This window comes from Capricornis sumatraensis, chromosome 2, assembly GCF_032405125.1.
Source record: "Capricornis sumatraensis isolate serow.1 chromosome 2, serow.2, whole genome shotgun sequence".
NCBI classification, from domain to species: domain Eukaryota; kingdom Metazoa; phylum Chordata; class Mammalia; order Artiodactyla; family Bovidae; genus Capricornis; species Capricornis sumatraensis.
Genome location: NC_091070.1, coordinates 103,148,040 through 103,220,128, shown reverse-complemented (window position 1 = coordinate 103,220,128; position 72,089 = coordinate 103,148,040). Strand labels below are relative to the sequence as shown.

At 43.6% G+C, this 72,089-nt stretch overlaps 1 protein-coding gene and 1 pseudogene across 1 annotated transcript; one reads left to right on the top strand and one right to left on the bottom strand.

Moving 5' to 3' along the window:
• Positions 1-18,509: 18,509 nt before the first annotated feature.
• STYXL2 (serine/threonine/tyrosine interacting like 2) lies at positions 18,510-60,924 on the top strand. The gene is made up of 4 exons (XM_068993600.1): positions 18,510-18,597; positions 26,829-27,060; positions 30,822-31,039; positions 58,067-60,924. Exons 1-4 carry the CDS (start codon positions 18,543-18,545, stop codon positions 60,922-60,924), a joined length of 3,363 nt encoding a protein of 1,120 aa, XP_068849701.1. The 5' UTR covers positions 18,510-18,542.
• On the bottom strand, positions 29,589-30,504 carry LOC138073513 (dynactin subunit 5-like; annotated as a pseudogene).
• Positions 60,925-72,089: the final 11,165 nt, after the last annotated feature.

Genomic DNA, 72,089 nt, shown 5'->3' with positions numbered 1-72,089 from the left:
CTGTCTAATTAATAGTGGGCTAGATAAATAAAGTCGGGTAAATATTTTTAAATACTGAGCTAGAGCATAGGCATTTTATTAAGTGTCTGTCACTTTGGTGTGATTGAGCTTCTGAGGTCGTTGGCTGGAGAGGGCGATCAGTGAGTGCCAGCTGTGAAGGCAGAAGGTGGGTCACCGCAGGGAGAGCCGGTCCTGCCGGTTCCAGAGTCTCACATAAAGTGAGCTGGCAGCAGGACACAAACATTGATTAATAGAGACATTCCAGCAGCATCCAGTTCTCAGTCCTTCCAGCTGCCAGTCCCCCTCCTAGACAAAAACAAGCTCAACCCAAAAGCCCCACTTACACATGAAAAAGGCTGAACTCCCTAAAAGTAAGGTCCCACAGACAGAGCACATTTTCTCTGGGCTCTCAGTGAAGTGAAGTGAAGTGAAGTCGCTCAGTCGTGTCCGACTCTTTGCGACTCCATGGACTGTAGCCCACCAGGCTCCTCCATCCATGGGATTCTCCAGGCAAGAGTACTGGAGTGGGGTGCCATTGCCTTCTCCAGGGGATCTTCCCCACCCAGGGATCGCACCCAGGTCTCCCGCATTCCAGGCAGACGCTTTAACCTCCGAGCCAGGTGACTCCTCCTAAATCAATTCGGTTTTAAAGCCCCTCTTGGTTTGTGCACAGTATAGTCCTTTGTGGGTGTTGTTCAGTCACTGAGTCGTGTCCAGTTCTTTTGCGACCCCATGGACTGTAGCCCACCAGGCTCCTCTGTCCATGGGATTTCCCGGGCAAGAGTACTGGAGTGGGTGCCATCGCCTTCTCCACAGCATACTCCTTAGCAGTTGGTTTTTAGTAGCTGATCCCAAATCAACTAGCCCTTTTCAGAAATGTTCAAGAAAGTCAAACATACAGTAACACTTCACAGGCTATCCCTTCCTGCAATTATCATCATAAAATCTGAGGTATAAACTAGTACAGCTGCACTGACTTTTAAGTCATCATCCAGTCAACCCCACTGCACTGTACAGAACCGGGCTTAAACTGGCCCAGGGGAATGTCTACAGTATCTTTAAAAATGAAAAGGCAACTCACAAACTGGGAGAGAAAAATGAAAATCACGTATCTGATAATGAACTCATATCCAAAATATACATTTAAAAAACTCTCAAAACCCAGTAGAAAAGAAACCACACAATTTTGATTACGGTAATGATCTCACTTACTTGTCTATCAAACTTTACCAATCTGCACACTTTAAATACGTGCTGTATGTGTAACAATTATGCCTTAAATAAAACCGTGGGTTTTTTAAAGCTATGGAAAGAGAATTATGAATAAAACTCTCTTCCAGGAGCCTATATAGTGATGGGGGAAGAGTGAAAATGGTGTAATTAAGGCCAAAATTAAGGTCAGCTCTGCTCTGCTTCTTACTAGCCACGAAAGCTTATATAAATAACATAGTCATAAAACTGGGATATCAGTTTTACTTAATGACAGAAATTAAACAATATAGTAAAACATATATTATTTATATTATATATAATATATAACCTGCATTATTACAATATAAAATATCTCCTGCATTAGCAGGTGGATTCTTTACCACTGAGCCACCAGGGAAGCCCATTCTAAGCAACAGATCATCACCCGAGTCTGAAGAATCCTCCCTGTACTTAATAAATGCCTGAAATTCCATCCTCCTTGTTTTATCTCTTTCGCTAAAAGCTTGGGCCTTTTAAAAATTCAGTTATGCATGGAAGAGCAAATATCCCACCAGCAGAGTCCCAGTGCTCGTTTCCTAGGGCTTCTGTAACAAGTTCCCACAAACTGAGTGGCTTAAAAACCACACACACACACAAACAGCACCAATATATTCTCTCACAGTTTTAAAGGCCAGAAATCTGAGATCCAGGTGCTGGCAGGGACACCCTCCCTCCAAAGAGTCCAGGGAAGACTCTGTCCTTGCCTCTTCCTTGCTTCTGTTGGCTCTGGGAGTTGCTTGGCTTGTGACAGTGTAACTCCAACTTCTGCCTCTGTCTTCGTACGGTCATCTTGCCTCTGTCTTCTCTTGTGTCCCTTTTTTACATATAAATTAATTTATTTTTAATTGGAGGATAATTGCTTTACAATATTGTGTTGGTTTCTGCTATACATCAACATGAGTTAGCCACAGGTCTTAGAGGAAACTATAGGCTGTACTCTCTTTGACATACATCACACCAGGGTCCTCTATGACTAAAGTAAGGGAAATTTAAAAAAAAAAATGGAACTTACTCAAACTTAAAAGCTTTTGCACAGCAAAGGAAATAATAAACAACATTAAAAGACAAGCCTCAGAATGGGAGAAAATAATTGCAAATGAAACAACAGGCAAATGGACTAACCTCCAGAATATATAAGTAACTCTTACAGCTCTTGTGTTCTTTTTAAGTGACATCTGCCACTGAATTTATGGTCTACCCTAATCCATGAATGGACTTCCCTCACAGCTCAGTTGGTAAAGAATCTGCCTGCAATGCAGGTTGACCCTGGTTTGATTCCTGGGTCAGGAAGATCTGCTAAAGAAGGGATAGGCTACCTACTCCAGTATAGGGCCACCCAAGATGGATGGGTCATGGTGGAGAGCTCTGACAAAATGTGGTCCACTGGAAAAGGGAATGGCAAACCACTTCAGTATCTTGCCTTGAGAACCCCATGAACAGTATGAAAAGGCAAAAAGATAAGACACTGGAAGAACTCCCCAGGTCAGTAGGTGTCCAATATGCTACTGGAGATCAGTGGAGAAATAACTCCAGTATGAATGAAGAGACAGAACCAAAGCGAAAACAATACCCAGTTGTGGATGTGACTGGTGATAGAAGCAAGGTCCGATGCTGTATAGAGCAATATTGCATAGGAACCTGGAATGTTAGGTCCATGAATGAAGGCAAATTAGAAGTGGTCAAACAGGAGATGGCAAGAGTGAATATTGACATTTTAGGAATTAGCGAACTGAAATGGACTGGAATGGGTGAATTTAACTCAGATGACCATTATATCTACTCCTACGGACAGGAATACCTTAGGAGAAATGGAGTAGCCCACATAGTCAACAAAAGAGCCCAAAATGCAGGACTTGGATGCAATCTCAAAAACGACAGAATGATCTCTGCTCCTTACCAAGGCAAACCACTCAATATCACAGTAATCCAAGTCTATGCCCCAACCAGTATTGCTGAAGAAATTGAAATTGAATGGTTCTATGAAGACCTACAAGACCTTCTAGAACTAACACCCAAAAAAAGATGTCCTTTTCATCATAGGGGACTGAAATGCAAAAGTAGGAAGTCAACAGATACTGGAGTAACAAGCAAATTTTGCCTTGAAGTATAAAATGAAGCAGGGCAAAGGTTAATAGAGAACACATTGGTGATAGCAAAAACTCTCTTCAAACAACACAAGAGAAGACTGTACACATGGAATCACCAGATGGTCAATACAGAAATCAGATTGATTACATTCTTTGGAGCCAAAGATGGAGAAGCTCTATACAGTCCGCAAAAAGAAGACCGGGAGCTGACTGTGGCTCAAATCATGAACTCCTTATTGCCAAATTCAGACTTAAATTGAAGAAGGGGAAACCACTAGACCATTCAGGTATGACCTAAATCAAATCCCTTACGATTATACAGTGGAAGTGACAAACAGATTCAAGGTATTATATCTGATAGAGTGCCTGAAAAACTATGGATGGAGGTTTGTGACACTGTACAGGAGACAGGGATCAAGACCATCCCCAAGAAAAAGAAATGCAAAAAGGCAAAATGGTTGTCTGAGGAGGTCTTACAAATAGCTGAGAAAAGAAGAGAAGCTAAAGGCAAAGGAGAAAAGGAAAGATATACCTATTTGAATGCAGAGTTCCAAAGATTAGCAAGGAGAGATAAGAAAGCCTTCCTCAGTGGTCAGTGCAAAGAAATAGAGGAAAACAACAGAATGGGAAAGACTAGAGATCTCTCCAAGAAAACTGGAGATACCAAGGGAACATTTTGTGAAAAAAATGGGCACAATAAAGGACAGAAATGGTATGAACCTAACAGAAGGAGAAGATATTCAGTAAAGGTGGCAAAAATACACAGAAGAACTGTACAAAAAAAAGACCTTCATGACCCAGATATGCATGGTGGTGTGATCACTCACCTAGAGCCAGACATCCTGGAATGTGAAGTCAAGTGGGCCTTAGAAAGCACCACTATGAATAAAGCTAGTGGAGGTGATGGAATTCCAGTTGAGCTATTTCAAATCCTAAAAGATGATGCTGTGAAAGTGCTGTACTCAATATGCCAGCAAATTTGGAAAACCCAGCAGTGGCCACAGGACTGGAAAAGTTCAGTTTTCATTCCAATCCCAAAGAAAGGCAATGCCAAAGAATGCTCAAAATACCGCACAATTGCACTCATCTCACACACTAATAAAGGAATGCTTAAAATTTTCCAAGCCAGACTTCAACAGTACATGAGCCGTGGACTTCCAGATGTTCAAGCTGGTTTTAGAAAAGGCAGAGGAACCAGAGATCAAATTGCCAACATCTGTTGGATCATTGAAAAAGCAAGAGAGTTCCAGAAAAAACACTACTTCTATTTCATTGACTACACTAAAGCCTTTGACTCTATGGATCACAACAAACAGCAGAAAATTCTTAAAAAGCTGGGAATACCAGACCACCTTACTTGATTCCTGAGAAATCTGTATGCAGGTCAAGAAGCAACAGTAGAACTGGACATGGAACAACAGACTGGCTCCAAATCAGGAAAGGAGTACATCAAGGTTGTATATTGTCACCCTACCTATTTAACTTGTATGCAGAGTACATCAGGCAAAATGCTGGGCTGGATGAAACACAAGCTGGAATAAAGATTGCCAGGAGAAATATCAATAACCTCAGACACACAGATGACACCACCCTTAAGGGAGAAAGTGAAGAGGAACTAAAAAGCTTCTTGATGAAAGTGAAAGAGGAGAGTAAAAAAGTTAGCCTAAAACTCAACATTCAGAAAACTAAGATCATGGTATCAGGTCCCATCACTTCATGGCAAATAGTTGGGAAAGAGTAGAAACAATGAGACACCTTATTTTGGGGGCCTCCAAAATCACTGCAGATGGTGACTACAACCATGAAATTAAAAGATGCTTGCTCCTTGGAAGAAAAACTATGACCAACCTGCTGCTGCTACTAAGTCGCTTCAGTCGTGTCCGACTCTGTGCGACCCCACAGATGGCAGCCCACCAGGCTCCCCCATCCCTGAGATTCTCCAGGCAAGAACACTGGAGTGGGTTGCCATTTCCTTCTCCAATGCATGAAAGTGAAAAGTGAAAGTGAAGTTGCTCAGTCGTGTCCGACTCCTAGCGACCCCATGGACTGCAGCCCACCAGGCTCCTCCGTCCATGGGATTTGCCAGGCTAGACAGCATATTAAAAAGCACAGACATTACTTTAAGGTCTGTCTAGTCAAAGCTACGGTTTTTCCATTAGTCATGTATGGATGTGAAAGTTGGACTCTAAAGAAAGCTGAGTGCCGAAGAACTGATGCTTTTGTACTGTGGTGTTGAAGAAGACTCTTGAGAGTCCCTTGGACTGCAAGGAGATCCAACCAGTCCATCCTAAAGGAGATCAGTCTTGAATATACATTGGAAGGACTGATGCCCCTGATGAGAACTGACTCATTTGAAAAGACCCTGATGCTGGGAAAGATTAAAGGCAGGAGGAGAAGGGGATGACAGAGGTTGGGATGGTTGGATGGCATCACCAACTTAAAGTTTGAGTTTGAGTAAGCTCCAGGAGTTGGAGATGACAGGGGAGCCTGGAGTGTTGCAGTCCATGGGATCACAAAGAGTCGGACACAAGTGATCGACTAAACTGAACTGAATCCATGATAGTCTCTTCTCAAAGTTTTTGACTTAACTAATCTGCAACAATCTTTTTTCCAAAATGGCTTGCATTCACAGGTTCTGGGAGATATATCTTTGGTGGGGCCATCATTCAACCCACTGTAACTTTAGATCCAGCCCCAGGGTGATACAACTGTACTCTTTTCTGTGGAACCAGGAGAGAGATTTGCAGAAGTCCCCCTAGTGCTGCAAACAGGCACAGCCAACAGGGCAGAGTTCATTCAGGGATGAAGGGTGATTGCTGTCCCAGCAGGGAGTCTTAACATTCCCAGCCTCATCTGCAAATCTCATCCTTGGGTGAGTAAAGAACCTGAGAAAGGGGTGTAGACAGTAGAAAGAGGTGTCAAGTCTTCTATTTTGGCCTGAGTTAGACCCTGACTTCAAACACCTTAAATTCAAACCTAGCTGCTGTGTGTCACCTCCAGACAGGCCCTCCCCTCCGTCACAGGAGGCTGCTGCCCGCCAAGCCTGTCCACACAGGGGGTCAGGAGCCCACGTCTGCTTCTCTTCCTCCTCAGCTATGACCAGTTTTATCTTCCTTTCCAAATAAAAGATCAGACTTCTTTATCCTTTTATTATTCTAATTTGAATAATGTTTTTCTGCTTTCCTTAATTTTTTTCCAAGTCAAAAATCCATTTCTTGCTCTGACTTCAGTCTGATTTTTCAAGCCTTTGCAGTGTTTTAGAACTTCTCACTGATCTGGTCAGGCTGCCTCTCTTGGTGGCATTTTCCCCTTCACTTTCAGCAAAGATCCAGAGCTGTGCTTTGCTTGCCTCTCTTACCTTGAGGTCTGCATGCCTGGGGGTGGGGGTGGGACAAGAGACGGGGGGGCATGGCATGTCAGGTCTGTGTGTCCTCGTCATGCGTCCTTGGGAAATGGCTCCTCCCATACACCCTTGCCGGAGAAAGCAATGGCACCCCACTCCAGTACTCTTGCCTGGAAAATCCCATGGACGGCGGAGCCTGGTAGGCTGCAGTCCATGGGGTCGCTAAGAGTCGGATACGACTGAGTGACTTCCCTTTCACTTTTCACTTTCATGCATTGGAGAAGGAAATGGCAACCCACTCCAGTGTTCTTGCCTGGAGAATCCCAGGGACGGGGGAGCCTGGCGGGCTGCCGTCTATGGGGTCGCACAGAGTTGGACACGACTGAAGCGACTTAGCATACACCCTTGCTCTTTTATATATCTTTTCCCATGAAATTTTTTCTGCCATGCCTCTTTCACAAAGCTTGCTAGAAGCAGCTTGCTAAAAATAGGTTTGCTTTAGTGATTTCTCTTCTTCCTTGGAGCCTGAACTTTGCCTGTATGGTCGCTTTCACTGAAGCTCAGAAATCTGTTCCTTTTTTGCAAAAGCCAAATCAAGGAAGACACCCCGTCCTGGGCCTCTGCCTCCATTTCATTCCCAAGGTGCTCACTGAAAGGAAGTGACCAGCTGTCAGGGGGTCTGGGTTGAAGGATCCCAATTCCACTCCATTTTGGGTCTTGACAACCTGGCAACTGATTTAAAGAACTGGCTTACAAACTTTGCCAACTGTAATCTACAGTGGGACATACCATTTACTCACAGCATATGCGTATAGGTTTGTATAAATTTTAGAAAGTTTTCAAAAATTGTATTTATCTTTAAAATGGATGGTACCATTCTCTATTCTATTTTTTTTTTCTTTTCTTTTCCAGATGCTAGGTGCGACCCATTGATTTTATGATACACTAATAGGTCACAGTCTGCAATTTTGAAAAACACAGATTTAAAGAAAGCTGCCCCCACCTCTGCTCTTGGTTAGGAAGTCCATCAAACTCTGCTTTATTATTTATCTTCAGTTCACCTTCAAGGCTTTTTAGCTGCTGCTTCCTGATCCTATGATGAGGTGTATATTGATCCTAGAGCCTCGGCTTCCCTGCCAGCCTCTTTGAACAGCCAGCCTTGCTGCTTTCCAATCACAGTGTGTCATCACACTCCATCTCAGGCATGCGGGTGGAGGTACAGACACGGTCATAAATCAAAACCTCTAGAGCCGCTGTCTCACTGACCTTGCAAATATAAACAGGGCCACTTGTCCAGATCTCAGCCTCCTTCCTCCTTTATTTCTCTGCAGTCCTGCTTCTCAGTAGAAAATAAGAGCAGCTTCACAATGCCACTGGGACACTTGTTCTCCATTCAGGTCATTTCAAGTCCTACCCCCAAACCTTCTTTATTAGACTCAATAAACTGTGTCTCCACCAAATAGTCTTAGGACTATTAGGTTTACATCTCCTCCTCTCATAACAGGTTAGCTCATAAAAGCACTTGGAATTGCATCCTTCCTTAACACTGGAGGATGCTGAGCTGAGTTTACTGCGGCTTGAATTTTTGCATCAGCAGTCAAAACAGATGCATTGTGGGGTTGGGGAGGCGCATCTGAGCATAACTTCCCTCTTTTCTCAATCATAAAACCTCCAGCTTCTCAAAAGTGTACTGGGTCGTCTTCAAATGTGATCTCTCAGATTCACTGACTCATGAGCTGGAGTTTAGTCTTTACCATCAACAAGAACGAAGAACCATTTCTATTTTCAGATTTTAATTTCAAATATTCCCCTATCAAATGTACAGCCTCAGAGTTTAAGTATATTTAGGGTTCCTGGTATTTGTCATGTGAAATCAAATCCACGCACTCTGAAGTCAACATTATTTAGGGAAAATGCCAGGATCAAAGGCTCGCAGAAAGAGTACCCTGTGGGGATCCCGGGGGACACCACCTGCTGAGCTCCTGACTCGGGTCTTTCTGCACACCTGACAGGTGAGGGCTTCTCCTGTATTTCTTTTCAGTGTGTGCCTGTCACCTCCCTGAATGCAGAGCCCTGGAGACCTGCAGAGGAACAAAGAAAACGGATCTCTGGGAGAATGAGGGGCCATGCTAGGAGGAAGTCCTTATCATCCCCACAGTAACACGAGAATTCTTGGCTAATTACCGTTTCAGGGTTTTGATTTGATCCCCCTCATCAACTCAAATCTCATTTTAAAATCATACTGACCCTTAGAGCAGGTTACAACAATAATAAAAGACCTATAACATTCAAGTCTAAAAAAATAATAATAAAATAATACTGACCCTTAAGAAACAAGATAATTATTTTATTAACAATTAATAAATAAGGGCTTTCTTGGTAGCTCAGTGGTAAAGAATCCGCCTGCAGTGCAGGAGACACGGGTTCAGTCCCTGGGTCGAGAAGAGCCCCTAGAAAAGGAAACGGCAACCCACTCCAGTATTCTTGCCTGGGAAGTCCCATGGACAGAGGAGTCTGGTGAAATATAGTCTGTGTGGTTGCAAAGAGTCAACACAGCTGAGTCTGCATGCACTTTATGCATTAGTAAATAAAAAAGTAAAACTCCCCTAATAAATATCATTGAAATGGAAATGTGACTCAAATTTATATAAAATTTAAGACTCTGAATCTAGTTTTATGAAATGTTGATATGTTAAAACTGAGACTGCTTATATATTTTGGGGATTAATCCTTTGTTGCTTCGTTTGCAAATATTTTCTCCCATCCTGAGGGTTATTTTTTAACCTTGCTTATGGTTTCTTTTGCTGTGCAAAAGCTTTTAAGTTTCTTTAGGTCCCATTTGTTTATTTCTGTTTTTATTTTTATTACTCTAGAAGGTGGGTCAAAAAGGATCTTGCTGTGATTTGTGTCATACAGTGTTCTGCCCCTGTTTTCCTTTAAGAGTTTTATAGTTTCTGGTCTAATATGTAGGTCTTTAACCCATTTTGAGTTTATTTTTATGTATGGTGTTAAGAAGTGTTCTAATTTCATTCCTTTACCTGTAGCTGTCCAGTTTTCCCAGCACGAGTTATTGAAGAGGCTGTCTTTTCCCCATTGTATATTCTTGCCTCCTTTGTCAAAGATAAGATGGCCATGGGTGCATGGGTTTATCTCTGGGCTCTCTGTCCTGTTCCATTGCTCTGCATTTCTGTTTTGGTGCCAGGGCCATACTGTCTTGATGACTGTAGCTTTATGTTATAGTTTGAAGTCAAGGAGCCTGATTCCTCCAGCTCCAGATGAACCCATTTGCGGGGCAGGAATTTAGATGCAGATGTGGAGAACAGACGTGGACATACACAGGGAAGGGAGCCTGGGACAAGATGCACACAAGCAATTATGCGTAAAACAGATAGCTGGTGGGAAGCTGCGGTGTAGCATAGGAAGCTCGGCTCTGTGATGACCCAGAGGGCTGGGATGGGGGTGGGGTGGGAGGGGGCTGAGGAAGGAAGGGATACATGTACATATATATAGCCAATTCATATACATCTAGCTAATTCACTTTGTTGTAGCAGAAACAAACATTGTAAAGCAATTATATTCCAATTTTTTTAAAAAAACTGACACTGCCCTGAATCCTGGGCCCAAAATATCACCAGGGTCTGGAACAGTGTTAGGGCTTACTTTCATATTGGTGTTATTTTATTGTTGCCTCCCAACTGCAATAAATTGAGGTCAGCCACTGATATTTACTAGGTTCTGTATTACTATCAGGAAGAAGAATGCCTTGGCACTTGCTCAAAATTCACTACTTACTTAGTCCTTGAAATGGTGTTGTTGCTGTCATCTCCTGCAGCCTCACAGATTGCCCCAAAATGTTATGACTTAAGACAATAATTTTTTTTTTTTTTTTGTCTTCTTTCTGTGGGTAGGGATTTGGACAGGATGGGGCAGCTTCTCTGTGTTTCATGGTGTCAGCTGGAGCGGCCCAAGAGGTGAAGGATGTTCCTCTAAAAGGCTCACCCACATGGCTGAATGTTGGCTAGGAGCTTGGCAGAGAGTGTTGGTCAATAGCATTTCCAGCTTGGTGGCTTTGGAGTGGTTGAGGTCATCTGACTTCTAATATGGAAGCTCAGGACTTTTGAAGAGAGAACACCAAGAGCCAGGAGCTACCCTTAAGGTTCAGATTCAGACATTGTAGTGTTACTTCCACCATATTCTATGTGAGAACAGTCACAGAAACCACCAAGATTCAAGGGAGGGGGACAAAGACTACCTCTGTGTGAGGGGTGTCACGGATCTGAGGCCACCATAAGAAAATAATTTCTAACTGCCAATATAGGCCTCCAAGATGCACACATCTTGATCCCAGAAGAGCTGAGAATGAGCATGGATACAAGATAGCCAGCACTCTGGATTTTCTCCTGGGTTTGATATTGGGTTTGCATCCCAGTGAAATGATGAGCCAGTAGCCAATACTTGATAAATACCATTGTGTTCTAACTATTGTACCTGCCACATTCCCTTAAATATGGTACTTCCCTGGGGACAAATTCAGTCAGTCAGTGAATCAGAAAATATCTATTAAGCAGACATTAAACTAGATTCTGGGAACCTAACAGTTCACAAAATACTCTAACAGCACTAAGACTCTTTTGCCACAGATGTGGTTTAATGAGTCTAATAAGGAAGGGTGGTCTCTGCCTCACAGAGGGTATGGTTTTTACAGGAAACAGAATTTATCAAATTATTTTGTAAATAAATATAAAGTTACATTAATAGAAGTGCCACAGAGAAAAGGTGTATGGTGCAATGAGAGGTGGAAAACAGGGAAAATGAAATGATGATTAAACTAAGATCTGAAAGATCAGTGAGGAGGGGAGGACTGATTATCCAGGCAGTGGAAATTGGCTTTGGCAAAATGCCTGGGCAAAAGGAAAATTGGTGAGGATGGAAAGCCTAGAAAATCAGTGTACTGGAAAGAAGTGAGCCCAAGGGAAGCCAGCACAAGCTGAGGCTGGAGAGTAGAAAGAGACCAGAGACTGCAGGCCTTTGGAGACTATCAAGTTTGATCGCCAAGGTGGTATGTGGACACCCTGCCTGGTGCCTAGAATTCTGTCTATTCATCCAGTCACCCCTCTGTTCATCCATCTACCCATCTGTCCACTCACCATCCATGCAGTCATCAAAACCTGCCTGGTCACACACCTTCCATGTTTGTTTGAGGTACCAGGTTAAATATGACTGCTTAATCTGTATGACAACGGTCCATATAGTCAAAGCTATGGTTTTTCCAGTAGTCATGTATGGATGTGAGAGCTGGACCATAAGGAAGGCAGAGTGCCAAAGAATTGATGCTTTTGAACTGTGGTGCTGGAGAACTCCTGAGAATCCCTTGAACAGCAAGGAGATCAAACCAGTCAATTGTAAAGGAAATCAGCCCTGAGTATTCATTGGAAGGACTGATGCTGAAGCTCCAATACTTTGGCCACCTGATGCGAAGAACTGACTCACTGGAAAAGATGCTGGGAAGGATTGAAGGCGGGAGGAGAAGGGGGTGACAGAAAATGAGAGGGGTGGATGGCATCATTGACTCAATGGACATGAGTCTGAGCCAACTCTGGGAGATAGAGAAGGACAGGGAAGCCTGTGTGCTACAGTTCATGGGGTCGTAAAGAGTCAGACATGACTCAGCCACTGAGTAACAACACGTCTGTACATTTACGGCTGGTGTGCACCCCCGCCGGGTGTCCTACTGTTAATTATCTTTACAAAGCAATGAGTTCTCAAAAAGCCTCTCTAGTTCTGGCATCCAGGATAATATCAGTATCTCACAAATCTCACTCTTAATATTCACACTCACTCCCCAGTTATGCTTATTTGAAAGGCATCTTCTGGTCACAACTTATACTTTGGAATAATCTATCACAGTTGCTCTTGGAAATCCCTCAGGAACTACCAGTGATGATGCCACATTGTGCTGACCTGCATGGACAGATTTAGCCACATCCTGGGTAGAGACATTAGCTACTCCTGTCTTCTGTCGAAGACATTTCTTTCTTCATATCTTTGCTGGTTCTGACCACATCATTCTCCCAAGTGGGAAATCCAATGTGGGTGTCTACTACAAGGGAATTGTTCTGCTAATCAATCCAGCTAAATTTAGCACAACTTAGCTCCGTTCAGTTCAGCTGGACTCAGCTCAACTCAACCAAATCCGTGCAACCATCCATCCATGTTTTCAATAAGTATTCTTTAAGTATTTTCTGTGTCAAAGTCTATGTCGGGCCTGGGGATCCAGCTGGGGTTTCTCCACCAGTCAGTTCACCTCCCCTTTCCAATCAAAATAGTATCCATGCATTGCAATGGATAGAAGACTAGACTCAGAGCAGACTGTTCAATGTTTGAAACTTAACTATTTCACTTATTTACTGTTCAGGGCAATTTTTTTAACCTCTCTATGCCACAATTTCCTCACCTTAAAGCATGAAAAATAAAACCTATTTTGTCAGGATTATTACAAATTCGTAAAAGGCACTCAAAATGGTATCAAGATAACCAATACATTGGATTAACATTGACCAAGGAATATAATTTTGTTGTTGTTCACTCAGTCATGTCTGACTCTTCATGACCCCATGGACTGCAGCACGCCAGGCTTCCCTGTCATCACCAACTCCCCAAGCTTGCTCAAACTCATGTCCATTGAGTTGGTGATACCATCCAACCATCCCATCCTCTGTCGGTTCCTTTTCCTCCTGCCCTCAATCTTTCCCAGCATCAGGGTCTTTTCCAGTGAATCAGCTCTTCACATCAAGTGGTCAGTGCTGGAGCTGCAGCTTCAGCATCAATCCTTCCAATGAATATTTAGGACTGATTTCCTTTAGGGTTGACTGGTTTGATCTCCTTGCAGTCCAAGGGGCTCTAAAGAGTCTTCTCCAACACCACAGTTCAAAAGCATCAATTCTTTGGTGCTCAACCATCTTTATAGTCCAACTCTCACATCCATACATGACTACTAGAAAAACCATAGCTTTGACTACATGGACCTTTGTTGGCAAAGTAATATCTCTGCTTTTGAATATGCTGTCTAGGTTTGTCACAAGTCTTCTTCCAAGGAGCAAGCATCTTTTAATTTCATGGCTGAGATCTCCATCTGAAGTGATCTTGGAGCCCAAGAAAATAAAATCTGGCACTGTTTTCATTGTTTCTCCATCTATTTGCCATGAAGTGATGGGACTAGATGCCATGATCTTAATTTTTTGAATGTTGACTTTTAAGCCAACTTTTTGACTCTCCTCTTTCACTTTCATCAAGAGTCTCTTTAGTTCCTCTTCGCTTTCTGTCATAAGGGTGGTGTCATCTGCATATCTGAGGTTATTGATATTTCTCCCTGCAATCTTGATTCCAGCTTGTGCTTCATCTAGCCCAGCATTTTGCATGATGTACTCTGTATATAAGTTAAATAAGATGAGTGACAATACACAGCTTTGACATCCTCCTTTCCCAATTATGAATCTTCTGTTCCAGGTCTGGTTCTAACTATTGGCTCCTGACCAGCACACAGGTTTCTCAGAAGGCCAGTAAGGTGGTCTGGTATTCCTATCTCTTGAAAAATTTTCCACAGTTTGTTGTGATTCACACAGTCAAAGGCTTTAGTGTAGTCAATGTAGCAGAAGTAGATGTTTTTCTGGAACTCTCTTGCTTTTTCTATCATCCAACAGTTATTGGCAATTTGATCTCTGGTACCTCTGCCTTTTCTAACTCCAGCTTGAAGTTCTCAGTTCACGTACTATTGAAGCCTAGCTTGGAGAATTTTGAGCATTACTTTGCTAGTGTGTGAGATGTGTGCCATTGTGCAGCAGTTTAAACATTCTTTAGCATTGCCTTTCTTTGGGATTGGAATAAAAACTGACCTTTTCCAGTCCTGTGGCCACTGCTGAGTTTTCCAAATTTGCTAGCATATTGAGTACAGCAATTTAACAGCATCATCTTTTAGGATTTGAAATAGGACAGCTGGAATTCCATCACCTCTGCTAGCTTTGTTCTCAGTGTTGCTGCCTAAGGTCCAGTTGACTTTACTCTCCAGGATATTTGGCTCTAGGTGAGTGATCACACCATCATGGTTATCTGGGTCATGAAAGTCTTTTTTGTACAGTTCTTCTGTGTATTCTTGCCACCTCTTCTTAATATCTTCCATTTCTGTTAGGACCATATCATTTCTCTCCTTTATTGTGCCCATCTTTGTATGACATGTTCCCTTGATATCTTTAATTTTCTTGAAGAGATCTCTAGGTTTTCCCACTCTGTTGTTTTCCCCTATGTCTTTGCACGGATCACTTAGGAAGGGGCTTTCCTGGTAGCTCAGATGGTAAAAAAATCATCCTGCAATGCAGGAGATCTGGGTTTGATCCCTAGGTTGGGAAGATCCCCTGAAGAAGCAAACGGCTACTCACTCCAGTATTCTGGCCTGGAAAATCCCATGGGGTCACAAAGAGTCAGACACAACTGAGCAAATTTCAATTTCATTTTTCACTAAGGAAGGCTTTCTTATCTCCTTGCTATTCTTTGAAACTGCATTCAGATGGGTTTATCTTTACTTTTCCTTTCACTTCCCTTCTTTTCTCAGCTACTTGTAATGACTCCTTACACAGCATTTTGCTTTTTGCATTTGTTTTTCTTGGGGATGATTTTGATCACTGCCTCCTTACAATGTTATAAACCTCCATCCATAGTTCTTCAGAAACTCTATCAGATCTAATCCCTTGAGTCTATTTGTCACTTCCACAGCAAAATTGTAAGGGATTTGATTTAAGTCATACCTGAATGGGCTTGTGATTTTCCCTACTTTCTTCAATTTAAGTTTGCGTTTGGCAATAAGTAGTTCATGATCTGAGCCACAGTCAGCTCCTGGCCGTGTTTTTGCTGATTGTATAGAGCTTTTCCATCTTTGGCTGCAAAGAACAAACTCAATCTGATTTTGATATTGACCATCTGATAATATCCATGTGTAGAGTCTTCTCCTGTTGTTGGAAGAGGGTGTTTGCTATGACCAGTGTGTTCTCTTGGCAAAACTCTGTTAGCCTATGCCCTGCTTCATTTTGTATTCCAAGGTAAAATTTGTCTGTTACTCCAGGTATCTCTTGACTTCCTACTTTTGCATTTCAGTCCCCTATGATGAAAAGAATATCACCTACAAGACCTTCTAGAACTAATACCAAAAAAAGGAACATCATCAGGAAATTTCTAAACATTGCAAAGTAAAAAAGACCCTATTGGTTTCCACAGAGAGAAATTAGGTTAAACTATGCCAAAGCCCTTGACTGTGTGGATCACAAGAAACTGTGGGAAATTCTCAAAGAGATGGGAATACCAGACCACCTTACCTGCCTCTTGAGAAATTTGTATGCAGGTCAGGAAGCAACAGTTAGAACTGGACGTGGAACAACAGACTGGTTCCAAATAGGAAAAGGAGTATGTCAAGGCTGTATATTGTCACCCTGCTTATTTAACTTATATGCAGAGTACGTCATGAGAGACGCTGGGCTGGAAGAAGCACAAGCTGGAATCAAGATTGCCGGGAGAAATATCAATAACCTCAGATATGCAGATGACACTACCCTTATGGCAGAAAGTGAAGAGGAACCAAAAAGCCTCTTGAAGAAAGTGAAAGTGGAGAGTGAAAAAGTTGTCTTAAAACTCAACATTCAGAAAACGAAGATCATGGCATCTGGTCCCATCACTTCATGGCAAATAGATGGGGAAACAGTGGAAACAGTGTCAGACTTTATTTTTTAGGCTCTAAAATCATTGCAGATGGTGACTGCAGCCATGAAATTAAAAGACGCTTACTCCTTGGAAGAAAAGTTATGACCAACCTAGAGAGCATATTGAATAGCAGAGATATTACTTTGCCAACAAAGGTCCATCTAGTCAAGGCTATGGTTTTCCCAGTGGTCACGTATGGATGTGAGAGTTGGACTGTGAAGAAGGCTGAGCACCGAAGAATTGATGCTTTTGAACTGTGGTGTTGGAGAAGACGCTTGAGAGTCCCTTGGACTGCAAGGAGATCCAACCAGTCCATTCTGAAGATCAGCCCTGGGATTTCTTTGGAGGGAATGATGCTAAAGCTGAAACTCCAGTACTTTGGCCACCTCATGTGAAGAGTTGACTCATTGGAAAAGACTCTGATGCTGGGAGGGATTGGGGGCAGGAGGAGAAGGGTTCGACCGCGGATGAGATGGCTGGATGGCATCACTGACTCGATAGACATGAGTCTGAGTGAACTCCAGGAGTTGGTGATGGAGAGGGAGGCCTGGCGTGCTGCGATTCATGGGGTCGCAAAGAGTCTGACACGACTGAGTGACTAAACTGAACTGAACTGATAAGGGTCAGGAAACATATTGACTTCAGACTTTTAAAATCAAAAAGATAAAGTACAAGTTTCCAGTTCTGGAAAAGATGGCAAACACACCCTCCACCCAGACTCTCCCATGGATTGCCCTTATAAAACCTGGACAGAAGGATACAGCAACTGTTTGAGGATTCTGAAAAGTAAATAGTAGCAGGCAGATTGAGGAAGAAAACCAGTATCCAAAGTATCACCACCTCAGCAGTAATACACAGTCTTCACTCAGGCATGTGACAGTGATGGCTGCAATAGCCTGCAGTGCCTAAGAAAGGAAATATTATTCAGCAATAAGGAACAAATTATTGACTCTATTATTATTATTCTATTATTGCAATAGATTAGATGACTCAGATTCATTTTGCTAAGTGAAATAAACCGTATCAAAAAGACTACTTTACCTTCTGAAAAAGGCCACACTTAGGGACAGAAAACAGATTGGAATTGCTAGGGGGTGAGGTATAGGGAGGGTTTGACTATAAAACAAATGAGGCATGATGGAATTTTTGTGGGAAAATGGTATCCATTAAGCCTTCTCTCTTTAAAAAAAAATCCTCTGTAGATATAAAGGAAAGGGAAAACTAAGTGAAAAAGTCCCAAAGCTCACCATGACACCTGGAAAGAGAAGAACCCATCAGGGAGGAGGGAACCCACCACTATGCATGTATGTGTGACCCCATGGACTGTTGCCCACCAGGCTCCTCTGTCCATGGGATTTTCTGGCCAAGAATACTGGAGTGGGTTGTCATCTTCTCCAGGGACCCACTACTATATGGTCCTAAGCCTTGTTTCTTCCCTTCATTCACCATATTCCTCAAAGATCCCTTTGGACACCTCTGCTAAATTCTTTCCAGAGAACTAACATTTACCTAAGTGACTCTATTGCTTCCCTGGACTTAGGATGAGCCTGGACTTCTTGTATTCAGAATCAGGACTGTGCAGTTTATCACGTCTTCACACTTCCCTTGGTGCTGTGCCAGCCCTACTTCATCAGCCCATGCCCTTTAAGCAGGAGAAGATACGGTGCATGGAGGGAGTGCTGGCAGCCTACCCAGCCCAACAATCTAGCAGAACCCTGGCGGAAGCGCAGGTAGGGACATCGGATAGTAATGGTACCAGAGAAGCAGGGACAGGAAAAGAAGAAGGGAGCAGCAGTGCGTCCGAGGGTAGGAACACACAGAGAAAGCACACGTTAGAGTCAGTTCTCCCCAGTCTCTTCCCTCCACAACCCAGACTACCACGTCATCAAATATCAAGGCATCAATTCCGGTCTAAAAATAAGTAGGTGGCTAAGCCGTAGCATCCCCAGTGCTCTGCATTCTTAATCCCTTTACCGCCACTCATGGCTATAACTGGATCTAGGTTTCTTGTCTAAAAAGATGGCCTTCCATTCAGATACTCTCCTAAGTCATCTCACATGATATCCTCTTCTTTCAGGTACTCAGTGGTCTCAGATGCAGAGACAGAAAGCATTTTCATGGATCCCATTCACCTCTCCTCGGCTGTTGCAGCTAAACAGATCATCAATGAAGGTGATGCCATCAGATGCCAGGTGGGAGGGTCCACGGGTCCTCTGGAGACCCTCAGAAGGGGCTTATTGGAAGATGCCATGTGTTTCTCACGTGATTTCCATCCCATTAAGAGGAGCAGGTTCAAAGAAGGCAGTTCCTCCAACCCCTCCTCATCAACCTTCATGGAACAGAGTGGAAATTATTATGTCTCAGGGTGAACAGTTCTCTAGTCAACAGCCAGGGAGGTAACTCCAGTCTGCCACTAGGGCCTCTAATCCAGTTTTTCAGTTAAACTCGGGGGTCCTGGTTATGCTACAGATGCAGACCTGAGAGCCCCCAAAATGGCTGGGAGCATCCACAGAGTTCTGTTCAAGGGCATGTCTATATTTAAACCTGCATATCCACCAGAGATTAAAGACAGTTTTCACACTGAAGTATGAATGGGGAGGAGGTTTAAAAAAAAAAGATGGAATGGAAAGAGATGTTAATATTTATACAGGAAATTTTAGAGCAGAATCCATACAATATTTCATTCAAGGATACTCATCCAGATTGGATGGAAATTTGGGCAATGATCTTTCACAATGTCATTCCTGTCCCTTCTCATGCCTTTGCCTTTGGTGTCTCTCTCACTTCTGATGGGGATAGTGAGGTAAGGCAATGCTATTAATGACACAGCACCCACCTGGCCTTGAGCCTAATCTGGCATCCACAGCTGGTGGCCAGGATCACTTCCCTAGTGATGAGAACCAAACGTACTACTCCTTTTCCATGTAACCCCAGGTCTTCTTAGGCCCTAGACCCTTTGGGTCTCTGAGAACCTCTGGATCTCCTGTACACTTGGTGAGGAATGAGATACTTTACCTGATGTTGCTTGTTGGTCTGGGAATCCCAGGAAGGGGAGTCCCTTCCTAGGGTTGCTATTTGGAGAAGGCAATGGCAACCCACTCCAGTACTCTTGCCTGGAAAATCCCATGGACGGAGGAGCCTGGTGGGCTGCAGTCTATGGGGTCGCTAAGGGTCGGACACGACTGAGCGACTTCACTTTCACTTTTCACTTTCATGCATTGGAGAAGAAAATGGCAACCCACTCCAGTGTTCTTGCCTGGAGAGTCCCAGGGACGGGCGAGCCTGGTAGGCTGCCGTCTATGGGGTCGCACAGAGTCAGACATGACTGAAGTGACTTAGCAGCAGCAGGGTTGCTATTACCTCACTCCCAGTCAGGCCAAGGTGCATTTCAATTTTTTATTTATTCATCTTTGGCTGTGCTAGGTCTTTGCTGTTGCCCCGGCTTTTCTCTCGTTGTGGCGAGTGGTGGAAACCCTTCGCTGCAGTGTGAGGGCTTCTCACCGCAGTGGTTTCTCTTGTTGCGGAGCATAGGCTCTAGGGTGCTCAGGCTTCAAAAGCTGCAGTTCCCTGGCGCACAGGCTTCATAGCTGTAGTGTATGAGCTTAGTTGCTCCTCAGCATATGGGATCTTCCCGGACCAGGGGTCGAACCCATGTCTCCTGCACTGGCAGGAGGATTGTGTACCACTGAGCCTCCAGAGAAGCCCTGGCCAAGGTGTCTTGACCCCAGCCTAGTTCTTTCTAAACTTCTCACAGCACCACTCTAACTCTGGAAGTCCTTTGTCCCTCCTGAGTGGTTAGGAATATCCCCAGCAGCCCCTCCTGCATCATCTGTGCTCTGCGCTTCCCTTTCTGCTCCAGTCTCCAGGCTTCGTGTGTGAGTAAGAGTCCACTTTTAGGGGTAGTGAGAAAACCATGTGCTCTCTTTGAAAGCTTCACTGTCAGGTCTATGGGGTTCTAGGGACATTCAACGTTTATACTGAGACCTGAAAATGAGCAGTGCACTTTTTTTTCAATCCTGGATCATATCTAGGCATTAAGTCTAAGCTTCAGGAGTCTCAGTGGCTGATGGGTGGTGGAAGAAGAAGCAAAGAATAAATTACAGAAAAAAGGAAAATGTACCAAGTGATCTTTCAAAACATTGCCCTACTCAGTAATGACTAGAGAGGTAAAAATGGGTGTGGAAGAACCTTCCCATTTCAGGGAAGTCTGCATATGCCACACATCTGAGAGAGTGCAGAGGATTGTCTGGGCTTAACTGTCTTCTGAAGACACCTCCAGGAATAGAAATAAGCGGGAGGAACTGACGTGGCTGAGGTGTGGACTAGAAACCTAGGGAAAGTGCCCAGTGGGTAAGGGACTGGGACATTTGTTTTAAACAGGAGGGGAAAGAACTCAAAACAACACCCTGCTGTGTAAATAGCTGAGGGAAGGCCTAGCTGTATGTTTTAATGAGGCAATGGGGAGTCTTTTTCTCAGTGCAGTAAAAATATCTAAGTAGAAATCTTACTTCTACTTAGAAGGAAGGAAAGAGAGAGGCTTTCACATTTGCCATTTAAGACCCCAGGAGAGCCCAAGTGGTGGAGAAAATAGGAACACTTCATCTATTTTAAAACAAAATAGAACACTGGGATTGCAGAGGTTTCCTTCTTTCTGCTTTTGAAACAGAGATCAAAGAACATTTAGAGCTGAGACCTGTGAATGGATGTGGGGCCCATCAGGTGGTGCAGAAATGAGGGAGGAGAGAAAAGGGAAGCTTTAGGGAAATGAAGCACTCAGCCCTCAGCAGAACTCTGATCTCCTGGATCAACAGAACTTGAGCAGCAAGCCCAGTTTACACATTCCATGAAGAGCAAGGCCACATCTATTGGCCAAATGTGGCTGCACTCTTCACCCACATTTCACCCATGGAGAGGAGGTGGTGCTGGCGAGAGGTTATGACCAACATGGAGGACACCCGTTTCCTACTTACCTCCTTTTTCCTTCTCCTTGGTAACTAGACCATTCAGGTATGACCTAAATCAAATCCCTTACGATTATACAGTGGAAGTGAGAAACAGATTTAAGGGACTAGATCTGATAGAGTGCCTGATAAACTACGGACAGAGGTTCGTGACATTGTACAGGAGACAGGGATCAAGACCACCTCCAAGAAAAAGAAATGCAAAAAAGGCAAAATGGCTGTCTCAGGAGGCCTTACAAATTGCTGTGAAAAGAAGGGAAAGCAAAGGAGAAAAGGAAAAATATACCCATCTGAATGCAGAGTTCCAAAGAATAACAAGGAGACATAAGAAAGCCTTCCCCAGTAATCAATGCAAAGAAATAGAGGAAAACAATAGAATGGAAAAGACTAGAGAGCTCTTCAAGAGAATTAGAGATACCAAGGGAACATTTCATGCAAAAATGGGCTCGATAAAGGACAGAATGGTATGGACCTAACAGAAGCAGAAGATATTAAGAAGAGGTAGCAAGAATACACAGAAGAACTGTACAAAAAAGATCTTCATGACCCAGATAATCACAATGGTGTGATCACTCACCTAGACCCAGACATCCTGGAATTGGAAGTCAAGTGGGCCTTAGGAGCAACATTACAAACAAAACTAGTGGAGGTGATGGAATTCCATTGAGCTATTTCAAATCCTAAAAGATGATGCTGTGAGTGCTACACTCAATATGCCAGCAAATTTGGAAAACTCAGCAGTGGCCACAGGACTGGAAAAGGTCAGTTTTCATTCCAATCCCAAAGAAAGGCAATACTAAGGGATGCCCATACTACCACACAATTGCAGTCCTCTCCCATACTAGTAAAGTAAAGCTCAAAATTCTCCAAGCCAGGCTTCAACAATACGTGAATTGTCAACTTCCAGATGTTCAAGCTGGTTTTAGAAAAGGCAGAGGAACCAGAGATCAAATTGCCAACATCTGTTGGCTCATCAAAAAAGCAAGAGAGTTCCAGAAAAACAACTACTTCTGCTTTATTGGCTACACTAAAGCCTTTGACTGTGTGGATCACAACAAACTGCGGAAAATTCTTAAAGAGATGGGAATACCAGACCACCTTACCTGACTCCTGAGAAATCTGTATGCAGGTCAAAAAAGCAACAGTTAGAACTGGACATGGAACAACAGACCGGCTCCAAATCAGGAAAGGAGTATATCAAGGCTGTATATTGTCACCTGCTTATTTAACTTCTACGCAGAGTACATCATGAGAAACACTGGGCTGGAAGAAGCACAAGCTGGAATCAAGATTGCCGGGGAAAATATCAATAACCTCAATATGCAGATGACACCACCCTTATGGCAGAAAGTGAAGAAGAACTAAAGAGCCTCTTGATGAAAGTGAAAGAGGAGAGTGAAAAAGTTGTCTTAAAACTCAACATTCAGAAAACGAAGATCATGGCATCTGGTCCCATCAGTTCATGGCAAATAGATGTGGAAACAGTGACAGATTTTATATTTTTGAGCTCCAAAATCACTGCAGATGGTGACTGCAGCCGTGAAATTAAGACACTTACTCCTTGGGAGAAGTTATGATCAACCTCGACAGCATATTAAAAATCAGAGACATTACTTTGCCAACAAAGTTCTGTCTAGTCAAAGCTATGATTTTTCAATAGTCATGTATGGATGTGAGAGTTGGACTATAAAGAAAGCTGAGTGCTAAAGAATTGATGCTTTTGAACTGTGGTGTTGGAGAAGACTCTCGAGAGTCCTTAGGGCTGCAAGAAGATCCAACCAGTCCATCCTAAAGGAAATCAGTCCTGAATATTCATTAGAAGGACTGACGCTGAAGCTGAAACGCCAATACTTCGATCAACTGCTGCAAAGAGCTGACTCATTGGAAAAGACCCTGATGCTGGGAAAGATTGAAGACAGGAGAAGGGGCTGACAGAGAATGAGATGATTGGATGGCATCACTAACTCAATGGACATAAGTATGAGTAAACTCTGGGAGTTGGTGATGGACAGGTGATGGACCCCATGGACTGCAGCACCGAGGAGGCTTGGGTGCTGCAGTCCATGGTGTCACAGAGTCAGACATGACTGAGTGACTGAACAGAACTGATACATTCTTAGAGAAATGAAAGATCTTATTTTCCTCTATATTTGATAATTTGGAAGAAAATACATTGGAAGGAGAAGATAAAGTTTCACTCAAGAGGGAATTCATTTGAAATTTGAGCTTTTCTGGGCTGTTGTCAAAAAGATCCTGCATGCTATCTTGTGACTGGCATTAAGGCTCATTGCAGTTTTCCCACCTGTCATAGAGCTGGGAGGTTGAGGATCACAGGTGCCTATACTCTAGAGAGGCAGTCAGTTCAGTTCAGTTGCTCAGTCATGTCTGACTCTGCAACCCCATGGACTGCAGCATGCCAGGCTTCCCTGTTCATCACCAACACCCAGAGCTTGCTCAAACTCATGTCCATTGAGCTGGTGATGCCATCCAACCATCTCATCCTCTGTCAGTCCCTTCTCCTCCTGTCTTCAATCTTTCCCAATATCAGGGTCTTTTCCAATGGGTCAGTACTTTGCATCAGATGGCCAAAGTACTGGAGTTTCAGCTTCAGCATCAGTCCTTCCAATGAACACCCAGGACTGGTCTCCTTTAGGATGGACTGGTTGGATCTCCTTGCAGTCCAAGGGACTCTCAAAGAGTCTTCTCCAACACCACAGTTCAGAAGCATCGATTCCTCCATGATCAGCTTTCTTTATAGTCCAACTCTCACATCCATACATAACTACTGGAAAGACCATAACTTTGACTATATGCACTTTGTGGGCAAAGTAATGGCTCTGCTTTTTAATATGCTATCTAGGTTTGTCATAGCTTTTCTTCCAAGGAGCGAGCATCTTTTAATTTCATGGCTGCAGACACCATCTGCAGTGATTTTGGAGCCCCCAAATAAAGTCTCTCATGTTTCCACTGTTTCCCCATCTATTTCCCATGAAGTGATGGAACCAGATGCCATGATTTTTGTTTTCTGAATGTTGAGTTTTAAGCCAACTTTTTCACTCTCCTCTTTCACTTTCATCAAGAGGCTTTTTAGTTCCTCTTCACTTTCTGCCTTTAGGGTGGTATCATCTGTGTATCTGAGATTTTTTATATTTCTCCCAGCAATATTGATTCCAACTTGTGCTTCATCCAATCCAGCATTTTGCATGATGTACTCTGCATATAAGTTAAATAAGCAGGGTGACAATATACAGTCTTGATGTCCTCCTTTCCCAATTTGGAACCAGTCTGTTGTCCCATGTCCAGTTCTAACTGTTGCTTCTTGACCTGCATACAGATTTCTCAGGAGTCAGGTAAGGTGGTCTGGTATTCCCATCTCTTTAAGAATTTTCCGCAGTTTGTTGTGATCCACACAGTCAAAGGCTTTAGTGTAGCCAATAAAGCAGAAGTAGTTGTTTTTCTGGAACTCTCTTGCTTTTTTGATGAGCCAACGGATGTCGGCAATTTGATCTCTGGTTCCTCTGCCTTTTCTAAAACCAGCTTGAACATCTGGAAATTCACAGTTCATGTACTGCTGGAGCCTGGCTTGGAGAACTTTGAGCTTTATTTTGCTAGTGTTGGAGATGACTGCAATTGTGCAGTAGTCTGAACACTCTTTGGCATTGCCTTTCTTTGGGACTGGAATGAAAACGGATCTTTTCCAGTCCTGTGGCCACTGCTGAGTTTTCCATATTTGCTGGCATATTGAGTACAGCACTTTCACAGTATCATCTTTTAGGATTTGAAATAGCTCTACTGGAAGTCCATCACCTCCACTAGCTTTGTTCGTAGTGATGCTTTCTAAGGCCCACTTGACTTCACGTTCCAGGATGTCTGGCTCTAGGTGAGTGATCACATCATCATGGTTATCTGGGTCATGAAGATCTTTTTTGTACAATTCTTCTGTGTATTCTTGCCACCTCTTCTTAATGTCTTCTGTTTCTGTTAGGTCCATACCATTTCTGTCCTTTATCGAGCCCATCTTTGCACGAGATGTTCCCTTGGTAGCTCTAATTTTCTTGCAGCGATCTCTAGTCTTTCCCATTCTATTGTTTTCCTCTATTTCTGTGCACTGATCACTGAGGAAGGCTGTCTTATCTCTCCTTGCTCTTCTTTGGAACTCTGCATTCAGATGGGTATATCTTTCCTTTTCTCCTTTGCTTTTGGCTTCTCTTCTTTTCACAGCTATTTGTGAAAAGAAATAGCTCCCTAGACAAGCATTTTGCCTTTTTTGCATTTCTTTTTCCTGGGGATGGTACAATGTCACAAACCTCCATCCATAGTTGTTCAGGCACTCTATCAGATCGAATCCCTTGAGTTTATTTGTCACTTCCACTGTAAGGGATTTGATTTAGGTCATACCTGAATGACCTAGCGGTTTTCCCTACTTTCTTCAATTTAAATCTGAATTTGGCAATAAGCAGTTCATGAATTTCATGATCTGAGCCACAGTCAGCTCCCAGTCTTTTTTTTGCTGACTGTATAGAGCTTTTCCATCTTCGGCTGCAAAGAACATAATCAATCTGATTTTGGTATTGACCATCTGGTAATGTCCATATGTAGAATCTTCTCTTGTGTTGTTGGAAGAGAGTGTTTGCTATGACCAGTGTATTCTCTTGGCAAAACTCTGTTAGCCTTTGCCCTGCTTCATTTTGTACTTCAAGGTGAAATTTATCTGTTACTCCAGGTATCTCTTGACTTCCTACTTTTACATTTCAGTCCCATATGATGAAAAGGACATCATTTTGGGGTGTTAGTTCTAGAAGGTCTTGTAACTCTTCATAGAATCATTCAACTTCAGCTTCTTCAGCATTACTGGTTGGGGCATAGACTTGGATTACTGTGATATTGAATGGTTTGCCTTGGAAATGAACAGAGATCATTCTGTCATTTTTGAGATTGTGCCCAAGTAATGCATTCAGACAATAAATGAAATAAGTAAAATAAAGGTGTATTAGAACATGATCTAGCAAAAGTGACTGCTGAAAATTTTACTTTTCCCAGTTATTTGCCCTCTGTACATAATGGAGTCAAACTAATGGAATGAATTATGTCACTAAAGAATGTCATGCATTCATCTGGTAAATGCATCTAAGCATCGATTTTGTTTCATTATGGGTTTTACAAGTATAAATCGGACATATACTAGCTACTTCAGGACAGTGGTTTAAGAAACTGTCAGCCAGTTCTACAGAAATATGGGAGGAAATGAGGGAAACTGACATCCCTTCTCCCACCCCAGTACATCTATGCTACTGCTGATCCCTGTTAAGTCCTTCCTGGCAGATCAGATTCAGCCCATACACAGAGTCCTGGCAGAAAACGGACCAAGAGTGGATTCTCCCAAGGAGCAGAGAGGGTCGTGGTGTTCTTTCTCTTTGATGAGAATGCTGCTTCTCCCCCTAGAACTCAAGCCGCGTGGGGTCAGAGTCAAGGCAGAGTGTCCAGGCATGCTGGAGTCTGCCGAGCAGTTGCTGGTGGAGGACCTGTACAACCGTGTCAGGGAGAAGATGGATGACACCAGCCTGTACAACACTCCCTGCATCCTGGACCTCCAGCGGGCCTTGGCCCAAGACCGCCAAGAGGCTCCCTGGAATGAGGTGGATGAGGTCTGGCCCAACGTCTTCATAGCAGAGAAGTGAGTCTGATGGCCGGATGGTCATGAGCCTTTGTCCTACGCCTCTGGGTAGTTCCCAACAGAGATGAAACTCCCCCAACTTGGACCAATGGCCCCTATAGCTCCATCCAGCAAGTGGATGCTGCCTGAGCATTTTTCCAGCCCCCACCTTGGAGAAAGACCCAGCCCACCCACCTGCACACAGGGATTCCCAGGCAAAAAAGCTGGTATGGTTGTTTATCCTCCAACCTCCTGACAGGGCTCTCATTCACAGCCTTCCCCGCTGCCCCAGGTCCCCCGTCTGGGCCTCCCTTCCTGCCCAGAGCCTTGCCAATAGCACACACCTCACTATTACCATCGTTCCATGACATCCGTTACAACCATATAATGGGGCACTTGGAGCCACTGACAATATTGATTTTATGTGTATTTACTAACTTATGAAAATATCCACAATATATTAACAGGATAGATAGGTTACAAAACCTGTATATACGATATGATACTAATTTATATAGTGTGTATGTGTGTGTGTGTGTGCACAAGTGCTTTTGCATAGACAACAAGTTAGAAACAAATGTGATAAAAATTTCACAATACTTCTTGGTGGGAGGTGGTTCTATAAGTGATTTTCATTTTCTTCTTTAGATGTCTTCTGAATTGTATAGATATCCTACAGCAAACATTTGTTTTTATAATCAGAAAACAAAATGTTGTTTTTCAAAAGTTTATCAGTGGTATCCAGAACAAAACCCCAAACAACTCACTCACATCTTATTCCTTCATCATGGTCTTGCCAGTACATAACTGGTAACAAAAGGCTGATTTATGAAAACATTTTTGCTGATCTACTGGCTTCTTAATGAGATCTTTTCCTAATATAAGGGAGGGAACTTGGGGCCCCGAAAGCAGGCAATAGGGAAAATAGCTTTGGACACTGGGTCTTATCCTCCAGCATGGTATAATATGTTGCCCAGAACCTGATTCCCAGAGTTGGGCACCAAGTCCCAAGTGGTCCCTAGTTAGTTCCATAGACCCAGAAACATTGACACAGTGATGGACAGAGACTCTGGGCATCTTGAGAAACCCCCAGCTGAGGCCTCTGCTTCTTCTCGGGCGACCCTGTGTGCAGAAGCGCTTCAAACTAAGCTCCGCCTATTCCACGGCAGTAAAGAGAACTCTGAACCAGGGATCCCAAACTCGAGTTCTTTTGCTGTTTGTTTGTTTCATGTGTCACTCCTTTAATGTACAAACATAAAAAATGATAAACCAGAAAGCAGTTTTACATTGAACTAGTCTATGGGGTCGCACAGAGTCAGGCACGACTGAAGCGACTTAGCAGCAGCAGCAGCAGCAGCAGCAGCAGAGGTGACTACACACAGTTCTTTTTGCAAACCCCAGACCAGATATTAAGGCAAGACAGCTGCTGCAAGATCCTAACCTTTGGGGCTGAACTGTCTACCCCATTCGCAGCAGCGCTAGAGCATCTAGTAGCCAGAGCATCAAGCCAGGCCAGCCTTCTCAGGCCTTCACGTCTAAGTCTTCCTACTAGAGCATAATGGGGAGACTGTGCCATTACCCAGAAGATAAGGACAGCACTGGCAACTCTGTCTACTCCTCGGGACTCCAGGCCCCCAGAGTGATTTTAAGAGATCCCCATGTACATATGAGATTGGGCCCAAGTATTGATATTTCGGTCTGAACTGTGAGATTTATGGCAAATGCAGGATGGTCTGAATGGTTCCAGGCCAGAGAGCAAGTGTCACAAATGCTACATCTCCAGTGAAATAAGGCATGCACTGCTGCCCCTACACACCATGAGACAAGGGGTCTAGTCCGGTCTAGTCCATCCACATGTGAGACTCAAACATGGGACTTTACAAAAACAAAATCTGGATGCTAAGGGCCCCCCTTTTAATGAAAGCCAAGGCCCTAGAATAGAAGGCTAGAAAGTCTTTAATTATTCACCCCTAATTAAGATGATCAGGTCATTTTGGAAAGAAGAGAAATACTAACCACCCTCCCTGCAAGTTTTAGTAGCCAAGAGGAACCTGGGTGCTGAAAAGTGCCAAACACTTTTCTTTTTTGCAAATGACAAGCAGATGTGGCAACTGGCCAATTGCACGAGCAGCAGGGAAGCCAACAGTGACCCCTGTGAGTGGTGCTCACTGTGGCAGCTCATGTCCACGGGCTGCACACAACCTCCCCGCTGGGACAGAGAGCCCTGCTCCACCAGCTGCCCGCAGGCCAAAGCATAGGAGTGCTGGAAACAGATGAGTCTATGCTCCCCACATCATGGTACAGAGTGACATGAACAGATACGGTTTAAGCACAGCATTTGGAGACAACCCTCCAGTCATTCTGTTATTAATGTCTTAAGAGCTTAGAGCCTGGGAGGATTGAGAAATTCTAAAGAATGAAACAAACAAGCAAAAAAAGAGTGTGGGAGGTGTCAAAGACACAAGAGCTCCTTGTAGGTGCTCTCTGGTTCACTTTGTCCCCAAGTTCATCTTAGAGTTCAATCGAATTCAAGACACAAGGCAGAGACATTAGACCTGTGTCAAGGGCAAAAACTGTTGGTAGTCGCTCTTGGTGATGCCAGTCATCAGCTCCTGGGTACATTCTGGAAGCTCCCCTGAGAAGAGTCCTGGGCAGCCTGAGAAGACGGTGAGTGGTGGGACCACAGTTTCTGGGGGTAATACTGTGTTGTCAAGAATTTTTCAAGAGCCTTTCAATACACACCAGCACCCAGCCACACAATTCCTGCCAATGTGAACATAAGAGCCAATATGAGCTGCGCTGACCACACAGTCTTCCTCAATAAAGGTGTGGTCCCCAATACGTAAAGGAAGAAATGCAACCTTTGCTGAATTTCTTGAATGGTAGCCTTAGGACACCCCGACTTTTCACACCACAATGACGTCCAACTCTTACACTTGTCACACCCCCTCGGATAATACAGTCATTCATCACAATGGTCTTGCCATTGAGAACAATGTTCTGACTGCCACGCGGTACAGACTGGCGATTAACTTTGTTCTCAGATGCCATCTCAACATACTCGGACTTGTAGAGCGGCTCGCCCCACTCCCTGGCCACCAACGCCTCAGCACAGCTCTGGCTCCTGTCGAAGTCTGTCCGCCAGTCTTTCTGATTGGAACTCCGACAACTTCTGGCTGCTCCACCGCTTCTGCTCTGGGTGGACAGTGGTCCTGACCTCCAGTTCTTGTTCAGAGTCTTTTCTTAGGAACAAGTCCTAAAACACAGTTGATTCATTTTTACAATCTTCAGATAGGAATAAGAATAGTTATTCTACTTCTGAAGTTTATTATTAGGATAAATTAAAATAGTGCATATGAAAGCACTTTGAAAAATATAGCATGCCACATCATGAAACATACTTAATTTTATAATTATTTTTGACTGCCACTTTTGTGTCTTGATAAATGTCCATCCTGAAGTCATGGAATTTTAGCCTAGAGCTTTCTGGGTCAATCAGTTGTTTCCTTGCACATCAGCCCTGTTCTCCTCTTTCTCCTGTCCTCCCCTGCCCAGCTCTCCCTCTCTTCTCTCTCTTGCTAGAGCTAGGTCACTGATCCATTTTTATAACAATATTTGCAGTGAGCCTCAGACATACTGTGGAGCAGGGGAAGTGGTATTCACCCAGCTGGGCTCTCCTGACCCTGCTGAAGCAGGCTCCCAATCTCAGTGGTAAGGTACTTTTCTAGTTCTGATGCTGGCAAAAAAAAAAAGAAAAAAAGTCCCTGCTTCTTTCTCTTTAGGAGTGTGGCTGTGAACAAGGGGAGGCTGAAGAGGCTGGGAATTACTCACATCCTGAATGCTGCTCATGGCACTGGTGTCTACACGGGGCCTGAATTCTACACCGGCCTGGAGATCCAGTACCTGGGTGTGGAGGTGGATGATTTTCCTGAGGTGGATATCTCCCAGCATTTCCGGAAGGCAGCCGAGTTCCTGGATGAAGCCCTGCTGACCTACAGAGGTGAGGGGGTCTGCTCACTCCAGGCTGCTGGAGTTCCACAGCAGGAGGAGCAACATAGAGAATGCTAGGAAAACCTCCAGGTTATCTGCTGTCCGGAGATCATCTATGTTAAGACGGTTGTCGTCTCATTCTAGGAGAAGGGGGAAGGAATGGAGCAGTATTCACCCAATAAGTAATTATTGAGGGCCCAACACGGGCCAGGTGCTATTCTAGACTTTGTGGTGAAAGATATGGACAAAGCTTCCGGCCTTTGATACTTACATTGTAGTGAAGGCAGAACAATATAAAAAGAAAAGAAAAAGAAAACGGTCAGATACCGATCAGTGTAAGGCAGAGATGACAACTGGGATGATGTGCTGGAGTGGCTGACAAGCTCCTACAAGAGTGGTTGAGAAGGCCTCTCTGAGAAGGAAATATTTAAGCTGAGTGACAAGAGGAACTAGCTATGGAAAAAGTGGATGAAGAATATTCCTGGCAAGGGAAGTGTCCACGCACAGACCCAAAGTTGGAATAAGCTTTATGTGTTCAGGAAGCACAAGGCGATTAGCCTGGTGGGTTAGGTTGGCGAGTGGGGATGGCAGGGTCCCATTGTGCAGAAGTTAAGGACCAGCGGAAGGGAGCTAAAAGACACCTTGGGCTGACCTACATTATGACAGACTCATTCCTTGAGCTTTGGAGGCAAGACTGGCTGGGGAGATGAGAGTGGGGATGAGAGCAGAGCTGATGCTATCACTGGTGTCCCAGTGGGATGATAGGAAACTGTCCACAGAGTTGATGGGCATTGGTCTCGTGAGGATCTCAACAAGGAGAGACTAGAGTTTATGCAGTGTGGGTGAGTGGTAGCTTAGGATCTGGGGCCCAAAAATCCAGGCTGCAGTCAGTAGTTGCTATGCTCTCTTTATACAAGAAATCACAGTTTTCTTACCAATAGAACAAATAGATCTAGTGCTCCTAAAATTACTGTGAGGATTAAAATTGCAAAAATGCATATAAGAGCTCATTTAGCACAGAATTGGACCAATGATAAATGTTTTAAAACTTATAGCTATTACTATAATAAATATTAGTAATGATTCCTGGGAGGGACATTTCCTATCACCAACTGGCCAGGAAGGGTAACTTTAATGGATATATGTATAATGCAAGATTCACAGGCATGATCCCTGGGTCAGGAATATCCCCTAGAGTAGGAAATGGCAACTTGTTCCAGTATTCTTGCCTTGAAAATTCCATGGAGAGAGGAGCCTGGAGGGCTATAGGCCATGGGGTGGCAAAGAGTTGGACGTGACTGAGCACACACATATCCCCACTTCATGGGTCACAGTCTTGTCATACTAAAGGGGCTTGCATAACTCAATGGAGCCATGCCATGCGGGGCCGCCCAAGCCTGATGAGTCACAGTGAAGAATTCTGACAAAACATGGTCCACTGGAGGAAGGAATCACTCCAGTATTCCTGCCACGAGAACCCTATGAACTGTATAAAAAGGCAAAAAGGTATGACACCAGGATATGAGCCCCATAGGTCAGAAGGTATCCAACATGCTACTGGAGAAGACCAGAGGGCAATTACTAATAGCTCCAGAAAGACTGAAGCAGCTGAGTCAAAGTGGAAGTGATGCTCAGTTGTGGATGTGTCTGTTGGTGAAAGTAAAGTCCGATGCTGTAAAGAACAATATTGCACAGGAACCTGGAATGTTGGGTCCATGAATCAAGGTAAATTGGATGTGGTCAAACAGGAGAGGGCAAGAGTGAACATCAATATCTTAAGAATTAGTGAATTAAAATTGATTAGAATGGGTGAGTTTAATTCAGATGACCATTGTATCTACTACTGTGGCAATAAATCCCTTAGAAGAAATGGAGTAGCCCTCATAGTCAACAGAAGAATCTGAAATGCAATACTTGGGTGCAATCTCAGATATCCAAAAAATGACAAAATATGCAAAAACCTCAGATATCAAAAACGACAGAATGATCTTGCTTTGTTTCCAAGGTAAACCACTCAACATCACAGTAATCCAAGTCTATGCCCCAACCACTAGTGCTGAAGAAGTTGAAGCTGACTAGTTCTATTGAAACCCACAAGACCTTCTAGAACACCAAAGCTCCTTTTCATCATAGGGGATTGGAATGCAAAAGTAGGAAGTCAAGAGATACCTAGAACAACAGGCAATTGGAATACAAATTGAAGCAGGGCAAAGGCCAACAGAGTTTTGTTAAGCAAATATCCTTTTTCAACAACACAAGAGACAACTATACAAGTGGACATCACCCTATAGCCAATTCTGAAATCAGATTGATTATGTTCTTTCCAGCCAAAGATGAAGAAACTTTAACAACCAGCAAAAACAAGACCTGGGGCTGACTGTGGCTCAGATCGTGAGCACCTTATTGCAAAAATCAAGCTTAAGTTGAAGAAAGTAGGGAAAATCATTAGGCTATTCAGGTATGACCTAAATAAAATCCCTTATGATTATACGGTGGAGGTGATGGATAAACTTAAGGAATTGGATCTGGTAGACAGAGTGTCTGAAGAGGTATGCATGAAGGTTTGTAACTTTGTATAGGAGGCAGTGACCAAAATCATCGCCAAGAAAAAGAAATGCAAGAAAGCAAAGCAGTTTTCTGAGGAGGTTTACAAATAGCTAAGGGAAGAAGAGAAGCAAAAAGGCAAGAGGGAAAAGGAAAGATATACCCAATTAGTCACAGTTCCAGAGACCAACAGGGAGAGCTCAGAAAGCCTTCTCAATGAACTATGCAAAGAAATAAAGGAAAACGATAGAATGGGAAAGGCTAGAGATCTCTTCAAGAAAAGTAAAGCCATCAGGGAACATTTCATGCAAGGATGGGCACAATAAAGGACAGAAAAAGAGGACTGAAGATAGCAGAGAACGTGGAGTACATCTCTCTCCATGGATACACCAGGAATACACCTTAGCATACAGAAATGCATGCAGAACACCAGCTGAGAGTGGGCAGGAGTACCTGACCAGAGGAAAAGAATATATAGAACCACACAAAACTTGGTCGGATGAAGGAACTAAGGGGGAAACCAGGAGTGTTAGTAGAACTGGACCTGCCCTCGGTGGGTGGGGGAACTGAAGCAGGGGTCCGATCCCCACATCAGGTAGTTGCCTGAGTTAGAGGAGAAACAGTTAAGGCTAAGAGTGAAATGGCTGATCTGCGGCAGCCTAAGTGGAATGAGATCAGACAGTCCTTGCTGCAGCCATACACACCCTGGACAGGGATGAGGGTCCCCTGGAAGGTGCAGCGAGGCTGGGAGCTGGAGTCTGGGGAGTGTGGAGTGAGCCCAGGGCGAGGGGTGCTGTTGACTGCAGAGAGACAGATCAGGGGGAGGCGAGGGAGGAGACTGTGATGAGAAATGCCTGTGGAGGAAAGCTAGGTGGCCATGGAAGCAAGGCGATACTGCTGAGTCATGCATAGGGGATGGAGCCATTACCATAGCCTCTCTCCCCACATGTCAGCACTGGCAGCAGCTTAAGAACAGAGAGGCTGGCCCATTGAACGTCTGACGCACTGAACTACAGAGTAGGACCTCACCCAGGTTGCTCCTTTAAGTGACTGATGTGCAGAACAAGAGTAGGATGCCCAGGGACCCCCTGGCTGGGCATCCAGGGGGTCCCTCTGTGTGCCTGAATGGGCGGAGCTACAGAGAAAGACTGGCCAAAGAGGCCTTCTGATTGCCAGCTACACAGGCTCGAAAAAAGACTCTGATAGAGTCATAACTCATGCGGCAGAAGCAGTCCGTGTCCCTGCACACTTTGCGCCGCCAGGGTCCCCCCAGGCCAAGCAGCTGGGCCACCTAAACACTCAACTCTCATTGGGGCAGAGCTGCCACAGGCAAAACAGTCTCGCATCTATGCGTGCAGGGTCACTTCAGTAGTGTCCAGCTCTTTGCGACCCTGTGAACTGTGGTCACCCAGTCTTCTCTGTCAGGGAAGGGGTTCTCCAGGCAAGAATACTGGAGCGTACTGGCCAGTACTGGTAGCCATGCCCTCCTGCTACTGCTGCTAAGTCGCTTCAGTCGTGTCCAACTCTGTGCAACCCCATAGATGGCAGCCCACCAGGCTCCCCCATCCCTGAGATTCTCCAGGCAATAACACTGGAGTGGGCTGCCATTTCCTTCTCCATGGAGCGCCAAGCCCTCCTAGAGCACTACAGTTCCTGATGCCCTTAGCCACCAACTCCCCTGAGGACCTGGTGCTGCCAGAACCCCTGCGACCCAAGCAGCTGCACCTCCTCCACACCTGGCCCTCACAGAGCAAACCCAAGTCCTCCAGGGAAGCCGCAGGAGCAAAGCCCAGTGGACGACCCACATGCAGAAGTGGAAATAAAACCAGAATTGAAACCCAGGGGCAGTGTGGCTAAGGAAGAAGACCCAAAACCTTCCCACCAGCTGTACTAGCTGCAGATTAAATCCACATGATCAACTAGGCAGACTCTGTGTCTATGGAATATATAAATGGTCATTGAGAGCTCCTACAAAAGAAAATTCAGTAGTTCTAATAACTGTGGATATTGGAGGCAAGAACATACAGGAGGAGGACCAGATTAGAATCTGAGCTTCCCTCACAGCAGGTCCAGAGACCAGCACAGTGTTGGAGGGCATCCTGGAGAGGTGAGGTGGACTGTCACTCCCAGTAAGGGAAAGGACTCTGACAGCAATGACTCAAGAAAAACATTTATTTTTATGTTTTGTCTTACTCTGTAGATCCCTTTGGATTTTTTTCCCCTTTCCACTCCTCTCTGTTGTAGTTGTTGATTTTATTGGCACTATGAAATCTAATTAAGCTTTTGAGCTTTTTTCTTAATCAGTCACTGTTTTTTTAATTGCTATTATAAACCTTTGCCTCTACATTGGGCTTTTGCAGTTCTGTGGAGTTTTCCTTTTTTTTTTTTTTCCTTCTTCTGTTTTTTTCTTTCTTTTCTCTTCTTTATAATTTTACTTTTTTAAACCTATTGTATTTTTTCTACATTTATTCCTTTGTTTGTCTTTCCTACTGTTCTTTTCCCCTTGCAGTTAATCTTTAATGTATATAAATCTTCTTAATCTACCTCTATTTAACTTTGCATATCTATTCTTTCTTTCCTCTCCTCTCAGCATTTTGGTGTGTAATTTTCATCGCTTTATTCCCCAATCGGCACCTTGCTTTAGTTTTGTCTCCCAGTTCATGCTTTAGTTAGTTTTGTTCTTAACTGGTAAATATATTTTTTTATTTCCTTTGTTTGTTGGGTCAATCTCCTGAACTTTACTTTTGTTGGTGGGCTGTTTTCACTTTGCTCATGGGTCTATATGTATATCTGTATATTCTATTATTTTAATTATTTGCTTGATTTTGTAATTGCCATTTGTCCGGGGTTCATCTTTGGTTTCTCGTTTTTGGATATTTGTTTTAATCTCACTTAATCCCATAACAAACCACTTGTGGAATCTTTGTTCCTGACCAGAAATCAAGCCCAGGGCTTTTGGAGTGGGAGCACTGACTCCAAGACTCTAGACAACCAGAGAGCTAATCTTAGGGAGTATCAAATAGTGAGAACTCACACAAAGAAAACCACTTGACTACAAGACCCAGCATCGCCATCCACTACTAGCACCCTGTGCAGGATGCCTCTTCTAAACAACAAATAAAACAAAAATACAAACCCAATCATCAGCAGACAGGATTACCACCTCACTCAGCCTTACCCATCAGAGCAAAAACAAACAAAAACTAAGCACAAATCTCACCCTTTACAAGCTTACACAAGCCACTGGACCAAACTTAGGAGGGCAGAAACCAATCAGAAGAAAGAATTCAACCCTGAAGCCTGGGAAAAGGAGACCTCAAACACAATAAGTTTAAAAAAAATAATGAAAAGGCAGAGAAATACTGCACAAATGAAGGAACAAACTAGAAACACATTAGTCCAAACAAATGAAGAGGAAATATGCAAACTACCTGAAAAAGTATTCAGAATAATGAGAGTAAAGATGCTCAAAAACCTTGAACACAAAATGGATAAAATGCAAGAATAAATTAACAAAGACCTAGAAGAACTAAAGAATAAACATACAGAGACAAACAACATAACTAATGAAATTAAAAATACTCTAGAAAGAATCAATAGCAGAATATCTGAAGCAGAAGAACGAATCAGTGAGCTGGAAGACAAAGTGGTGGAAATAACTTCTGAAGAGCAGAATAAAGTAAGAAGAATGAAAACAACTGATAACAGTCTCAGAGACCTCTGGGACAATATCAAATGCAGCAATATTGGAATTATAGGGGTTCCAGAAGAAGAAGAGAAAAAGAAAGGGTATAAAAAAATTTTTAAAGATATTATAGTTTGAAATTTCCCCAACATGGAAAAGGAAATAGTCAATCAAGTGCAAGAGGCACAAAGAGTCCCATACAGGATAAACCCAAGGAGAAACATGCCAAGACATATACTAATCCAACTAATAAAAACTAAACACAAAGAAAAAACATTAAAGCAGCAAGGGAGAAGCAACAAGTAACATACAAGGGAAAGCTCATATGCTCAACAGTTGATCTTTCAGCAAAAACTCTGCAGGCCAGAAGGGAATGGCAGGATATATTTAAAGTACTGAAAGGAAAACTTTACAACCAAGATTACTGTACCCAGCAAGGATCTCATTCAAAATGGATGGAGAAATAAAAAGCTTTTCAGACAAGCAAAAGTCAAAAGAATTCAGTACCACAAAACCAGCTTTACAACAAATGTTAAAGGGACTTATATAGTCAAGAAATACAAGACAAGAAAAAAGATCTACAAAATCAACCCCAAACAATTAAGAAAATGGCAATAGGAACATATGTATCAATAATTACTTTAAATGTAAATGGATTAAATGGTCCAACCAAAAGACACAGACTAGCTGAATGGATACAAAAACAAGATCCATACGCATACGCTGTCTACAAGAAACACACTTCAGACCTCAAGACACATATAAACTGAAAGTGAGAGGATGGAAAAATATATTCCATGCCAATGGGAAAGAAAAGAAAGCTGGAGTAGTGATCCTCATATCAGACAAAATAGACCTTAACATAAAGACTATTACAAGAGATAAGGAAGGACACTACATAATGATCAAGGGATCAATCCAAGAGGAAGACATAACAATTGTAAACATCTATGCACCAACATGACTGAGCGACTTCACTTTCCAATTTCATTTCCATGCACTGGAGAAGGAAATGGTGACCCACTCCAGTGTTCTTGCCTGGAGAATCCCAGGGATGGAGGAGCCTGGTGTGCTGCCATCTATGATGTCGCACAGAGTCGGACATGACTGAAGCGACTTAGCAGCAGCAGCAGCATGCACCCAACACAGGAGCACCTCAATTCATAAGAGAAACACTAACAGACATAAAAGGAGAAATTGACAGTAACACAATAATACTAGGAGACTTTAACACCCTACCCACACCAATTGGCAGATCATCAAAACAGAAAATTAACAAGGAAACACAAGTCTTAAATGACACATTAGATGAGATGGGGTCTCATTGATATTTTCAGGACATTCCATCCCAGTACAGAAGAATACAACTTCTTCTCAAGTGCACAAGGAACATTCTCCAGGATAGACCACATCCTGGGTCCCAAACCAAACCTCAGCAAATTTAAGAGAATTGAAATCGTATCACGCATCTTCTCCAACCACAGCGCTATAAGACTAGATATCAATTACAAGAAAAAACTGTAAGAAACACAAACACATGGAGATTAAACAATATGTTTCTAAATAACCAACAGGTTACTGAAGAAATCAAAAGGGAACTCAAAAAATTTCTAGAAGCAAATGACAATGAAAACACAACTCAAAACCTACAGGATGCAGCAAAAGCAGTTTTAAGAGGGAATTTTATAGCAATACAATCCTACCTCAAGAAACAAGAAAAACATCAAATAAACAACCTAACTTTACCCCTAAAACAACTGGAAAAAGAACAAAAACCCCTCAAAATTAGTAGAAGGAAAGAAATCATAATGATCCAAACAGTAATAAATGAAAAAGAAATGAAAGAAACAATAGTAAAGATCAATAAAACTAAAAGCTGGTTCTTTGAAAAGGTAAACAAAATTGACAAAACTTTAGCCAGACTCATCAAGAACAAAAGAGAGAAGAATCCAACCAACAAATCAGAAATGAAAAAGGAGAGGTTACAACAGACAATGCAGAAATACAAAGGATTATAAGTGACTATTATGATCAACTATATGGCAATAAAATGGATAACCTGGAAGAAATGGACAGAGTCTTAGAAAAGTTCAATCTTCCAAGACTGAACCAGAAAGAAACAGAAATTATGAACAATCCAATTACAAGCACTGAAACTGAATCTGTGATCAAAAATCTCCCGAAAAACAAAAGCCCAGGACGAGATGGATTCACAGGAGAATTCTATCAAACATTTAGAGAAGAGCTAAGGCCTATCCTTCTAAAACTCTTTCAAAAAACTGAAGAGGAAAGAACACTTCCAAACTCATTCTACAAGGCTACCATCACCCCGATACTAAAACCAAAGACAACACAAAAAAAGAAAAATACAAGCCAATATCACTGATGAACATAGATGCAAAAATCCTCAACAAAAGTTTAGCAAATAGAGTTCAGCAACACATCAAAAATTTCATACACCATGATCAAGTTGGGATTATTCCAGGGATGCAAGGATTCTTCAGTATATGCAAATCAATCAATGTGATACACCATATTAACAAATCAAAAGATAAAAACCATATGATCACCTCAATAGATGCAGAAAAAGACTTTGACAAAATTCAGCACCCATTTATGTTTAAAACTCTTCAAAAAATGGGCATAGAAGGAACTTACCTCAACATAGTAAAGGCCATATATGATAAGCCTACAGCAAATGTTATTCTCAATGGTGAAAAACTAAAAGCATCCTCCTAAGACCAGGAACAAGACAAGGGTGTCCACTTTCACCACTATTACTCAACATAGTTCTGGAAGTCCGAGCTACAGCAATGAGAGAAGAAAAAGAAATAAAAGGAATCCAGATTGGAAAAGAAGAAGTAAGCTCTCACTGTTTGCAGATGACATGATACTGTGCATAGAAAACCCTAAAGATAGTATCAGAAAATTACTAGAGCTAATCAGTGAATTTAGCAAAGTTGCAGGATACAAAATCAATACTCAGAAATCACTTGCATTTCTATGTACTAACAATGAAAAATCAGAAAGAGAAATTAAGGAATCAATCCCATTCACCATTGCAACAAAAAGAATTAAATATCTAGGAATAAACTTGCCTAAGGAGACAAAAGAACTGTACAGAGAAAATTACGAGACACTAATGAAAGAAATCAAAGATGACATAAACAGATGGAGAGATATTCCATGTTCCTGGGTAGGAAAAATTGATTTTGTGAAAATGACTATACTACCAAACTGCAATCTACAGATTCAGTGTGGTCCCTATCAAATTACCAATGGCATTCATCACAGAACTAGAACAAAAAATTTCACAGTTCATATGGACACACAAAAAATGCCGAATAGCCAAAGCAGTCCTAAGAAAGCAGAATGGAGCTGGAGGAATCAACCTTCCTGACTTCTGATTACACTACAAAGCTACAGTCATCAAGACAGTATGGTACTGGCACAAAAACAGAAATATAGACCAACGGAACAAGATAGAAAGCCCAGATATAAACCAATGCTCCTATGGGTATCTTATTTTTTATAAAGGATATAAGAATATACAATGAGGCAAAGACAGTCTCTTCAATAAATGATGCTGGGAAAACTGGACAGCTGCATGTAAAAGAATGGAATTAGAACACTTCCTAACAGCATACACAAAGATAAACTCAAAATGGATTAAAGACCTAAATGTAAGACCAGAAACTATAAAACTCATAGAGGAAACCATAGGCAGAACATGACATAAATCAAAGCAAGATCTTCTATGACCCACATTCTAGTGTAATGGAAATAAAAACAAAAGTAAACAGGGGGGATCTGATTAAGCTTAAAAACTTTTGCACAGCAAAGAAACCTATAAGCAAGGTGAAAAGTCAACCCACGGAATGGGAAAAAATAGAGCAAGTGAAACAAATGACAAAGGATTAATTTCCAAAATATACAAGCAGCTCATACAACTCAATGCCAGAAAAGCAAACAACCCAATCAAAAAGTGGGAAAAAGACTTAAACAGACATTTCTCCAAAGAAGACATACAGATGGCTCACAAACACATGAAAAAATGCTCAGCATAGCTCATTATTCAGTTCAGTTCAGTTCAGTAACACAGTCATGTCTGACTCTTTTCGACCCCATGAATCGCAGCACACCAGGCCTCCCTGTCCATCACCAACTCCCAGAGTTCATTCAAACTCACATCCATCAAGTCGGTAATGCCATCCAGCCATCTCATCCTCTGTCGTCCCCTTCTCCTCCTGCCCCCAATCCGTCCCAGCATCAGAGTCTTTTCCAATGAGTTAACTCTTCACATGTGGTGGTCAAAGTATTGGAGTTTCAGCATCAGTCCTTCCAATGGACACCTAAGACTGATCTCCTTTAGGATGGACTGGTTGGACCTTCTTGCAGTCCAAGGGACTCTCAAGAGTCCACTCCAACACCTCAGTTCAAAAGCATCAATTCTTCGGCGCTCAGCTTTCTTCACAGTCCAACTCTGACATCCATACATGACCACTGGAAAAACCATAGCCTTGACTAGACGGACCTTTGTTGGAAAAGTAATGTCTCTGCTTTTCAATATGCTATCTAGGTTGGTCATAACTTTTCTTCCAAGCATCTTTGGGCGTCTTTTAATTTCATGGCTGCAATCACCATCTGCAGTGAATTTGGAGCCCAAAAAAATAAAGTCTGTCACTGTTTCCACTGTTTCCCCATCTATTTCCCATGAAGTGATGGGACCAGATGCCATGATCATCGTTTCCTGAATGTTGAGCTTTAAGCCAACTTTTTCACTCTCCTCTTTCACTTTCATCAAGAGGCTTTTTAGTTCCTCTTCCCTTTCTGCCATAAGGGTGGTGCCATCTGCACATCTGAGGTTATCGATATTTCTCCCGGCAATCTTGATTCCAGCTTGTGCTTCTTCCAGTCCAGCGTTTCTCATGATGTACTCTGCATATAAGTTAAATAAGCAGGGTGACAATATACAGCCTTGACGTACTCCTTTTCCTAGTTGGAACCAGTCTGTTGTTCCATGCCCAGTTCTAACTGTTGCTTCCTGACCTGCATATAGGTTTCTCAAGAGGCAGGTCAGGTGGTCTGGTATTCCCATCTCTTTCAGAATTTTCCACAGTTTATTGTGATCCACACAGTCAAAGGGTTTGGCATAATCAATAAAGCAGAAATAGATGTTTTTCTGGCACTCTCTTGCTTTTTCCATGATCCAGTGGATGTTGGCAATTTGATCTCTGGTTCCTCTGCCTTTTCTAAAACCAGCTTGAACATCAGGAAGTTCACGGTTCATGTATTGCTGAAGCCTGGCTTGGAGAATTTTGACCATTATTTTACTAGCATGTGAGATGAGTGCAATTGTGTGGTAGTTTGAGCATTCTTTGGCATTGCCTTTCTTTGGGATTGGAAAGAAATCCCAGTCCTTTTACAGTCCTGTGGCCTCTGCTGAGTTTTCCAAATTTGCTGGCATATTGAGTGCAGCACTTTCACAGCATCATCTTTCAGGATTTGAAATAGCTCCACTGGAATTCCATCACCTCCACTAGCTTTGTTCATAGTGATACTCTCTAAGGCCCACTTGACTTCACGTTCCAGGATGTCTGGCTCTAGGAGAGTGATCACACCACAGTGATTATCTTGGTCATGAAGATCTTTTTTGTACAATGCTTCTGTGTATTCTTGCTACTTCTTCTTAATATCTTCTGCTTCTGTTAGGTCCATACCATTTCTGTCCTTTATCGAGCCCATCTTTGCATGAAATGTTCCCTTGGTATCTCTAATTTTTTTGAAGAGATCTCTAGTCTTTCCCATTCTGTTGTTTTCCTCTATTTCTTTGCATTGATCACCAAGGAAGGCTTTCTTATCTCTTCTTGCTATTCTTTGGAACCCTGCATTCAGATGCTTATATCTTTCCTTTTCTCCTTTGCTTTTCACTTCTCTTCTTTTCACAATTATTTGTAAGGCCTCCCCAGACAGCCATTTTGCTTTTTTGCATTTCTTTTCCATGGGGATGGTCTTGATCCCTGTCTCCTGTACAATGTCACGAACCTCAGTGCATGGTTCATCAAGCAGTCTATCTATCAGCTCTAGGCCCTTAAATCTATTTCTCACTTCCACTGTATAATCATAAGGGATTTGATTTAGGTCATACCTGAATGGTCTAGTGGTTTTCCCTACTTTCTTCAATTTAAGTCTGAATTTGGTAATAAGGAGTTCATGATCTGAGCCACAGTCAGCTCCCGGTCTTGTTTTTGCTGACTGTATAGAGTGTCTCCATCTTTGGTTGCAAAGAATATAATCAATCTGATTTCGGTGTTGACCATCTGGTGATGTCCATGTGTAGAGTCTTCTCTTGTGTTGTTGGAAGAGGGTGTTTGCTATGACCAGTGCATTCTGCTGGCAGAACTCTATTAGTCTTTGCCCTGCTTCATTCCGTATTCCAAGGCCAAATTTGCCTGTTATTCTAGGTGTTTCTTGACTTCCTACTTTTGTATTCCAGTCCCGTATAATGAAAAGGACATTTTGGGGGGGTGTTAGTTCTAGAAGGTCTTATAGGTCTTCATAGAACCGTTCAACTTCAGCTTCTTCAGCTTTACTGGTTGGGGCATAGACTTGGATTACTGTGATATTGAATGGTTTGCCTTGGAAACAAACAGAGATCATTCTTTCATTTTTGAGACTGCATCCAAGTACTGCATTTCGGACTCTTTTGCTGACCATGATGGCTACTCCAGTTCTTCTGAGGGATTCCTGCCCACAGTAGTAGATATAATGGTCATCTGAGTTAAATTCACCCATTCCAGTCCATTTTAGTTCGCTGATTCCTAGAATGTCAACGTTCACTCTTGCCATCTCCTGTTTGACCACTTCCAATTTGCCTTGATTCACGGACCTGACATTCCAGGTTCTTATGCAATATTGCTCTTTACAGCATCAGACCTTGCTTGTATCACCAGTCACATCCACAACTGGGTATTGGTTTTTCTTTGCCTCCATCCTTTCATCCTTTCTGGAGTTATTTCTCCACTGATCTAGTAGCATATTGGGCACCTACTGACCTGGGGAGTTCCTCTTTCAGTATCCTATCATTTTTCCTTTTCCTACTGTTCATGGGGTTCTCAAGGCAAGAATACTGAAGAGGTTTGCCATTCCCTTTTCCAGTGGACCACATTCTGTCAGACCTCTCCACCATGACCCGCCCGTCTTGGGTGACCCCACAAGGCATGGCTTAGTTTCATTGAATTAGACAAGCCTGTGGTCCTAGTGTGATTAGATTGACTAGTTTTCTGTGATTATGGTTTCAGTGTGTCTGCCCTCTGATGCCCTCTTGCAACACCTACCGTCTTACTTGGGTTTCTCTTACCTTGGACGTGGGGTATCTCTTCATGGCTGCTCCAGCAAAGTGCAGCTGCTACGCCTTACCTTGGACGAGGGGTATCTCCTCACTGCCACCCCTCCTGACCTTGAACGTGGAGTAGCTCCTCTAGGCCCTCCTGCACCCATGCAGCCACCTCTCCTTGGACATGGAGTCACTCATTATTAGAGATAATAATCAAAACTACAATGAAATATCACCTCACACTGGTCAGAATGGACATCATCAAAAAGTCTACAAACAATAAATGCTGGAGAGGCTGTGGAGAAAAAGGAATGTGCTTGCACTGTTGGTGGGAATGTAAATTGATACAGCCACTCTGGAAGACAGTATGGAGATTCCTTAAAAACCTAGGAATAAAACCACCATATGACCCAGCAATCCCACACCTAGGAAACCAAAATTGAAAGAGACACATGTATCGCCTTGTTCATTGCAGCACTAACACACTATTACATGGAAGCAACCTAGATGTCCATCGACAGATGAATGGATAAAGAAGTTGTGGTACATATACACAATGGAATATTACTCAGCCATTAAAAGGAATGCATTTAACTCAATTCTGGAACCTAGAACCTATTTACAGAATGAAGTGAGTCAGAAAGAGAAAGATAAATATCATATTCTAATGAATATTAAGGAATCTAGAAAAATGATACTGAAGAATTTATTTACGGGGCAGCAATTGAGAAACAGGGAATAGACATATGGACATGGGAAGGGGGGAGGAGAGGGCGAGATGTATGGAAAGAGTAACATGGAAACTTACATTACCATGTGTAAAATGGGTAGCCAATGGGAATTTGCCGTATGGCTCAGGAAATTCAAAAAGGGGTTCTGTATAAATCTAGAGGGGTGGGATGGGGTGGGAGATGGGAAGGAGGCTCAAAAGGGAGGGGATATATGTATACCTATAGCTGATTCATGTCGAGGTTCGACAGAAAAAAACAAAATTCTGTAATGCAATTATCCTTCAATTTAAAAAGGAATTTTTAAAAAAGGACAGAAACAGTAAAGACCTAGCAGAAGCAGAAGATATTAAGAAGAGGTGGCAGGAATATACAGAAGAACTGTACAAAAACAGTCTTAATGACCCTGATAACCACTCTCATACGAAAGTGTGGTCACTCTTGTCGAGCCAGACATCTTGGAGTAGAGTGTGAAGTCAAGTGAGCCTTAGGAAGAATTACTATGAACAAAGCTAGAGGAGATGATGATGAAATTCCAGCTAAGCTATTTTGAATCCTAAAATAGGATGATGCTGTTAAAGTGCTGCACTCAATTTGTCAGCAAATTTGGAGAACTCAGCAGTGGCCACGCAACTGGAAAAGATCAGTTTTCATTCCAATCCCAAAGAAGGGTAATACCAAAGAATGTTCAAACTACCATACAATTGCACTCATTTCACGTGCTAGTACGGTTATGTTCAAAATCCTTCAAACTAGACATGAGAAGTACATGAACTGAGGACCTCCGAATTTTGAACCTCCAAACAAGCTCAGTTTAGAAAAGGCAGAGAAACCAGAGATCAAATTGTCAACATTTGTTGAATCATAGAGAAAGCAAGGGAATTTCAAAAAAACATCTACTTCTGTTTCATTGCCTATGCTAAAGTCTTTGACTGTGTGGATCACAACAAACTGGAAAATTCTTTAAGGGATGGGAATACCAGACCACCTTCCCTGTCTCCTGAGAAACCTGTATATAGGTCAAGAAGCAACAGTTAAAACCAGACATGGAACAAACAACTGGTTCCAAATTGGGAAAGGACTTTGTCAAGGCTGTATACTGTCACCCTGCTTATTTAACTTCTCTACAGAGTACATCAGGGGAAATGCTGGGCTGGAAGAAGCACAGACTGGAATCAAGATTGCTGGGAGAAATATCAACAACCTCAGTCATGCATATGATACCACTCTAATAGCAGAAAGTGAAGAGGAACTAAAGAGCCTCTTGATGAAAGTGAAAGAGAAGAGTGAAAAAGTTGGCTTGAAGCTCAACATTCAAACTACTAAGATTATGGCATTAGGTCCCATCACTTCATGGCAAATAGAAGGGGAAAAGTAGAAACAGTGACAGATTTTATTTTGGGGGGGCTCCAAAAGCACTGCAGACAGTGACTGTAGCCATGAAATTAAAAGATGCTTGATCCTTGGGAGGAAAGTTATGACAAATCTAGAAAACAGCGACCTTGCTTTGCTGATAAAGGTCCATATAGTCAAAGCTATGGTTTTTCCAGTAGTCATGTATGGATGTGAGAGCTGGACCATAGAGAAGGCTGAGCATCAAAGAACTGATGCTTTTGAATTGTGGTGTTGGAAAAGACTCTTGAGAGTCCTTGGACTGCAAGGAGAGAGATCAAACCAGTCAATCCTAAAGGAAATCAACTCTGAATACTTACTGGAAGGACAGATGCTGAAGCTGAAACTCCAATACTTTGGCCACCTGATTCGAAGAGCTGACCCACTGGAAAAGATCCTGATGCTGGGAAAGCCTGAAAGCAAAAGAAGCAGGCAGCAGAGGATGAGATGGTTAGACAGCATAACCAACTCAATGCACATGAATGTGAGCAAACTCCAGGAGATAGTGAAGGACAGAGGAGCCTGGCTGTGCTGCAGTCCATGGGGTCTGAGTCCTACGTGACTTAGTAACTGAGCAATAACACATATACATGTATATGTATACATATATATAAAGAGAGAGACAGAGACAGAGGCAGCGAGAGGCAGAGAGAGGGAAAATATTTTTATATATGTATATTTTTATTAAATAATTCATGTGTTACATATATGCATAGATAAATTACATATCTATATAAAATGATTTTCTCCTCTTTTCAATACTTAAAACCCTATTTTTAAGAACGTATTTCTTCTGACTAAAATAGACTTGGGCATGTCTGCCTAGTGTCTGTGAGAGAGGGGATTTCTTCTGCTGCTCTTCCTAGTGCGTCCACAAACTTCTTGGCAGAGTGAAGGAAGCACAGACTCACGCAGCATCCCAGGTGAGAGAGGCAGTTCGCACAGTGGAAACATAGGCCCAGGATCACAAGAAGGCGCCCGAGGGTGGTGGCGTGGACGTCCAGGAGTTGTTGTGGCTGGAGCAGGGAGTGTCCCGTTGCAGGGAAAGAGAGGTAGCTCTCCCTCCGGGGCTGCTTCTGCACCCCCAGCTCCCCAGTCCCACTCACAGTGGTGCATTGGGCCTTCCCGCCAGTATGGCAGCTCAGCTGGAGCCGGCCCAGACCGTGGGTCAGCCAGGTGGTCCCCATGTCCTGCTTGGCCTGTGTGTCTTGCAGACCATCCCCTCTTCCCTTGCTACTATGAACTTCAGCCTCCCACTCCCTTGTCTCAGCATCCCTGCAAGCCGGGGAAAAGACAAAATCCTTTACAGTGGTTGTTGATTTTGTGGGAAGTTCCTACCTCCCAGCAGACCTGGAGTTAACCTCCTGGACCTTAGTTTCTGTGATTTTCTCCACTCTAGGACCAGAAGGAAAATGAAATATACACCTGGTGCTGGGCATTTTACCTAATAATCACAGTGACCCCTTGAGAACATGTTATTTACCTTTTACAGATGGGGAAATCCCCACTCATGGACGCTTAAGTGACTGAAAGTGAAAGTTACTCAGTCATCTCCGACTGTTTGCAACCCCATGGACTATACAGTCCATGGAATTCTCCAGGCCAGAATATTGGATTCAGTAGCCTATCCCTTCTCCAGCGGATCTTCCCAACCCAGGAGTCCAACTGGGGTCTCCTACATTGCAGGTGGATTCTTTACCAACTGAGCTATCAGGGAAGCCCCTAAATGACTGAAACCATGTAATAATTAAGATCCCCTTGGTTGCTAGTAAGTGGAAACCATCTCAAACTACTTAACAAGCAGCAAAGGCATTAACTATAACAAGACAAGAAGAAATCCAGAGACAGGAATGTGGCCTCAGAATGGCCTAGAACAAAGACTGGACAACCTCAGGACTCTTGGTTCCATTTTCTCTTTCTCTCTACATCGAGAGCATGGCCCTCCATAGGCCTGACAATAACTGCTGATATTCTTCCTCAGTTCCATTTCCACATTCCCTGGAGAGAGAAGTTGTCAGACTCTGGTCCTTTGTCTACCCTGAATTCTATCCACAGTGACAAGAAAGGTTGACTTCTGGGCAAGTACTTTTCATTTTCCTGAAATGCAGAGAGGGAAGAAAATTCTGAAAAAGAGGATTGTGAACTGAGAGGATACAACACAAACTCCTGCCATACAAAGGCATCCTGATCATGTGAGAGAACTTGAACCCAGCCTTACTCAAGTCCAGGGCTCTCTCCACTAGCAGTACTCTTCAAATTTTTAAGCATATCTAGACAGACTGAGATGGGAATCCAAGTTCTTGTCTGCAGAGCAAAAGAATGGAATCCATGAACATGCAAACACTCAAGAGAATAGAATTCATTAAAGAGGAAGAAAGCACAAAGCTCTCAGCATAGACACTGAGAGGGGGTAGAGTCCCCCCAAGGTGGGCCTTACAGCAGTTTTTATATCCTTCCTTAAATCACATTATTTCTAACCGATCAATTTAAAGGTCAAGGTACTTAACATCTTTATGGCTTCTCTTGGGGGCTTCCCTGGTGGCTCAGAGATTAAAGCATCTGCCTGCAATGCAGAAGACCCAGGTTCGATCCCTGCATCGGGAAGATCCCCTGGAGAAGGAAATGGCAACCTACTCCAGTATTCTTGCCTGGAGAATCCCATGGACAGAGGAGCCTGGTAGGCTACAGTCCACGGGATCGCAAAGAGTCGGACACGACCGAGAGACTTCACTTTACTTGATGGCTTCTCTTGATCCTTGGTTTAAGTCACCACCCTTTTTCATGCCCTCTGACCATTTTACCATGGACAAGACATATGGGTTTAGGATTAATGATCACCAGTTGTTTTTCTCTCAAGCATATGGAAAAGAAGTTAATTACTGGATATATGCAGAGTACAACATGAGAAACGCTGGGCTGGAAGAAGCACAAGCTAGAATCAAGATTGCCAGGAGAAATATCAATAACCTCAAATATGCAGATGACACCACCCTTATGGCAGAAAGTGAAGAGGAACTAAAAAGCCTCTTGATGAAAGTGAAAGAGAAGAGTGAAAAACTTGGCTTAAAGCTCAACATTCAGAAAACTAAGATCATGGCATCTGGTCACATCACTTCACGGGAAATAGATGGGGAAACAGTGGAAACAGTGTCAGACTTTATTTTTGGGGGCTCCAAAATCACTGCAGATGGTGACTGCAGCCATGAAATTAAAAGACGCTTACTCCTTGGAAGGAAAGTTATGACCAACCTAGATAGCATATTGAAAAGCAGAGACATTACTTTGCCAACAAAGCCTAGTCAAGGCTATGGTTTTTCCAGTGGTCATGTATGGATGTCAGAGTTGGACTGTGAAGAAAGCTGAGCATCAAGGAATTGATGCTTTTGAACTGTGGTGTTGGAGAAGACTCTTGACAGTCCCTTGGACTGGAAGGAGGTTCAACCAATCCATTCTAAAGGAGATCAGCCCTGGGTGTTCTTTGGAAGGAATGATGCTAAAGCTGAAACTCCAGTACTTTGACCACCTCTTGTGAAGAGTCGACTCATTGGAAAAGACTCTGATGCTGGGAGGGATTGGGGGCAAGAGGAAAAGGGGATAACAGAGGATGAGATGGCTGGATGGCATCACCGACTCTATGGACGTGAGTTTGAGTGAACTCCAGGAGTTGGTGATGGACAGGGAGGCCTGGCGTGCTGCAGTTCAAGGGGTTGCAAAGAGTCAGACACAACTGAGCAACTGAACTGAACTGAACTGGATCTGAGTGCTGATAACTTATTAGACTAAAGACACATTCGAGGAATTCAGGACAATGGAGCAGGATGTTTACTGAAAACAAGACCAAGGTCTCAGAGTTCTACACTGACTGCCTAGTAATTTCTACCTCAAGACTGAGCCTCCACACCCCCAAAATCAGCCATCCTAATGATCAAAATGACGACTTCAAATTTTAGAAAAAGACTTCCTTCCTCAAGCCATTTTACTGTTGGAGAGTTTTCATCACAACCAAACAAATCTACTTTCACTTCAAAATGAAAGGCACCCCCTGAAGTTGATATCAGGCACAAACTATTCCTTAGTGTGCCTAAGAAAATAGAAAATCCTTCTGCTGCTCTGGGTGAATTGGGTGGGGACCCCTGAGTCTGCCCCACCCAGCCTTTCCCTTGTCCCTGAGGCAGCCCCTGAGGCTCCTCAGAGGAATCCCAGGTGCAAGGAACATAATACGACAAAGCATGGATGGCAACCTAGCCTCTACCAGACTGCGTCTAATTGTATTCAACATTTGATGCCCTTATGAGGAAGCCTATTGGTTTGTGTGCTGAAGTGGCTTGAACTGAGCTGGCCTAGTAACCACCTCCAAAGAAATGGAGTGAGTCTTCGGTACTCACAGTAGTAAACTGTTGCCTGGTTCGCCAGTTAAAAGTGACAGCTGAGCCCTAAGCTGGAAGAGGAAGGGGATTAGACGTTGAATCTGTAGATGCTTTTTAGTGGCCTTGATTCTTTCAGTTAATTTCAGTGGCTCAGTCTTCTCTGACTGCGACCCCATGGACTGCAGCACAGCCAGGCTCCTCTGTCCTGTACTATTTTCCAGAGTTCATTCAAATTCATGATCATTGGGTTGGTCATGCTATCTAACCATCTCATCCTCTACTCCCCCTTCTCTATTTGCTTTCAGTCTTTCCCAGCATCAGGTTCTTTACCAATGGCTCTTTGCATCAGGTGGCCAAAGTATTGGAGCTTTAGCTTCTGCATCAGTCCTTCCAATGAGTATTCAGGGTTGATTGCCTTTAGCATTGACTGGTTTGATTCCCTTGCAGTCCAAGTGACTCTCAAGAGACTTCTCCAGCACCACAGTTGGAAAGCATCAGTTCTTCAGCACTCAGTCTTCATTATGGTCCAACTCTTATATCCATACATGACTACTGGAAAAAACATAGCTTTGACTATATGGACCTTTATTGGCAAAGCAATGTCTCTGCTTTTTAGTATGCTGTCTAGATTCATAATAGCTTTCTTTCCAAGGATCAAACTTTAATTTCATGGCTGTAGTCACCATCTACAATGATTTTGGAGCCCAAGAAAATAAAGTCTGTCTGTTTACATTTTTTCCTCATCTGTTTGTCATGAAGTGATGGGACCTAATGCCATGATCTTAGTTGTTTGAATGTTGAGTTTTAAGTCAGCTTTTTCACTCTCTTCTTTCACTTTCATTAAGATGCTCTTTAGTTCCTCTTCAATTTCTGCCATTAGGATGGTCATCTGCACATCTGAGGATTCTCCCAGCAATCCTGATTCCAATTTGTGCTTCATCCAGCCTGGCATTTTGTATGATGTACTCTGCATATAAGCTAAATAAACATACAGCCTTGACATTCTCCTTTCCCAATTTGGAACCAGTTAGTTGTTCCATGTCTGTTTCTAACTGTTGCTTCTTGACCTACATACAGGTTTCTCAGGAGACAGGTAAGGTGGTCTGGTATTCCCATCTTTTTAAGAATTTTCCACAGTTGATACAAAGAGCTGACTCCTTGGAAAAGACACTGTGGCTAGGAAAGGTTGAAGGCAGGAGGAGAAGCGAACAAGAGAGGACACGATGGTTGGATGGCATCACTGACTCAACGGACATGAGTTTGACCAAGCTCGAGGAAATGGTGAGGAAAAGGGAAGCCTGGTGAGCTACAGATCATGGGATCACAAAGAGTTGGACATGACTGAGTGACAGAACAAAAACAACATAGTCATAGGCTTTAGTATAGTCAATAAAGCAGAGACAGATGTTTTTCTGGAACTCCCTTGCTTTTTCTATGATCCAATGGATGTTGGCAATTTGACGTCTGGTTCCACTGCCTTTTCTAAATCCAGCTTGTACGTCCAGAAGATCTCAGTTCATGTACTGTTGAAGCCTCAGTTCAGTTCAGTCACTCAGTCATGTCCGACTTTTTGCAACCCCATGGACTACAGCACGCCAGGCCTCCCTGTCCATCACCAACTACTGGAGTTTACTCATACTCCTGTCCATTAAGTTGGTGATGCCATCCAACCATCTCATCCTCTGTCATTCCCTTCTCCTCCTACTCCTGCCTTAAATCTTTCCCAGCATGAGGGTCTTTGCAAATGAGTCAGTCCTTCACAGCAAGTGGTCAAAGTACTGGAGTTTCAGCTTCAGCATCAGTCCTTCCAATGAATATTCAGGACTGATTTCCTTTAGGATGGACTGGTTGAATCTCCTTGAAGTCCAAGGGACTCAAAAGAGTCTTCTCCAACACCACAGTTCAAAAGCATCAATTCTTCAGCACTCAGTTTTCTTTATAGTCAAACTCTTACATCCATACATGACTACTGGAAAAAACCATAGCTTTGACTAGACAGTCCTTTTTGCCAAAGTAATGTCTTGCTTTTTGATATGCTGTCTAGGTTGGTCATAACTTTTCCTCCAAAGAGTAAGTGTCTTTGAATTTCATGGCTACAATCACCATTTGCAGTAATTATGGAGTCCCCAAAAATAAGTTCGGGCACTATTTCCACTGTTTCCCCATCTATTTTTCATGAAGCAATGGGACCAGATGCCATGATCTTAGATTTCTGAATGTTGAGTTTTAAGACAACTTTTTCACTCTCCTCTTTCACTTACATCACGAGGCTCTTTAGTTCTTCTTAGCTTTCTACCTTAAAGGTGGTGTCATCTGCATATCTGAGGTTATTGATATTTCTCCCAGAAATCTTGATTCCAGCTTGTGTTTCTTCCAGTCCAGCATTTCTCATGATGTACTCTGCATCTATGCAGTTAAATAAGCAGGGTGACAATATACAGCCTTGACGTACTCCTTTTCCTAGTTGGAACCAGTCTGTTGTTCCATGTCCAGTTCTAACTGTTGCTTCCTGACCTGCATACAGATTTCTCAAGAGGCAGGTCAAGTGGTCTGGTATTCCCATCTCTTTCAGAATTTTCCAGAGTTTGTTGTGGTCCACACAGTCAAAGGCTTTGGCATAGTCAAAAAAGCAGAAGTAGATGTTTTTCTGGAACTCTCTTGCTTTTTCAATGAGCCAGCGGATGTTGGCAATTTGATCTCTGGTTCCTCTGCCTTTTCTAAAACCAGCTTGAACTACTGGAAGTTTACAGCTCACGTACTGCTGGAGCCTGGCTTGGAGAATTTTGAGCATCACTTTACTAGCATGTGAGATGAGTGCAATTGTGCAGTAGTTCGAGCATTCTTTAGCATTGCCTTTCTTTGGGATTGGAATGAAAACTGCCCTTTCCCAGTCCTGTGGCCACTGCTGAGTTTTCCAAATTTGCTGGCATATTGTGTTCAGCACTTTCACAGCATCATCTTTTAGGATTTGAAATAGCTCAACTGGAATTCCATCACCTCCATTAGCTTTGTTCGTAGTGATGCTTTCTCAGGTTCAGTTGACTTCGCATTCCAGGATGTCTGCTCTAGGTGAGTGAATGATCACACCATCGTGATTATCTTGGTCATGAAGATCTTTTTTGTGCAGTTTTTCTGTGTATTCTTGCCACCTCTTCTGAATATCTTCTGCTTCTGTTAGGTTCATACCATTTCTGTCCTTTATTGTACCCATTTTTGCATGAAATATTCCCTTGGTATCTCTAATTTTCTTGAAGAGATCGCTAGACTTTTCTATTCTATTGTTTTCCTCTATTTATTTGCATTGATTGCTGAGGAAGGCTTTCTTATCTCTCCTTACTATTCTTTGGAACTCTGCATTCAAGTGGATATATCCTTCCTTTTCTCCTTTGCCTTTCAATTCTCTTCTATTCACAGCTATTTCTAAGGCCACATCAGACAAGCATTTTGCCTTTTTGTATTTCTTTTCCTTGGGGATGGTCTTGATCCCTGTCTCCTGTACAATGTCACTAACCCCCGTCCTTAGGCACTCTCTCAGATCTGATCCCTTGAATCTGTCACTTCTACTGTATAATCATAAGGGAATTGATTCAGGTCATCCTGAATGGTCTCATGGTTTTCCCTACTTTCTACAATGTAAGTCTGAATTTGGCAATAAGGATTCATGGTCTGTGCCACAATCAGCTCCCAGTCTTGATTTTGCTGACTGTATAGAACTTCTCCATCTTTGGCTGCAAAGAATATAATCAATCTGATTTCGGTGTTGACCATCTGGTGATATCCATGTGTAGAGTCTTCTCTTGTGTTGTTGGAAGAAAGTGTTTTTTATGACCAGTGTGTTCTCTCTATTAGCCTTTGCCCTGCTTCATTCTGTACCCCAAGGCCAAATTTGTCTGTCACTCCAGGTGTTTCTTGACTTCCTACTTTTGCATTCCAGTCCTCTATAATGAAAAGAACATCTTTTTTGAGTGTTAGTTCTAGAAGGTCTTATAGGTCTTCATACAACCATTCAACTTCAGCTTCTTCAGCATTATTGGTTGGGGCATAGACTTGGATTACTGCGATATTGAATGGTTTGCCTTGGAAATGAACAGAGATCATTCTTTCATTTTTGAGATTGCATCTAAGTACTGTATTTTGGACTCTTTTGTTGACTATGATGGCCACTCCATTTCTTCTAAGGGATTCTTGCCCACAGTAGTAGATATAATGGTCATCTGAGTTAAATTCATGTCCATTTTAGTTCACTGATTCCTAAAATGTCGATGTTCACTCTTACCATCTCCTGTTTGACCACTTCCAATTTGCCTTGATTCATGGACCTAACATTCCAGGTTCCTATGCAATATTGCTCTTTGCAACATCAGGCTTTACTTCTATCACCAGTCACATCCACAACTGGGTGTTGTTTTTGCTTTGGCTCCATCTCTTCATTCTTCTGGAGTTACTTCTCCACTGACCTCCAGTAGCATATTGGGCACCTGGGGAGTTCATTTTACAGTGTCTTATCTTTTTGCCTTTTCATACTCTTCTTGGGTTTCTCAAGGCAAGAATACTGAAGTGGTTTGCCATTCCTTTCTCCAGTGGACCACATTTTGTCAGAACTCTCCACCATGACCCATTGAAGCCTAGCTTGAAGGATTTTGAGCATTACCTCGCTAGCATGTGAAATGAGTGTAATTGTGCAGTAGTTTGAACATCCTCTGGCATTGACCTTCTTTGGGATTGGGATGAAAACTGATCTTTTCTAGTCCTGTGGCCACTGCTGAGTTTTTCAAATTTGCTGACATATAGCATGCAGCACTTAACAGCATCATCCTATTTTAGGATTTGAAATAGCTCAGCTGGAATTTCATCACTTTGTTCTTAGTAATGCTCCCTAAGGCTCACTTGACTTCACACTCTACTCTAGGATGTCTGGCTCTGGTTCAGTGACCACACCATTGTGGTTATCTGGGTCATTAAGACCTTTTTTGTACAGTTCTTCTCTGTATTCTTACCACCTCTTCTTAATATCTTCTGCTTCTGTTAGGTCCAGACCATTTCTGTCCTTTTTTGTGCCCATCTTTGCATGAAATGTTCCCTTGGTATCTCTAATTTTCTTGAAGAGACCTCTAGTCTTTCCCATTCTGTTGTTTTCCTCTGTTTCTTTTCCTTCGTTCACTTAAGGAGGTTTTCTTATGTCTCCCTGCTCTTCTTTGGCACTTTGCATTCAGATGGGTATATCTTTCATTTTCTCCTTTGCCTTTCACTTCTTTTCTCAGCTATTTGTAAGGCCTTGATTCTTTAGTGGCTTGCTTACCTACCCCTAGTGACTGCTGGCCTTTGGTAATTGGCCTTTCAGCATTATTGGATCTCAGGTGCCCTCAAGTCTTGCTTGGGTCTCTGACCTGCTATAAGACAAAGACATGGCCTTAACTGGTGCAAAGATATAATAATAAAGTCACCCCCATCCCATATTGTAAGATAGGACTCCTGAATGATTTAATAAATATCCCTGAAAACTGCTGGCAAACAGATCAATGACAGCCTGGAAGGAGATCTCTAGTGATCCCAATGTGCATTTTAAACAGTTATTAGAATGAAGGCATGGAAGGCATGTTTGTCATTTTTATGAAGGAGGCAAGGTAGAGGGGGAGGTTGGGGAATTACTAATGTACTGAATGGTAAAGTTGAGACTTGCAAAAGCTTCTGTTAGGCTATAAGAATAGGCTATATTTACCAAAAGCATTCATAGGAATTTATACCACTATCCTTATGCTTTAAGAAGGCTATAAGAAAAGAGAGACATGACTTAATACCCGTTTTAGAAGGCTTTAAGGTTTAGTTGACATAAACAATAATTTGAGTTCATTGTATGACATATCCACCCACACTGCAGGCTCAGAAGGCATCAGTGAAGGCCCAGTGCCTAGCACAAGAGTAATGAGGGGCCCACTCTACTCCATTTGGGTCATTCCAGACCTGAAATATCTTGTTCCACACTGACATAAATTCCTTTGGAATAAAGCTAATAAATCCAAGTTTGACCTGAAGAGAGTAGATCATATTGTAATGAAACATGGAAAAGTGTTTGTCTAATGATTGAAAGATCCAGACTGGACAGGAAAAGGAAAAGAAAAAAAAAAAAAAAACTTCAGTAAAGAATATAATAGTGATTTTCTTAAAAATTTTTGTATTAAAGGCCTAATTCATACATTTATTATTTACCCTAGTATGTCAGAGTAGGAGTACTGAATGCCTGTTACAGAGTTATCCTTTGCCCTAACATGGAAAAGAATTTTCAGAAAATTAGAATGACCTAAATATGGAGTGAAAGATGTGTTGCATTCTGTCTGTCCAAGATACTGAGCTCTCTGTCACTGGAACTATCCAGCAGATTCTGAAAGACGGATTGTCCAGAATCAAGGATGTTGTAAAGGGAATTCTCAAATGACTTGTGGTCCTTTCCAATGCTGAGATTCTACTTCTTTCAGATTTATTCATCTCAGCCTTGTTCGTTTTCTACTTCCTTCCCCATTACCCCTATTCTTTTATTTTTCATCTTTCTGATGCTTAGGTTGGTGGAAAGTAGAAATGCACTCCTGGCAACCCACTCCAGTCTTCTTGCCTGGAGAATCCCCATGGACAGAGGAGCCTGGCGAGCTACAGTCCATGGGGTTGCAAACAGTTGGGCACAACTAAGCAACTAAGCAGAAGTGCACTCAATGTTTCAAAAGTGGGGACAGTGGTTATATCCTTTTTTTCCCCACCCACTCCCCAGTCCTTGTACATGTTCAGAAAATGTTTCCACAAGCACAGGGTAGCCTCACTGCTCTGACTTCTGTAATATGGGGGCAATGATGCTTGTCCCTAATGTGACTTGAGCATGGATGAATATGGGAGGCAAAGGAAACATACTAAATCCAGCACATCAAAACTTTAAAAAAAAAAAAAAAACAGCCGAATTATTGCTGTCCCCTCACCATCTGCTGTGTTTTCTTCTCAGGGAAAGTCCTGGTCAGCAGTGAAATGGGCGTCAGCCGCTCGGCCGTGCTGGTAGTAGCCTACCTGATGATCTTCCACAACATGGCCATCCTGGAGGCCTTGATGACTGTGCGCAAGAAGCGGGCCATCTACCCCAACGACGGCTTCCTGAAGCAGCTCCGCGAGCTCAACGAGAAGCTGATGGAGGAGCGAGAAGAGGACTTCAGCAGGGAGTGGGGGGAGGAGGAGGCAGAGGAGGACGAGGATGCCGGGAGCACGGCGGCAGCCAGGGCGCACACCCTCACCGTGGAGGAGGAGGACGACGCTGCCAGTCACCTGAGTGCCTCCTCCTCGGGGAGGGCCAGCCAGGCCTCCAAGCCCCTCACCCTTATCGATGAGGAGGAGGAGGAGAAGCTCTACGAGGCGTGGAAAAAGGCGCAGAGCTTCCCCACAGGCAAGGTCCTGCAGGGCGAGGACGGCAGGTTCTCAGCCTCCTCTCGTCAAGGTGAGGAGCCCGAGGATGAGGACGTGGAGCGAATCATCCAGGAGTGGCAGAGCCGAAATGAGAGGTACCAGGCAGAAGGGCACCGGAGGTGGGAGAGGGCGGAGGAAGAGGAAGAGGAGAGCGATGGCGGCTCCTTCGTGAGGAGAAGAAGGAGGCACACGCTGAGCGAGAGCAGCACCTCCGAGAGTGTGAGCAGCCATGACATCCGGGTCCTGAAGCAGCAGCTGCAGATGAGCAGCCAGAACCGAGGTGGGAGACGCCGCTCGGACTCCATGTCCACCGAGAGCACCTGGGACGTGTGGAACCAGAGGCTGCAGGAGATTGAGGAGGAGGCTTCCCGGAAGTACCGCTCCAGGAGCAAGAGAGAGGAGGTGGACGCCAGCTCGGAGGTGGGGAGCGGGGTGCGGGAGGATGACGAGGAGAGTGTGGCCTCCGAGGCCAGCTCCTTCTATAACTTCTGCAGCAGAAACAAGGACAAACTCACCGCCCTGGAAAGGTGGAAGATCAAGAGAATCCAGTTTGGATTTCACAAGAAGGACGTAGAGGCAGGAGATGGCAGCAGTGAGCACGGTGCAGAGGAGGTGGAGGGGGAGAAGAGAAACCTCTCTGATGTCAATCTGTCTGCCTACCAGGCCTGGAAGCTGAAACACCAGAAGAAGGTGGGCAGTGAGAACAAGGAGGAGGTGGTGGAGCTCAGCAAGGGAGACGACTTGGCCTTGGTCAAGAAAAGGCAGCGGAGGCTAGAGCTGCTGGAGAGAAGCAGGCAGACACTGGAGGAGAGCCAGTCCATGGGAAGCTGGGAGGCAGATAGCTCAGCTGCCAGTGGGAGCATCCCCCTGTCTGCATTCTGGTCAGCAGCCCCCTCAGTCAGCGCTGATGGGGACACAGCATCAGTGCTCAGCACCCAGAGCCACAGCTCCCATCCCTCTCAGGCCCTAAGCAAAGTAGGCGGATGCTTGGCTTCCACCCCCACCACACCTCTACCTAACCTGCATGTGGGGCCTGGAGACACCATTTCCATTGCCAGCATACAGAGCTGGATTGCCAACGTAGTCAGTGAAACTCTCGCCCAGAAGCAAAATGAAATGCTGTTGTCGCCCCGCCCATCGTCCACTGTAAGCATGAAGGCGGCACCAGCAGGCAGCTGCCTAGGGGATGACCAAGTTTCCATGCTCAGTGGACAGAGCAGCTCCTCCTTGGGTGGCTGCCTGCTGCCTCAAAGCCAGGCAAGACTCAGCTCTGAGACCCAGTCAGTTTTGTCCTCCCATACCATGAGGAGCGCAAGAGCTGAAGGTACTGGGAGCAAAGTGAAGGGGACCAGCAAGCCTATCTATAGACTCTTTGCTGACAATATTGACCTAAAGGAGCTTGGCCGGAAGGAGAAGGAGATGCAAACGGAACTGAGGGAGAAGATGTCCGAGTACAAAATGGAGAAGCTGGCCTCTGACAACAAACGCAGCTCCCTTTTCAAGAAGAAGAAGGTCAAGGAGGATGAGGATGAGGATGATGACGTGGATGATAGGGATGAGGACACTGACAGCGCCCTAGGGAGCTTCCGGTATTCTTCCCGCAGTAATTCCCAGAAACCCGAAACAGACACCCTCTCCTCCCTGGCTGTCTCTGATGGCTATGGAAGTGGCAGCAGAGCTGGCAGAGAGATGGATAACAGCATTAACAAGTGGCTCAGTGGCCTCCGGACAGAGGAAAAATCTCCTCCCCAAAGTGATTGGTCTGGAAGCTCCAGGGAAAAGTGCACCAGATCTTCCCTGATTCGGGAGACAGAGTCTAAGTCTTCCAGTTACAAGTTCTCCAAATCCCGGTCAGAGGAGCAGGACACCTCCTCCTACCAGGAGACCAACAGCAACTCAGTAAAAAGCACTTCACGGTTCTCTGCTTCCTCCACCAGGGAAGGCAGAGAGATGCACACATTCTCCAGGTCCATGTTCAGTGAGACCTCAAGCTCCCGAGAGGGAAGCCCGGAGCCCTACTTTTTCCGCCGGGCCCCCGAGCCCTCTGAAGGAGAAGAGTCCCCAGAACCACGGCGTCCAAATGCGGCCAGATCCAGGGACTGGGAAGACGTGGAAGAGTCATCCAAGTCGGACTTTTCTGAATTTGGAGCCAAGAGGAAATTCACCCAGAGTTTCATGAGATCTGAAGAGGAGGGAGAGAAAGAGAGGATAGAAAAGAGAGAAGAAGGGAGGTTTGCCTCAGGGCGGCGGTCCCGGTATTGGAGAAGCACTGACAGGGAGGAAGAGGAGGAAATGGATGATGAAGCCATCATTGCTGCCTGGAGACGCCGGCAAGAAGAAACAAGGACTAAGCTGCAGAGAAGAAGGGAGGATTCCGCTCGGCAAAGGGAATCGGGGAGAGACTGAGAACACGGGGAGAAGCCTTGCAACTTAGCACAGGGCTCAAGACACACACAGCCACAGCCCACCAAGGGACAAGATGGGGCAAGGATCGTATGGAGGGGCAGAAGTGAAGTGAGCGGCACCAGGCAGGAAGGCACCAGAGGTGGGGTAGGGAGGAAACAGAGAAGGAGAAGAGCCATAAACGGGAGGTCCAAATGAGGGACCAACTGACGCCATTTCTGTTGCCCAATGCTTCTGAACTTTGGTACTTCACTTATATGTTTGATTTTTTTCATCACAGACTAGAGATGAGCTTACACAGGCACTATAGTTTGTTGGAGACTCCAACTTATTCCAGAAAGGCTGTGAGTACAGGACATGGTTCTATATGTAGAGGTTTGATAATGAGACCCAAGAAATCTATCCTGTGGCAAGTCTCACCTCTCCCAGCAGCTGAGTTCTGGTTGTTTGTTTTGAATGTTTTGGATCCCCATTAAATTGATATGTTGTCAAATATTTCTTGTTTATTCTGGTCACTTTTAACTCTTTGGATATTAGTGGAAACCCACTTTAAGAGACACAGATGTGTTACCAAGAGCCACCCTCACCTTGTGCTACAAAAGCTATGACTCCAGACAATACCAATATCATATTTTAAAATATTAATATATAAAATATTATTATTTTAAAATAATATTTATTATTATAAAAATAATAACCAAGTATTTAGGATACAGTGCAATGGGAAGCCATAGGTCTCCTGCACTGCAGGCAGATTTTTTACCATCTGAGCCACCAGGGGTGCCCCAGGGAAGGGGAAGACACGAGGGGGACCCTTGAGAGTAACAGATGGAACTCAAGAGAGAAAGGTTTTATAGTGGTGAGCTAAAGGTAGAGAGTCCCTCTGAAATGGTAGGGGTTAAAAGCAAACCACCATGAGGGAGAGAAAAAAAGAAGCCCAGCACAAGGAGATGGAGATGTATTTTATGAGGTCTTGTGGTCATCCTTGCTTTTTGTTCCTTTGAGGATCACTGGACAATGCTATGGGCAGTCCATTTGATCCTTCTCTGCAGTCTAGATGGGCTAGGTTGATGAGATTTCTTATGTGTTGTCCCCAAGGATTTCCAGCCTTCCAAACACAGGTTTGGAGAAGGCAATGGCACCCCACTCCAGTACTCCTGCCTGGAAAATCCCATGGATGGAGGAGCCTGGTGGGCTGCAGTCCATGGGGTCGCTAAGAGTCAGACACGACTGAGCAACTTCACTTTCACTTTTCACTTTCCTGCATTGGAGAAGGAAATGGCAACCCACTCCAGTGTTCTTGCCTGGAGAATCCCAAGGACGGGGGAACCTGGTGAGCTGCCGTCTAAGGGGTTGCATAGAGTCGGACACGAGTGAAGCGACCTAGCAGCAGCAAACACAGGTTGAATTGCCAAAGCAAGAGACATGTTTTGGGCACCTATCTCAAACATTGGGGAACTCATTTCTATAGTCCCTTTCAACCTGTAGCATCTTGCAGGATTCGAAAATAGGCATGTATCTAATTCATGAGATATAGTTGGGAGGGCAGAAGAGGAATGAGGAATCCACCAGTGGGATGTATAGTAAGTGATCATTAATTGTGCGATCATTTTTCCTAGAAGCTGAGTTTTATAGGACGTGGACGTGATGCATCTTTTCTACGTGGATTATTAACATTACACATTGCAGTGAGCATGAATATACCAAGGCAAAAGGATAGACTTGAGCTCAAACCCAGACTTGCACATTAGCTGCTGTCAAAGTACTGAATTAATTTGCTCACTTTCCTTCTACCACATCAGCCTGCAATTCAGTCACTGATGGTGCTCATCTCCCCTTCACTAGCTGAGGGAGAATGGGGCCTTAAAAAAAACACAGTTCAGCCTTTGTCCCATTTCCCCCTTTCCTTCTTCCTTTGCTCACTTTAATTTAGTCAGCCTTAGTCCCTAGTTTCCGTGCTCAACAGGTCGTTGTCATCATCTAAGATGGCGCTGTCCTCATAGGCAAGAAGGCTGGTTGTGGCTCATTTTACCTTCTGGGCAAGCTCAAAGCTTCCTCTCTCATTTTACCCCTATAGGAAGGTTTCTGACGTAGGCATAGACAATCAGTTGAGCATCCATTCTAGAAGACCGATCTTCTAGAGAGAGGATTGACAATATCCCTGGAACAACAGTTCACTTTTTCTTTTCCTGATTTTCTTACCTTGAATTAGCTTGCAAATTGACCATCAATATTTAGAGACCCAAGTTCAGGGACTGATTTAACTGACAGGCCAGCTGAGCAGCTGCCCCCAGTGCCTGTTTATAAGGATCCAATTAACACAGATCTCTACACATGTCTTTTTTACTAACCTAAGTGGGAAATAAATAAATTTATCTCAATCATGTCGAGAAACTTTTTAAAACTCTCTAGTCAGTCCTAACAGTCCACTGAGTGGATGTTGAACAAGCATGTTAAAGCATCTCGGTTTGAAGAGCCACCTAGTCTTTCTGCAAACCTGAATTTGAGCCTGGTGAACACATACTAAAGATATGGCCTCGTCTGCTTTTAGTTGAGTTCCTACTCTAGAAAGACAGCAATGGTCCTCATAGTCTGTATGTGGACTAGCTCAGGGGAGGAAATCCAAGAGAAGTCAAGGTCAAGACCTGCAGAAAGGCTTTTGCTTGCTGTGTCTCCAAGGATGTCTCCTTCAGGGTCCTGTGTTCAGGGAGGTGTCCACCTGAGAGTTCAGGATTCTGAATTCACCTGATTTCTGGAGTCCAGATTGTATTTTGGTAAATCACATTAATGAAAACTTTGTATCAGTTATAATGAGCTTGAAGGAATAGATGGGGTTTGAAGTATTAGGATCCCAAGTGTGACTTCTGAATTAGACCCAATCTAGGATGATAGGGTGGATTTCAGCCTTCCAGTCTCTGAATGACATGAAAAGGTGTGTTTTATGTCAGTAAAGTTCTCAGAAGATGGCACACCCGAAGTGGATGATTAGAGTTCAGTGGGGGAACTGTTTACAGAGGCATGGGCAGGCATGCCTCTTATGAGAGCAAACAGAAACAGCGAAGCACCCATGTACCAGAAGAGTGGGATACTGATCCCATCTTGGGACTGAGGGGGCAAAGTGAGGGAGCTGTTTCTAGAGCCAGCAAGAGCCGTAACCACAGGAGGAGGGCCACCTAGCAACCTGGCAGGGGAGTGAGGAGAACTAATACCCTGACTTCTCTCTCCTCCTAAATATTGATCTCATGCTAGTAACTCTTTTTAGCCAAACCTAACTGTAATCCAGCAGGTGGGAAAACCCAGTAGTCTGGAGAAGAACAAAAGGTGAATCGGAAGGGGCGAACAGAGAATTACCAGCACAGATGTTAATACACTTACATGGAAAGGCCATCTCAGTAGAGCCTTTCTGATGATGTTTTAAACGACTGGGAGCAACATGCACTGAACACAAGATTGATCCACTACTAAGAAGTAAGTAATGGCCGGAAGAGCGTTTCAGCTACACAAAATCAGCTAGCTAATAGAGTCAGTGATTTTGTTTTGCAGAAAAGAAAAAGAGGGGACAGATCTGAATTAATGTATCATCTACTTTTAAGTTCTATAAAGAGCTCACTGGGAGACTTCCATGGTAAGGGAGACTAGTATACAGAAAGGGGCCCCACAAGAGTGGAAATCCTACACAAGATTTGGAGGTAGCTGGTAAGAGACAGAGAAGGCATTTTTTGACCTCCAAGGTCTGGAAGGGAAATGAAGTCATGGAGTCTGTGAAAAACAAGGTGGATCTGAAGCACCCCAGCAAGAAAGAGGAGACACACCCAAATTAGGTAATTCAAAAAGGAGTCATTTACAGAGGTGCAGACAGAATGGAGAGGTATAGTGTGCACCCTGAGGTTTAGGGTTAGGTGCCTGGGCCTGAAGAGTCAAGAGCAGATGGATGATATCCAAGAATAAGGGCACAATTTCAGGCCAGTACACCAGTTATCCTGTGATATATTGTTGGCCCTGGGTTATGAAGACTGCTTTTAGTGTTTGGAAAATTACCAGAAGAGGGCATACGAATTTCTCTGGATTCCCTGAAACCTTTAGTCCTAGTGTTATTAGCCAATGACAATTAAATAACTTCTTGCCACAACCTGCCTAAAACACGCTAAACAGAATTGCCCTTGTGAGAAGAATCTTGAGTAAAAATTTATACCTAGCCTTAGGATCATCTGTCCTTATGAACTTTGGTTCAGGGCTCATGTTTTAAAGCACTATTTTCTGTGTCAGCTCCTGTTGCTATGCAGGATGCCTTCCATCTTTTTCAGGTACCAACTAGAAACCACCTCCCCATCCCTGCAACACACATACTCAAAAGTAAATTTCATGTAAAACCTTTAAGTCATGTCATCCCCCCAAATGTCTGCCAAAGTTAGTGTAAATCTATCCATGTGCATGTGAAGGTAGTTATCAACATAATTTTATTTCTATAGGTTCCAAACACCACTACTGTCATTTTTGGACATCATGGCCCCGTCTAGCATCTGTGAGCAGCTGTGCACACAGACCAGCTGCTGCAGCAACTGAGCCATCCCATTTCCAGCCATTCGGTCACCTCAATCCCAGGCAGACATGGCCTCTCATAGTGGGCAGAAGATCCACTTGGTTTAGCTCTATCTGTGGCTAGGTTCCTGGAGGCAGAAGTTGGATTCAGCTTTGGTGGAAACCCAGAGCAGTGGCCATAACCAATAATTCAGTTCAATTCAGCTCTGTTTGGTTAGGGTTAGAGTGAATGTCAGCCTTGTACCAACACTGGCCCAGGACACTGTGCTATTATCATCATTCTACATGAAGTCATGGAAAACAGAGACAATCTCAAGTAAGAGAGAGTCCTAAATCCCTCAGGAGAAAGGTTTATGAAAAATTGCCCAGGTTAGAGAACAATCAAGGTCCCTGGGTCCAAGCTTAGTAGCCTGCCAGGCAGATAGGAAGAGCACCAACCTCTGAATCTTCAAAGCTCACAGCCAGCTCTGACACCTCCTTTCCCTCGTCCCTCGCCTGAGCCAGGTGATTCTGCTCTTTGCATGTGTTTTCCTCATTTTGTGATCACCACCATCTCCCCAAACCTAGACTCTGCCTAGCAATTGCAGCCTCATTTCCTTTCTGTCTAGTCTAGAACTGAATTAATCTTCAAGTTCACAATTCTGGTTCTTTATCTCCTTCTGCTTAAAAATTCTAATGGCCCCCTATTGCCTATGAAACGAAGTTTAAATTTCTTCCCTTGGCATTTGAGAGCCGCCTTCCCCTCCACTTCCAGCCCTACCTACCGCTCCCTTCATGTCCCGACTTCCGCCTCTGTGAGAAGAGCACACCATTGCATACACTCTTTTGTGCCCTTTCTCAGGCTTTTCTCTCTGCCTCAGGGTCCCCCATCCCACCCACCCTGCTATCTCCGTGCTCAGACACCTCCATCCTCTGAGATTCTCCTCTGTCAAAACTCTTCCAGCCACCCTGACCACACGCCTCTCTTCCTCCTCTGAAATCGCACAGTATTTTGTTTGTGCCTGTCTTTGGCACTTACTACACTCTGCTTTTTATTATAGGAATTTGGTACTTAAGGTTAAGAATGTCTACCTTACTTAAGGATTGATAGTACCTAAGGATTATTGTGGAGTTATAAGAACTTGGTAAGTAAATTATACATTGGTATATGTAATTCTATAATAAAAACAACACATTATTGTTGTTATAGTTATCATTATAATAAACACAATGTGGTGAAGTGGTTAAGCACACAGTTTTGGAATCTGATTGAAAAACCACCAACTTATTACATATTTACCATATTTCAAGCAAAGGAGATCGGTCCTGAGTGTTCTTTGGAAGGAATGATGCTAAAGCTGAAACTCCAGCACTTTGGCCACCTCATATGAAGAGTTGACTCATTGGAAAAGACCCTGATGATGGGAGGGGTTGGGGGCAGGAGGCGAAGGGGACGACAGAGGATGAGATGGCTGGATGGCATCACCGACTCGATGGACGTGAGTCTGAGTGAACTCCGGGAATCGGTGACGGACAGGGAGGTCTGGCATGCTGTGATTCATGGGGTCACAAAGAGTCGGACACAACTGAGCGACTGAACTGAACTGAAGCACTAAGCTGAGAGCTTCAAGCATGGGCTATCTACTTTATTCTCTTCAAAAATTTTAAACTTTATTTATTTACTTCAGTTTTTAAACATGTGTTGTGCTAAACACTATGCTGGGCACTGAGAATTCAGCAGAAGTCAAAACAGGTGATAATTTGCCCTCAAGGAGCTAATAATTGTATTGAGAGCCATAGATGGTAAAAAGGGAATTTAGAATATTATTTATATATTTATTATCTGTTTGCTTATTTGTCTGTCACTCTCTCCCTACTGGGCTTCCCTCATAGCTCTGTTGGTAAAGAATCTGCCTGCAATGCAGAAGACCCCAGGTTGATTCCTGGGTCGGGAAGATCTGCTGGAGGAGTGATAGGCTACCCACTCCAGTATTCTTGGGCTTCCCTTGTGGCTCAGCTGGTAAAGAATACTGCTGCAATGCAGGAGACCTATGTTCAATTCCTGGGTTGGGAAGATCCCCTGGAGAAGGGAAAGGCTACCCACTCTAGTATTTCTGGCCTGGAGAATTCCGTGGACTATGTAGTCCATGGAGTTGCAAAGAGCCAGACATGACTAAGTGACTTTCACTTTCACTCTCTCTCCCTACTACAGTGTAAGTTCCACGAGGCTGTTGTTTCCTATTGTAACCCCAGCACTAGAAGCCAAGCCTAGCAAAAAAGTGACTCTCAACAGACAGTTATTATGGCTAAAAATAATAGTTCTCTGAAAGATGGTGGTCGGGAGTAGGGTGTTACCTTAGACATGGTGATTAGGGAAATATTTCTCTGATGTTTCAAAGAAACTGATAGGGACACTGATGCTCAGAGAGGTAAAATGATAAATTACCCAAGGCCACATGGCTGCTCTACGTCAAATTCAAAATTCAAATTGAGGTCTGGTTTGAAAGCCCACACACCTTGCAGAATAGATGACATCTCTAAAGAGCTCAGGACAGTGCCTGGCACACAACAATTGCTCAGTAAGTATCTTTTACATCTTCTACTAAATTGTTAGTCTTTAAATCAATTTGTTTTAAAAGTGTGGAATTATTGATTGACTAGTGAATTAATGATTCAGCATGAATCATTTTTAGGCCCCAAAGATGTCAATTTTTTTCTGTTTAGTGACACTTTTCCCTCTTTCCTCCCTTTCTCCACCCCCCTCTGATGAGTGGGCAAGTTGTTTAGGGGGTGATAGGAGAGAGAACATCACAGGATACTGGAGGTTGGAGGGAATTCCAGGCATCTCTGGGAGGCAGAGCAGCTCAGCCAGCTGCTTGGGAGAGCAACCCTCACTTCACCAACACTGACTGCTGGGCCAGAGTTGCTGGAAGCATTTCTCTCCAAGTCACAGTAACTCTGCAAATGCTTCAGTAGAGCCCAGTCTTGACAAATGTCCATACTCTCCAAACCAGAGCAGAAGCTGGGGAGGAGGGCTGGGAGGCAAAAGGAAAGCATCAGAGTAGTAACTGCTCCTGGCCCTGCTCTGTGCCAGCTGCCACCAGCCTGCTGTGACCTCGCTCACATGGGGCTGCTAAGAGCTGTTTGGGGAGAACCAGGCATTCCTGAAAGGAACACAGAGCAACAAAGGCCCCTGTAGCAGGCAAAAGGGCAGATAGCAGGCATGACTCACTGGACGTTGAGACCCTGTGGCTCAAATGGATCACTGCCTTATTAGCATTTCCCAAACAAGAAGAAAATGTAAACAAGCGCTCAGACAGGAAGCAAGGCAATGGCTTCCTGTTTCCCCTCTCTCCCCACCAACACCACTGCCCCAGAGAACACAGAGCAAGAAAGTTCCCAGAGGTGTGTTGCTCTTCCTTATGGAACCCATTCTGGGAAGCCGGCTGACCACCTCTCAGCTCGACTCCATTTAGCCTACTGACCACCATAACAATCCTGCAAAGCTGGTGTTAATATCCCCCTTTTACAGATGGGAAAATCTGGCTGAAAAGAATTCAGTGATGTGCTCAGGATCACAATGTAAGTAAGGAAGCAGGGATTTGAACCTAGATATGTCTGACTTTAAAGCCACTTTTTTCTACCACACCATTTTCCTTTAAAAAGATCTATGGCCAGGGAGGAATTTAAAGCACAACTGCAAAAAAACCTGAAATCAAATTGTAGGCTGCTGACAGATTGACCATCCAGAAGATACAGTCCCTGAACAAAGCCCAAGCTCAGACTGGCTTTCCTCCATCCAGCATGTTAGCCTGCTCACTAATAATCAGTCCAGTGAGAAAGAGTTCCAGGAAGATGACAAGCCCAGAACCCCCAGGGACCGCTGTTAAATAGGAGCTTTACTTAAAGGATGGTATGTTCAAAGAGGTTGAGATTTCCACACGCTTTCTCTTCTGACTCCCAGGAGAGAAGCTTTCATTCCAGGGAGTCACAATATTTGTGCATCTTTCAGACAGCTTTCTCTTTTTAAAGCTGCACAGCATAGGCGGTTGTGGAGCTCTCAACTTATTACAAAGGCTGCTGGGAGAGATGCAGAGAGCTGGAGGGTGTGTGTGTGAGAGAGAGGAAAAGAGAGTAGAGAGAGAGAAACAGAAGCAGACAAGAGATATTAGGCAAATCACTCATCCTCACAGTCCCTTAAACAGAAGAAACATGCCCCATCTTTGATAGCAGTGCACTCAAGATGAATGAGGATTTCAGTTATTGAAACCAAGTCCCCCTAAAACCAAGTTCCTTTACTGAGTTTATGATGCCAACACCTGTTCAACTCCAGATTGAGGAGTATCAAAAAAAGGGGGGTTGAAATGGAGCAGGACCCTGTGGTGCCCTCTAGCATACAAAAGCCGTTACATGTCCCCTGTTTCTTATTTGTAGGGAAAAGGCTACAGCCTTCCTGACCTTCCCTGAGTTCCGAAGGGGAGATTCAGTTCCTAATTAGGGAAGAGAGGGAATGCAGAAACAGTGGGGTGGTCAGGAAACAGTAGTGTGGGATAAAGCAATGTCCTCCTTGAGGGGTATATGTAAGACCCATGGATCAAGCCTGTGCTCCCTGCAATGGAAGTGTGGATTCTTAACCAGTGGACCACCAGGGAAGTCCAGTTTTAAGCAAAGTTTTAATCAATATATCTCGACCAGTTTTTTTCTACTGGAGCTAAGCCTTCCCCCACACCCAGATGGAGGCTGTAACTTCAGGCTGAGCACAAGTACTTAGACTTCCAGATTGGTTGGAATCAGAGGGCTGATAATTGAGATGTGACCCCCATTACCTTATCACCAACCAATCAGAAGAAAGTCACATACCCCGTAGCCTTTCTCCCCCAGATTTTGTTTAAACACTTCCCTGAGAGCTTCACTAGTGGTTCAGTGGTAAAGAATCCACCTGCCAACGCAGGAGGCAAGGACTCGATCCCTGATCTGGGAAGATCCCACATGCCCATGTGACACAGCTATTGAGCCTGTGCTATAGAACCTACGAGTCACAGCTACTGAGCCCACGTGCCTAGAGGCCACGCTCCACAGGAGACACCACAATGAGCAGCCCAAGCACCGCAATGAAGAGTAGCCCCTGCTCACCACAACTAGAGAAAACCCTTACAGCAACGAAGACCCAGCACAGCCAAAAATAAACAAATAAATAAAATTGTTTTTTAAAACACACTTCCCTGTGACTGTTAAGGAGTTTGAGCTTTTTGAACAAGAGCTGCCCATTCTCCTTGCTTGGGCCTTGCAATAAACCTTTCTCTTCTCCAAATTCCACTGTTTTGGTTTGCTTGCCCTCAGTGTGCGTGAGGCACCCAAACCTGGGATCAACAACAGTATGAGCAAAATTCAGCCAAATAGGTTTGCTGCTGCTGCTAAGTCGCCCCAGTCGTGTCCGACTCTGTGCGACCCCACAGACGGCAGCCCACCAGGCTTCCCCGTCCCTGGGATTCTCCAGGCAAGAACACTGGAGTGGGTTGCCATTTCCTTCTCCAATGCATGAAAGTGAAAAGTGAAAGTGAAAGCGCTCAGTCGTGTCCGACTCTGTGCGACCCCATAGACGGCAGCCCATCAGGCTCCCCCGTCCATGGGATTTTCCAGGAAAGAGTACTGGAGTGGGTTGCCATTGCCTGTAGACAAACATTATATTTATTAATCAACAATACTTGGGACCTGCTATGAAAGATCACTCTAGTTGATTTCATCCATTCATTTCTTCTTTCAATCCACAAGCACAGATGGAGTTTTTACTAGGGGACAAGAATTTTTCTGGGTGCTGGAAATGGAAAGATGAATGAAACACAATGTCTTTCTCTGAAGAGTCTGAATACAGTCCAGCAGATTCTCTAATGAAAGGCACTTCAGAGCCCAGAGGCTACTTTGGCTTGAAATCCCAGTGTTAGAATCTTTCCTTTGAGTTAAGGCACCAGCTACAGTTACAGCTATAGTCTGTGAATTAAGGGTAGCTCAGTGGCATGGATTAGCTAGTGTCCCTTTGAAATGAGACAGACACTGAGAAAGAAAGTTTTGATGGAGGAATATCAAAAGGTTCAAGAGTCTAAAAATTGTCAGTGGAATAACAAAGGACACGTGAGGCCATTTACAAATCAAAAAGAGGACCTCTTTCCACCTCTCTTCTCTGTTGTTTTATGTCTCCTAAGATGCACACATCTTTGCACACAATGCAGTGAATCACAAGAAGTGAGCACAGCACTCTTTATGTTTTTTTAAAGTCTGTGTGTGTCAGCAGTGTAGTCAAGCCAATCGATGTTTCTCGTTTGATCATGAAAATTGTGAAGTTTTAGGCAATGTTTCCTGGACGCAACAACACTGTTTCCAATGTGATTTCAAACTAGATGATTTTTCAAATTGTATTTATCATTATAAATAACTTCACCACCCCATGACAATCAACAGTATAAATCAAGTACTCTAAACTCTGGTCTTGTAGCCCTGATCTTCAGTGAAATCTCAGCTTTTTTTTTTTTTTTGAGTCTACAGTCTCTTTTTTTCAATTTGTATTGGAGGATAATTGATTTACAATGTTGTATTAGTTTCAGGTGTACAGCAAAGTGAATCAATTATACACACACACACGTATATATACACAC

Excerpts from the sequence above, each read along its gene's own strand:
- STYXL2 (XM_068993600.1), top strand. The coding sequence starts at position 18,543 with ATGGATCCCATTCACCTCTCCTCGGCTGTTGCAGCTAAACAGATCATC. Across the intron at positions 18,598-26,828 it reads TAAACAGATCATCAATGAAG|AACTCAAGCCGCGTGGGGTC; the intron begins GTGATGCCATCA and ends TTCTCCCCCTAG. Across the intron at positions 31,040-58,066 it reads AGCCCTGCTGACCTACAGAG|GGAAAGTCCTGGTCAGCAGT; the intron begins GTGAGGGGGTCT and ends TTTTCTTCTCAG.